Source organism: Pongo abelii, chromosome 6 (genome assembly GCF_028885655.2).
Source record: "Pongo abelii isolate AG06213 chromosome 6, NHGRI_mPonAbe1-v2.0_pri, whole genome shotgun sequence".
NCBI classification, from domain to species: domain Eukaryota; kingdom Metazoa; phylum Chordata; class Mammalia; order Primates; family Hominidae; genus Pongo; species Pongo abelii.
Window position 1 is genome coordinate 7,035,647 of NC_071991.2, and position 68,640 is coordinate 7,104,286.

The following is a 68,640-nucleotide window of genomic DNA, read 5'->3' on the forward strand; positions in this document are numbered from 1 at the left end:
TTTGCCACATTGGCCAGGCTGGTCTCAAACTCCTGACCTCAGGTGATCCACCCGCTTCGGCCTCCCAAAGTGCTGGGATTCCAGGCATGAGCCACTGTGCCCAGCCAATGTAACAGTATTTTGAAGGCAGGCTTGATGGTTAGCACTGAGCTATGCCATGGCTTTCACAACAACCAGCATAGTGTATTAGCACCGTTAATACCAGCTACTGTAACAACCTCCAATCTCAGTGGCTTTACATAATGAAGTTTCATCAATGACTACATCAAAGTCCAGTGTGCTGGTCTGTGAGCCCTGGTGTCTGTGGGAGCCTCTCTGAGCCCCGTCACTTCCACTTCAAAGTAAGAACAGCCCATGGATATGCCTGGCTTCACCTTTTCTTATGTTTACATCCTTTTCTTCTCGTTTCCCCTTCTAATCTCTTTTTTTTTCAGAGTCTCGCTCTGTCGCCCAGGCTGGAGTACCGTGGTGCGATCCCGGGTCACGGCAACCTCCGCCTCGCAGGTTCAAGCAATTCTCCTGCCTCAGCCTCCCAAGTAGCTGAGATTATAGGCATTTGCCACCATGCCCAGCTAATTTTTGTATTTTTAGTAGAGATGGGGTTTCACCATGTTGGTCAGGCTGGTCTCAAACTCCCGACTTCAAGTGATCCACCCAGCTCAGCCTCCGAAAGTACTGGGATTACAGGCGTGAGCCACTGTGCCTGGCACCCCTTCTAATCTCTTTAAAGTTATGTATGTATGTATTTATTTGAGGCAGGGTCTCTCTCTGTCACCCAGGCTGCAGTGCAATGGTGCAATCTCAGCTACTGCAGCCTCTGCCTCCTGGGTTCAAGTGATTCTCCTGCCTCAGCCTCCCAAGTAGCTGAGACAACAGGCATGTGCCACCACGCCCAGCTCATTTTTGTATTTTTAGTAGAGATGGGGTTTCACCATGTTGGTCAGGCTGATCTCGAACTCCCGACCTCAAGTGATCCACCCACCTAGGCCTCCCAAAGTACTGGGATTACAGGCGTGAGCCACTGTGCCTGGCCACCATTCTAATCTCTTTAAAGTTACGTATATATGTATTTATTTTAGGCAGGCTCTCGCTCTGTTGCCCAGGCTGGAGTGAAGTGACATGATCATGGTTCACTGCAGCTTCAAATTCCTGGGCTCAAGCGATCCTCCCACATTGGCCTCCTGAGTGGCTGGGACTCAGGAGTGCACCATCAGGACTGGCTAGTTTTCATATTTTCTTGTTACCCAGGCTGGACTCAAACTTCTGGCCTCGAGTGATCCTCACACCTTAACCTCCCAAAGTGCTGGGATTATAGGCATGAGCCACTGTGCTCAGCCTCTTTCAAGTTACTTTACCTTGTTTTTGTGAGCCTATGTAAGCCATCTCCAGTCCTGCCTAGAGTAAGTCAGGCTGATAGAAATCAATGTAGTGGGCCAGGCACAGTGGTGCCTGTAATCCCAGCATTTTGGGATGCTGAGGCGGGAGGATCACTTGAGGCCATAAGTTGGAGACCCGTCTGGGCAACAGAGCAAGATCCTGTCTCTAAAATTTAAAATTAAAATTAAAATTAAAATTTAAAATTTAAATTTAAATTAAAATTTAAAATTTAAATTTAAATGGATAAATTGGTCAGGCATGGCCAGGCATGGTGGCTCACGCTTGTAATCCCAGCACTTTGGGAAGCTGAGGTGGGCGGATCACTTGAGGTCAGGAGTTTGAGACCAGCCTGGCCAACATGGTGAAACCCTGTCTCCACTAAAAATACAAAAATGAGTCAGGCGTGGTTGCATGTGCCTGTAGTCCCAGCTACTCCAGAGGCTGAGGCAGGAGAATTGATTGAACCCAGGAGACAGAAGTTGCAGTGAGCCAAGATCATGCCACTGCACTCCAGCCTGGGCGACAGAGCAAGACTGTTTCAAAAATAAATAAATAAATAAATAAAAATAAAGTAAAATAAATATAAACAAAAATAAATAGTGAGCGTGGTGGCTCATGTCTGTAATCCCAGCACTTTGGGAGGCCGAGGCGGGCGGATCACCTGAGGTCAGGAGTTCAAGGCCAGCCTGGCCAACATGGTGAAACCCCGTCTCTACTAAAAATACAAAAATTAGCCGGGCGTGGTGGCATGTGCCTGTAATCCCAGCTACTGGGGAGGCTGAGGCAGGAGAATTGCTTGAACTTAGGAGGCAGAGGTTACAGTGAACTGAAATCGCTCCATTGCACTCCAGCCTGGGCAAAGAAGCAAGACTCCATCTCAAAAAAATAAATTATACAAATAAATAAATAAATGTAAATAAATGTAGTGGACCACGCTTTGAAGTTGCCCTTCCTGTTCCTTCTACCTGCTGCTCTTCCCCTCAACAGTCATGCTAGCATTAGCTGGGTATGTGAGTGTGTGGGGGTAGGGTGGTGGGACATTTAGCTTAAAAAGAGCTACCTTTTTGTCCTTATACCTCCTACACAAACTTAACAAAAATATTTTTGGTGTCAAAGTTGGGGATTTTGGAAGGGAAGAAAAATATTGCAAAAGCTTCTGTTTTACACCATAAAGCATAGAGTGGGACTGCTTGCATAAGAACTAATTTTTTCATACCCAAGAGCAGTAAAAGTCTGAACCACGGGCAAAGAGGGGACACTCAAGAAGGCGAGCAGCCCAGGCAGTGGCTCCCGCTTGTAATCCCAGCACTTTGGGAGGCCAAGGCAGGTGGATCACTTGAGGTCAGGAGTTTGAGACCAGCCTGGCCAACGTGGTGAGACCCTGTCTCTAGTAAAAACAAAAAAATTAGCTAGGCATGGTGGTGTGTGCCTGTAATCTCAGCTACTTGGGAGGCTGAGGCATGAGAATTGCTTGAACCCAGGAAGCAGAGATTGCGCCATTGCACTCCAGTCTGAGCGACAGAGCGAGACTCTGTCTCAAAAAAAAAAAAAAGAGGGTAGGAGAGACAGGTTTGCTGTCCCATTGGAACGTGGGTCACGGCAGCCACACTAAGTCCAGTTACGGAGATGTAACCACCCAAGGGGTCACCTTGCCTGCTGCCTAGACAGAGCCGACTTATCAAGACAGGGGAATTGCAATGGAGAAAGAGTAATTTATGCAGAGCCAGCTGTGCGGGAGACCAGAGTTTTATTATTACTCAAATCAGTCTCCCCGAGCATTCGGGGATCAGAGTTGGTTTTTTCTTTTTTTTTTGAGATGGAATCTTGCTCTGTTGCTCAGGCTGAGTGCAATGGCACGATCTCGGCTACTGCAACCTCCGCCTCCTGGGTTCAAGCGATTCTCCTGCCTCAGCCTCCCGAGTAGTTGGGATTACAGGCACGCGCCACTATGCCCAGCTAATTTTTGTATTTTTAGTAGAGACGGGGCTTCACCATGTTGGTCAGGCTGGTCTCGAATCCCTGACCCCATGATCCGCCTGCCTCGGCCTCCCAAAGTGCTGGGATTACAGAGTTTTATTTTATTTATTTATTTATTTATTTATTCATTTATTTATTTAATTTTTGTCTGTGACAGAGTCTCACTCTGTCGCCCAGGCTGGAGAGCAATGGTGCGATCTCAGCTCACTGCAAGCTCCGCCTCCCGGGTTCATGCCATTCTCCCGCCTCAGCCTTCTGAGTAGCTGAGACTACAGGCGCCCGCCACCGCGCCCGGCTAATTTTTTGTATTTTTAGTAGAGACGGGGTTTCACCGTGTTAGCCAGGATGGTCTCCATCTCCTGACCTTGTGATCCGCCCGCCTCGGCCTCCCAAAGTGCTGGGATTACAGGCGTGAGCCACAGAGTTTTTACAGATAATTTGGCGGGTAGGGGCTTGTGGGCAGTGCTGATTGGTCAGGTTGGAGATGGAATCATAGGAGGTCGAAGTGAGGTTTTCTTGCTGTCTTCTGTTCCCGGGTGGGATGGCAGAACTCGTCTGGATGGTTCCAGCTGATCCAGCCAGTGCAGGGCCTGCAAAATATCTCAAGCACTGATCTTAGGTTTTATAAAAGTGATGTTACCCCCAGGAGCAATCTGGGGAGGTTCAGACTCTTGGAGCCAGAGGCTGCACAGCCCCTAAACTGTCATTTCTAATCTTGTAGCTAATCTGTTAGTCCTGCAAAGTCAGACTGGTCCCCAGGAAAGAAGGGGGTCTTTTCGGGAAAGGGCTGTTATCAGTTTTGTTTCAGAGTCAAACCATGAACTGAATTCCTTCCCAAAGTTAGTTCAGCCTATGCCCAGGATGAACAAGGACAGCATAAAATTGGTTAGGTCTGATTTCTTTCACTGTCATAATTTTCTCAGTTATAATTTTGCAGCGATGGTTTCAGAGACACAAAGGAGGATGCATTTGACAACATGACTTTGGGGTCAGCTGTATATGCTCCCCTTTGATGGTATAATCGCCTGACTGGCTCGTCTTTCAGCGGCACAGATAGAGTCAATTTACTGAGACAACGGTATTGCAGTAAAGAAAGCTTAATTAATGCAAGGCTAGCCATGTGGAAGGACTGGAGTTTATCACTCAAATCAGTCTCCTGGAAAATTCAGAGGCTAGGGTTTTGTAAGAATAATTTGGTGAGCAGGGGGCTAGGGAATGGGGAATCCTCATTGTTTGCACTGGGGATGAAATCCTAGGGGGCTGGAGCTATCTTTTTTTTTTTTTTTTCTTTTTGAGATGGAGTCTCACTCTGTCGCCCAGGCTGGAGTGCAGTGGCGGGATCTCAGCTCACTGCAAGTTCCACCTCCCGGGTTCATGCCATTCTGCTGCCTCAGCCTCCTGAGTAGCTTGGACTACAGGTGCCCACCACTATGCCCGGCTAATTTTTTGTATTTTTAGTAGAGACGTGTTAGCCAGGATGGTCTCGATCTCCTGACCTCATGATCCGCCCACCTCGGCCTCCCAAAGTGTTGCGATTACAGGCGTGAGCCACCGTGCCCGGCCCGGAGCTATCTTCTTGCGCTGGGTCTGTCCTTGGGTGGGATCATGTGACCAGCTGTGGCACCAGCTGGTCCATTACAATACAGGATCTGAAAGATACCTTGAACACCAATCTTAGGTTTTCCAGTAGTGATGTTATCTATAGGAGCAACTGGGGAGGTTATGAATCTTGTGACCTCTGGAACAATGGCTGGTTATCATTGAAGTTGGCCTCCATTTTAGCAGAGTTCATATTCCTCACATAAGCCTAATCTTTGGTTATTAGTTTTACAAAGGTGGTTTAGTCCATGAACAAGGAGGGGCTAATTGTTGGGAAGGGGCTTTTATCATTTTTTTAAAGTTAAATTTAGAGCTGGGTGAGGTGGCTCACACCTGTAATCCCAGCACTTTGGGAGGTCAGGGCAGGCAGATCATGAGGTCAGGAGTTCAAGACCAGCCTGACCAATATGGTGAAACCCCATCTTTACTAAAAATACGAAAAAGAATTAGCCGGGTGTGGTGGCGCACACCTGTAGTCCCAGCTACTTGGGAGGCTGAGGCAGGAGAATCGCTTGAACCCGGTAGGCAGAGGTTGCAGTGAGCCGAGATCACGCCACTGACTCCAGCCTGGGCAACAGAGTGAGACTCCGTCTCAAAAAAAAAAAAAATTTAAACTAACACTGGGTGCAGTGGCTCACACCTATAATCCCAGCACTTTGAGAGGCTGAGGCAGGAGGATCGCTAGAGCCCAGGAGTTCGAGACCAGCCTGAGCAACATAGAGGTACCCCATCTCTACAAAAATTAAAAAATATCCATGCATGGTGGCACTTCCCTGTAGTCCCAGCTACTCAGGAGGCTGAGGCTGGAGGATTGCTTGAAGCCAAGAGTTGGAGGCTGCAGTAAGCCGTGATCTGGCCACTGCAATGCAACTTGGGTAACAAAGTGAGACCCAGTCTCAAAAAATAAAAATAAAAATAAGTCAAACGAAATTCCTCCCATAGTTAACGTGGCCAATATCCAGGAATGAACAAGGGCTGCTTGGAGGTTAGAAGTAGGATGGAGTCAGGTCAGATTTCACTCACTGTCATATTTGCAAAGGCAGTTTCAGTCTCCACGCACTCTTGGGAGTATCATGAGAGAGTGACAGTCAGGGTGAGGCATGCCAGCTACTGCAATGAGCAAGCTCACTGTGTCTGTGTGTGCAACAACCACCCAACACTATGTATTCCAGATGCCTCTCCCTGTGGTCCTCTTGCTTCCAGCTTGTGTTCAGAAACCCTTCTGACACTGCAGTCTCAGAGGGATCCCCCTCCTCCAGGCAGCACGGCTTCCAAGGCCTCATTCTGGAGGCCTCCTTCCAATGACATAGCATCTCTAGCCAGTTCTGCAGAGGAGCTGCCCTGGTGGCTTGCTGGGCCAGAGGAGTTATCAGAACCCGGGGGGCTACAGTGATCACTAGAGCCATTTCCTGGGGACATTTCACAGTCTGCCAGAGGCTCGTTCCAGGCTCCTTCCATTGGCCTCACCCTTAGAGCCTCCCTGGGGGATTGCAGTGCACGTCCTCTTTGGCTTCCATGATAGCCCCCTTCCCTGGCTGTCCTCCCACTTCTTTTGCTTTGTTTTGTTTATTTAAAAACATTTCTTTTGGCCAGGCACAGTGGCTTACGCCTGTAATCCCAGCACTTTGGGAGGCCGAGGCGAGCAGATCACAAGGTCAGGAGATCGAGACCATCCTGGCTAACATGGTGAAACCCCATCTCTACTAAAAATACAAAAAATTAGCTGGGCGTAGTGATAGGCGCCTGTAGTCCCAGCTACTAGGGAGGCTGAGGCAGGAGAATGGCATGAACCCGGGAGGCGGAGGTTGCAGTGAGCCGAGATGGTGCCACTGCACTCCAGCCTGGGCGACAGAGCGAGACTCCGTGTCAAAAAACAAAAACAAAAACAAAAACATTTTTTTTAAAGATGCGAAGTCTTGTCCTATTGCCCAGGCTACAGTGCAGTGGTGCAATAATAGCTCACCGCAGGCTTGACCTCCTGGGCTCAAGCGATCCTCCCACCTCAGTCTCCTGAGTAGCTGAGACTACAGCTGTGCACCACCATGCCTGGCTAATTTTTAAATTTTTTGTAGAGATGGGGTCTCACTATGTTGTTCAGGCTGGTCTCAAACTTCTGGCCCCAAGCGATCCTCCAGCCTCAGCCTCCTAAAGTGCTGGGATTACAGGCGTGACCCAAAGTGCCCAGCCTCCTCCTACTCCTGTGGACATCCTCCCTTGGCTTTCTTTGCCAGCTCCTCTTCCTCTGCTGGTCCCAGGAAGTTGGAAAGCCTCAGCCTCTTCTCTCCTTATACACTCTTGCTCTTCCTAAGGAATTGCATCCATTCTGAGTGACCTTGCACAACTGTAACTGCAGCTTTGTGGCTACAATTTCCTTCTCCTTCCTTTGCGTACACGTTGCCTTGAATCTGCACCTGGAGATGGCTGCCAGGAAGGAATTGTATTAATAGATTTGCCTTTGAGTCTGGGAAATGAAGGACACGCATCAAAAGTTCCTACCATGCCCCAAGCATCTTATGTTCTCACTCTTGCACCTTCATTCATCCTGGGTTGAATTTTTTTTTTTTTTTCTAAGATGGAGTCTCACTCTGTCACCCAGGCTGGAGTGCAGTGGTGTGATCTCTGCTCACTGCAACCTCCACCTCCCAGGTTCAAGCGGTGCTCCTGCCTCAGCCTCCCGAGTAGCTGGGATTACAAGCACCCACCACCACACCCGGCTAATGTTTTGTGTTTTTAGTAGAGATGGGGTTTCTCCATGTTGGCCAGGGTGGTCTCGAACTCTGGACCTCAGGTGATCTACCCGCCTAGGTCTCCAAAAGTGCTGGGATTAGAGGCGTGAGCCACTGCACTTGGCCCTGGGTTGAATTTTTTTTTTTTTTTTTTTTTTTTTTTTTTTTTTTTGAGACAGAGTCTCACTCTGTCACCCAGGCTGGAGTGCAGTGGTGCGATCTTGGCTCACTGCAAGCTCCGCCTCCCAGGTTCACGCCATTTTCCCGCCTCAGCCTCCCAAGTAGCTGGGACTACAGGTGCCCGCCACCTCGCCTGTTAATTTTTTTTACGTTTTTAGTAGAGACGGGGTTTCACCGTGTTAACCAGAATGGTCTCGATCTCCTGACCTCATGATCCGCCCTCCTTGGCCTCCCAAAGTGCTGGGATTACAGGCGTGCACCACCACGCCCGGCCCTGGGTAGAATCTTAATTTGAAGAGGCATTTTTGACACATTCCTTGCATCATTCCAGATATCACTTATTAGATGTCCACTGATTGATTGCCTACCTGGCCAGCATCCATGTACCTTCCCAGTAGTGCCCACACATCCTTCCAGAATCCAGCCCCTCCCCTGAGCAACTCATGTGCTTTGGGGGAAACTGATCCTCTGCAGCTTCAGCAGGAGGCCTTGTTTTACCCAAGGCAAAGGCCACATTCCATTTTCCTGGTGGCATCATGGTTCAGGGGTGAGTCTATGACCCAAGCCAGCTTAATCACACTGAATGTCAGTACTCCTACTTGGACCTGGAGGGAGACCTCCCCACTCTCCCTTCATTGGATGTGGGTGTGGACGCATGAAGCCCCAGCTATGGCTGGTGGCCATCCCATCATCAGGAGGAAAGCTGATCTTCAGATGAAGCTGATCTTCCAGTCAGAGTGAGGGATAAAAAGAACATTGGTTCTCGATCATGCCATTGGGCTGCGGGTTCAAGTCATTCCTGAAGCCAGCATCATTTCTGGACATTCCAATGGCAGGGACCAAGATATCTCTTTTATTGTTTAATCTAGTTTGAGGGCTGGGCGTGGTGGCTCACACCTGTAATCCCAGCAGTTTGGGAGGCTGAGGCAGGTGGATCACCTGAGGTCAGGGGTTCAAGGCTAGCCTGGCCAACACGCCGAAACCTGTCTTTATTAAAAATACAAAAATTAGCTGAGTGTGGTGGTGCACGCCTGCAGTCTCAGATACTCAGGAGGCTGAGGCTGGAGAATCACTTGAACCCAGAAGGCAGAGGCTGCAGTGAGCCGAGATCCCGCCACTGCACTCCAGCCTGGGCAACAGAGCGAGACTGTCTCAAAAAAAGAAAAAAAAAAAAAAAGGTGCGGGCCAGCAATTACAGTAGCAAAGGCAAAGTGGAAATTTGGGTGTAAACTGGGCACCCATACATTATGCTCCAAGCCAGCTAATAGTGAGAACTGTGGCCCCACCTACTGGCCACAGGAATTTTTTTTGGGTGATATCAAGGATGTAGATTTCCTTCTGAAATAAGTTATCATTTTCTTTCATTCATTCAGTTGATACATTTTTATTGGGCATCTACTATGAGCTAGGTGCTAAAATAGTTGCTACTGATATAACAGTAAGCCAACACAGATCCAGTCCTTTTTTTTTCTTTTTCTTTTTTCTTTTTTTGAGACAGGGTCTTGCTCTATTGCCCAGGCTGAAATACAGTGGCACAATCATGGTGCACTGCAGTCTCAAATTCCTGGGCTCAAGCAATCCTCGTGCCTCAGCCTCCCCAAGTAGCTGAGACTACAGGTGTACACCACCACACCTAACTAATTTAAAACTTTTCTGTAGCGGTGAGGTCTCACTAGGTTGCTCAGCCTTGTCTTAAACTCCTGGCCTCAAGGGATCTGCCCTCCTCAGCCTCCCAAAGTGTTGGGATTACCGGTATAAGCCACCATGCACGGTTCAAAAATACTTTTATGTTCCTTTCCTTCTTCTTAATTTCTCCATGGCAAAATTCCTCATGGCCAATAAATCACTAATTGTAAACAAGCATCATGTGTGATGTGCCTTTTGCAAGCATAGCTACGAAGTCCTGTATCCCATTTCCAAAGTATAGCATCCATCATTCCCTTGGGGACAAGAGATCATGTGTGATGTGCCTTTTGCAAGCGTAGCTACGAAGTCCTGTATCCCATTTCCAAAGTATAGCATCCATCATTCCCTTGGGGACAAGAGATCGTGGTGTAAAGCTGGTTGATCCTGTCAACTGATCTCACAGCAGGTAAAAAACTGATACTGCAGGTCCAGTTTCAGGAGCTGACAGGAGCGTTTAGCAACACTCCAAAGAGGAATTCTTTGCTCCATGCATCACAAGCAATGCAATCCTTTTGATCACACTTGAATTAAATTTTTGGTTTTAAGCTTAAATAGTCTGTTTTCTCCTATGCTATTTATAAAATGCATGTGTCAAGGTTTGCGCTTGGACATTTTAAAGAAGAGGCAAAAAATCAAACACGCCTAGGTTTCAGGAACTGACCAAGTGCTGAGAGATTAATCTTTTTTTTTTTTTTTCTGAAACAGGGTCTTGTTTTGTGGTCCAGGCTGAAGTGCCAGTGGTGTGATCCTAACTCACTGCAGCCTTGACCTCCTGGGCTCAAACAATCCTCCCACCTCAGCCTCCCAAGTAGCTGGGACCACATGTGCATGCCAGCACACCGGGCTAATTTTTAAATTTTTTGTAGAGACAAGGTCTCCATATGTTGCCCAGACTGTTCCCAAACTCCTGGGCTCAAGCGATCCTCCCACCTCGGCCTCCTAAAGTGCTGGGATTATAGGTATGAGCCTTGGTTTTTCAATTCCGGGTCCACAAATTTATGAAGACCTTGGATACAATATACACAGGAGAAGGCATCCTATTGGTAAGGAGTTTCATAAAAAGTAAAAGAAAAAGCATCAAGAAGCTGACATAGGTAGCAAAGGGACAGGAAAAGAGAAGAGCTTTAAGGCCAGTGTTTGGAGATCAGACATTTCCCCTCAAAGGAGGACAGGCCTGGCTCAGGTCTTCAGAGGCATCAGGAATAGACCCTGGCCTCAGCTGATTCAGAGACGGTCAGAGCAAAGGACACCCCACAGGGCCTTCTCAGGGCTATGTTTGGAAGCAGCTCTTGTTACCCCAAGCCTGCCTAGCATCAAACAACTTTCCCTTTTATCCTCAAGGTTTGTGGTCAAGTATTTGTCACTGCCCCAGGGGGAGGATATTTAGGGCTGTACAGAGCAAGATGTCGTTGTCATCAGGAGCAAGGACACACATGGAGCGGAATCTGACTGATGGGTACACATTGTGCTTTCTGTCCACTTCTGCAAAGGAAGATGCTGGAACTGTTCAGCTAGATCCCAACAGTGTGGGTGGCTGAAAGCAAACTCTGTCCACCACGCAGACATAGTCTGAGAGCCCCCTAAGTGTGACTGCCCTGGGCCACCCGGATCCCCCTGCTAGGCTCTGAGCAGGGACATGACTGGGCTCTGTGCAGGCGGCAGGGCAGCTTAGTCCCTGTCACAGCCCCAGCATTATCACCCCCACCAGGCCTAGGTCGGTCCTCCTGTAAGTCTCCTGGCAATACTGCTCTAAAATCCCACTTCCAGCCCAGTGCAGGGACTCACGCCTGTAATCTCAACACTTTGGGAGGCCGAGGTGGGAGGATCATTTGAGCCCAGGAGTTCGAGATCAGCTTGGGCAACATAGTGAGACACCCGTCTCTACAAAAAAAAAAAAAAAAAAATTAGGTGGGTGTGGTGGCATGCACCTGTGGTCCCAGCTACTTGGGAGGCTGAGGCAGGAGGCATTGCTTGAGCCCAGGAGTTGGAGGTTGTAGTGAGCTATGATAGCGCCATTGCACTCCAGCTTGGGCGACAGAGCCAGGCTGTTTCTCAATGAATGAACGAATACATAAGTAAATAAGAAAATAGGTAATACATAAAATAAGATAAGATAAAATAAAATAAAATAAAATAAAATAAGATAAAATAAAATCGCACTTCCCAGCGGTTACACCCGGCCACGGAGGTCCCCAGGCTGGCTGCGAGGGCGCCGGAGAGGTCACTGTTACTCCAGCCCCGCAACCCGCGGCGGCCCTCGCACACTTCCGCCGGAAGTCAGCCCCTTAGGGGAGCCGCGCTGATGTCACGAGCCCGCAGGAAGTCTCGTATCGTGCCCGGGAGGCGCCGGAGCCCAGCGGCTGGCGGTAAGGCCGCCTCCGCGGGGCTGTGGGAAGCTTGGGCTGTCCCAGGACCGTCAGTCTCCTCCTCTGACCCTCCCTTTCCCCTTGTGTGTGGGGCCGCCGTCCCACCCCCACCTCGCCCGAGTCCGGGGCGGCCCCGGTGTCCCCTCCAAGCCTGCTGCACTCCACGTCCCCCTATCAGGGCTCCAGTCCCCAGGGAAATCTTCGGCCAGGCCCGCCCAGGAGGTGCCTTGGATGGGGGTGGCTTCGGGAGGCCCTAATGGGGAGTGGCGGGGAGACCCAAGGCTACCAACTTGGCTTATTTCTTCCCAACTAGCTGTTTCTCACAAAGTCTTTATTATTGTTGTATTTTGAAACGGGGTTTCGCTCTTGTTTCTCAGGCTGGAGTGCAGTGGCGCGATCTCGGCTTACTGCAACCTCCGCCTCCCGGATTCAAGCAATTCTGCCTCAGCCTCCCGAGTAGCTGGGATTACAGGCATGTGCCATCACGCCCAGCTATTTTTTTTTTATATTTAGTAGAGACGGATTTCACCATGTTAGTCAGGCTGGTCTCGAACTCCTGACCTCAGATGTTCCACCCGCCTCGGCCTCCCAAAGTGCTGGGATTATAGGCGTGAGCCACCGCGCCTGACCTATTTTATTATTTTTAGAGATGGGGTCCAGCTCTGTGGCCCAGGCTGGAGGGCAGTGGCATGATCACAGCTCACTGCAGCCTTGACCTCCTGGGCTCAAGCCATCCTCCCACCTCAGCCTCCCAAGTAGCTGGGACCACAGGCGTGGGCCACCACGCCCCACTGATTTTTAAATTTTTATGTAGAGACGGTGATCTCGCTATGTTGCCCAGGCCAGTCTCGAACTCTTAGCCTCAAGCTATCCTCCTGCCTGGGCCTCCCAAAGATTTGGGAGCAGGCCTGAGCAACTTAGTCTGGGCCATTTCTCCCAAAGTCTTACCCATTCATGCTGGGGGTGCTGAAAATCCCCTACTTCCAAATCCTTTTCCACAGGTATTCTGCCTTTGACTGCAACTCTTGTCTTATGTGAGTGTTGAATTGATCTGTCTCTGCAGCCAGATCCAGGCTCCTGGAAGAACCATGTCCGGCAGCTACTGGTCGTGCCAGGCACACACTGCTGCCCAAGAGGAGCTGCTGTTTGAATTATCTGTGAATGTTGGAAAGAGGAATGCCGGAGCTGCCGGCTAAAAATTACCCAACCAAGAGAAATGTAGGCTGGGCAGCCTGAATCACCCCGTGAGAATTGCTGCTGTTTGTTTACTCTCACCTATCATGTCATGAATAGTTTCTTGTTTGGTTATGTCACTTGGAATTCCGGCCCAGAATCTTATCTGCTAAGGTCAAAAGTAACCAGTTCTGGTATCTTTTTTTGTTTGTTTTTGAGACAGGGTCTCATGCTGTCACCCAGGCTTGAACTCCTGTGCTCAAGCAATCCTCCCGCCTCAGCCTCCACAGGCATGCGCAACCACACCTGGCTAATTTTTGTATTTTTTGTAGAGATGGGGGTCTCGCTTTGTTGCCCAGGCTGGTCTTGAACTCCTGGGTTTAAGTGATCCTCCCACCTCAGCCTTCCAAAGTGCTGGGATTACAGGCACAAGCCACTATGGCCGGCCAATTCCAGTACCTTTTTTTTCTTCTCTCTCTCTCTCTTTTTTTTTTTTTTTTTAACCACTACACTATGGAAAAGAATTCCAGTATCCAGTGTCTTTCTTTTTTTTTTTTCGAAACGGAGTCTTGCTCTGTTGCCCAGGCTGGAGTGCAGTGGCGCGATCTCGGCTCACTGCAACCTCCGCTTCCTGGGTTCAAGAGATTCTCCTGCCTCAGCCCCCTGAGTAGCTGGGATTACAGGCATGCGCCACCATGCCTGGTTAATTTTTGTGTTTTTAATATAGATGGGGATTACACCATGTTGGCCAGGCTGGTTTTGAACTCCTGACCTTGTGATCTGCCTACCTCGATGTCCCAAAGTGTTGGGATTACAGGCGTGAGCCACCACGCTTAGCCCCAGTATCCAGTATTTTAACGCAGGCCTGTGTGTTGACTCTGATTCCAGAGGGTGATTCCTGATGGTTGTGGCCAGTGTCCTGGAGGGATGCTTCTTAGGACAGGATGCCTGATTCTGGGTGTAGGGCTCCTGACTGCCTCTAGGAGATGCTTGTTCTCAAGGCATTGTCAGCAGATTCTTTGGGGACACATCTTGTATCTTTGTGAATATTTAAGGAAGTAAAAGAATGATTCATGCCTGGGGGCAAGTAAGGAGGATGCATTTTCTTTCTTGGTTTATTTTGGATTTGCAGGTTGGAGATGCTTCAAAGGCAGGCCACAGTGTTAGAGTGTTAGATTCAAAGTTTTTATCTTGGGCCAGCGCAGTGGCTCAGGCCTGTAATCCCAGCACTTTGGGAGGCCGAGGCAGGTGGATCACCTGAGTTCAAGAGTTCGAGACCAGCCTGGCCAGCATGGTGAAACCTCATCTCTACTAAAAATACAAAAATTAGCCAGGCATGGGGTGCGTGCCTGTAATCCCAGCTACTCGGGAGGCTGAGGCAGGAGAATTGCTTGAACCCGGGAGGCAGAGGTTGCAGTGAGCCAAGATCGCGCCACCGCACTGCAACCTGGGCAACAAGAGCGAAACTCTGTCTCAAAAAAAAAAAAAAATTATCTTTCTTTTTTTGTTTTTGGTTTGTTTTTATTTGTTTTTGTTTTTTTATTAAATTGAGACAGGGTCTCACTGTGTTGCCCAGGCTGGTCTCGAACTCCTGAGCTCAAGCGATCCACCCACCTCTGCTTCCCAGAGTGCTGGGATTACAGGCATGAGCCACTGCAGCTGGCCCAGAATTTTTATCCTGATGGAGGGAGCTCAGGACCATTTTGGAGGCCCCACTGAGAGCCAGCAGGCCTCTGTTATGTGTGCCTAAGAATTGGTGAATTCTGTTCTGTTTGTTTTTCTGCTTTTTGCTTTGAGATGTCATTAAAGTCTAGATGAATTCTGTTTTGGTAGCCATTTGGGAGTTGATGTCTGTGAATGTGTGCCATGGAAGAAACCTTTCAGTAGCAGACAGTCACACTCTTTCTGTTCCTTTGTAGCTGCAGGATGGACTTTCTGGTCCTCTTCTTGTTCTACCTGGCTTCGGTGCTGATGGGTCTTGTTCTTATCTGCGTCTGCTTGAAAACCCATAGCTTGAAAGGCCTGGCCAGGGGAGGAGCACAGGTAAGAATGATTCTTGGATGGCACTGGAATTTGAATACTGTGCTAGTCTAAGAGACTCACTGGTTTTGCTACAGGAGAAAAAAGAGATGCCAGGCTGGGTGCAGTGGCTCACACCTGTAATCCAGCTACTCAGGAGGCTGAGGCAGGAGGATCCCTTGAGCCAGGAGTTTGAAGTTGCCGTGAGCCGTGATCACGCCACTGCACTCCAGCCTGGACTACAGAGTGAGACCCTGTCTCAACAACAACAAAAAAGATGCCACTTAACGTCATTGATGGATTTATTTCGTTGATAGCAGTTGTGGGATATTTCAGAGCCTCTGTCTGTGTGTGTTTTGTGTTCCTGCTGAAAGTCCTCTTGCGGTGGTGCTTTGAGAGAAGAGGTTGCTGTTTTCCTCTAGATTAGATGCCTGTGATTGGGCATGGATGTGAGCAGGGTCCGCCTGGGGGGCTTAATGGGTGACTCTGGGGGATGTATGAGCAGAAAGCTCAGCATCGGCTGGCCCCCCTCCTTCAGGGATCAAAGTGAGCAAAATGGGGCAAGCAGCCTATGGGAAGGCATTGACTTGGGAGGGACCTGGGCCAATGCCCAGTGATCTGGGTGTGGATGCTGGAAGCCGGGATTGAACCCAAGCTGGGGAAGGAGCGGCCTTCACATTGACGTTCCCCGACCCATCCCCTTTGCTCACCTCTCTTTCCCTGAAGACACTGACAGGTGCCTTCGTCAGAATCAGACTAGAAATGGAGTTGGCATGAAAGGAAGACTAGTAGAAAGGAAGACTAGTAGAAAGAATTCCCCTCTTTATTCTCCGCTAAATCACTTCTTTACCCATATAGGGAAACAAAACTTGCTATTACCCAGATTGCCAGCTGTATGTGGAGTGTCTGATTTGTTTGGGAGTGGAGGAAGTGAAAAATGAAATTGAGTCTTTCTCTTTCCTTTTGTTTCAGATATTTTCCTGTATAATTCCAGAACGTCTTCAGAGAGCTGTGCATGGATTGCTTCATTACCTTTTCCATACGAGGTATTTCTATTTCAGAGTTTAAATATTCTCCTCTTTTCTGCTTTGATTATTAATTGTTGAGATCCTCTAGCTTCAGGAAGCTCCTTGTGGTTTCCAGCATGGTGAGGGAAAGAAGGCCGGAAAGAATCACGAGTCCTGAGTTGGGAGCCTCTACTCATAGTTAATCTACCTTTTGAGATGGAGGTTTTAACTTGTCTACTTTTAAAAAGCGATATTTAGAGATTGGGAAAATACCATATTTCTGTTAAATACATGCAGAATGTTTCACATAGTTTTCTATGTAATTCTTACTATTATCTCAAGCCCAAAGGAAGTGGTTGGCTGTTGGTTACTTTCTTTAGTATCATGCAATTTCTTCAAGAAAAAACCCCCATGAACAAGCCATGTGCCTGTTTTCTTTCAGAAACCACACCTTCATTGTCCTGCACCTGGTCTTGCAAGGGATGGTTTATACTGAGTACACCTGGGAAGTATTTGGCTACTGTCAGGAGCTGGACTTCTCCTTGTATTACCTTCTTCTGCCCTATCTGCTGCTAGTTGTAAACCTGTTTTCTTTCACCCTGACTTGTGTAACCAATCCTGGTAAGTTGAGGCTCTTAGCATACAGCATAGTGACAGCTCCACTGTCTTACTAATAGTGCTGCAAACAAGGAGAGGCCCCTCCTGAGGACTTTGTAAAAGATTTGATGTGTAGCATTTTCATTATCTTTCAGTTTTGAGTGTTTTCTAATTTTTTTTCTTCTTCAACCCATGGGTTATTTAAAACCACTTAAAATTTTTAGTTTATCTTTTTAATACTTTCACTTCATTTTGTCATATATAGAGCATGTGATCGGTATGGTACTGTTCCTTTTTTTGTTTTTTAAGACGGAGTCACGCTTTGTTGCCCAGGCTGGAGTGCAGTGACGCGATCTCGGCTCGCTGCAACCTCCGCCTCCCGGGTTCAAGTTCTCCTGCCTCAGACTCCCAAGTACCTAGGACTATAGGCGTGCGCCACCACACCCAGCCAATTTTTGTATTTTTAGTAGAGATGGGGTTTCACCATGTTGTCCAGGCTGGTCTCGAACTCCTGACCTTGTGATCCGCCCGCCTCAGCCTCCCAAAGTGCTGAGATTACAGGCGTGAGCCACTGCACTGGCAAAATTGTACACTTTAAATGGGTGAATTAGGTTTGTGTGTTATGTCTCAATAAAGCTGTTATTAAAAATGAATTGCATGGCTGGGCGCGGTGGCTCACACCTGTAATCCCAGCCTGTTTGGGAGGCCTAGGTGGGAGGATCACCTGAGGTCCGGAGTTCCAGACCAGCCTGGCCAAAATGGTGAAACCCCATCTGTATTAACAAAAAAGATACAAAAATTAGCCAGGCGTGCGTTAGCACGCCTGTAATACCAGCTACTACTCAGGAGGCTTACTTGGGAGAATCACCTGGACCCGAGAGGCAGAGGTTGCAGTGAGCCAAGATCATGCCACTGCATTCCAGCCTGGACGACAAAGTAAGACTCTGTCTCAAAAAAAAAAAAAGAATTACTTAAGATATTAAAGATAGAAGTTTCAGTTGTGTTTTATCAGGACAGGTTTTGTGACCATCCAGTCCACCATATTGCACGAAACTGAACATATGTCCTTACTTTTCCCAGGCGTTATAACAAAAGCAAATGAATTATTATTTCTTCATGTTTATGAATTTGATGAACTGATGTTTCCAAAGAACGTGAGGTGCTCTACTTGTGATTTAAGGAAACCAGCTCGATCCAAGCACTGCAGTGAGTGTGGCTCTCGTGACTCCAGCGGCACCCCCAACAGCACATGTGTGGGCTTTGTCTGTGAGGGAATGTTTCCTGAATCCAAAAGCAGAGCCAGTTCACCCCTAGACATGGTGTGGCTACTACTTGTAGAGTTGAGATAATGGTTTCTTTCAGATGAGTGAGGGTCAGGTCTTGTGTTCCTGTGTAGTAGACAGTCCTCATCTCTGGGCATAACAGCCCTTCCCTTGCCACGTGGCAGGACATGCTCCCCACAAGTTGTTTCTGCGGATGTTGTGTTTGCAGATTTCAGTCCCACAAAGCCTAGTCTTCTGGGGAGGGCCCAACATTCTAGACCAGTGCTGTCTAACAAAAATAGAATGTGGCTGGGTGCAGCGGCTCATGCCAGGAATTCCAGTACTTTGGCAGATCTCTTGAGCCTAGGAGTTCAAGACCAGCCTGGGCACCATGGGGAAACCCCACCTCTATGAAAAATACAAAAGTTGTAGTCCTGGCTACTCAGGAGGCTGAGGCGGGAGGATCACTTGAGCCCAGGAGATCGAGGCTGCAGTAAGCTATGATTAAACCACTGCACTCCAGCCTCAGCAACAGAGCAAGACCCTGTCTCAGAAAAAAAAAAAAACACCATGAATAGAAAGTTTTTAAAAATGTTTTTCAGAATGTGGCTGTGCTTGGAGACAGTTTTAATCAGGATGTTATTTAACCTAACATATGTAAAATATCACTTTAACATGTAATCAATGTAAAAAATTCTTCATGAGATAGTTTATATTCTCTTTTTCATACGAAGCCTTTGAAATCTGGTGTGTGTATTTTACATTTACAGCACATCTTGATTTGGACACTAAATTTTCATGTGGAAATACTTGTGTATTTAGATTTAATAAAATGTACAGTTGAAAAAGTAGGCTCACATGTGCAAGCTATATTCAGATATTCTTAAAAGTTTTCCAATATCTGAACTCGGTATCAAAAAAATAATTTTCCTTTACCATCCATGTCTACATTGACATAATGATTCATCTTAATCAGAAGAACTGACTTGACTTTAAAGCAGGAACACCAGTTTTAAAACTATGTCTATCCAAGTCAAGTAAATTAACTAACTCTTGTGTTGCCTCCATATTCACACTGAATTCAAAGGAGTATTGTAGTAAAAAAAAAAACTGTAAATTTGTTAATATTGACAAAATGTCCTTTCCGTTTTTTGGTTTGTTTTTTGAGATAGGGTCTCACTTCGTTACCCAGGCTGGAGTGCTGTGGTGTGATCATAGCTCACTGCAGCCTTGACCTCCTGTGCTCAAGTGATCCTCCCGCCTAGCCTCTGAGTAGCTGGGACCACGGGTGCATGCCGCCACCACCTCAGATTTGTCTTGTAGTCAGATTGCAAATGCTCAATACCCACATTTGGCTGGTGGCTCCTGTACTGGACACCACAGTACCAAAAGCTTAGTTTGGAACTAAGCAGCTGCCATTTTCCTCTGATGACACATCCAGTGGACAGATTGTGAAAATCTCAGCAGGTGTGCGGTGTCCTTGTCTCATCAAGCACCATCCCAGCACATGCCCCCTCGTTTCTGTGCAGGTGTGTGTAACTGGTGTGTGCACCGTTTCGACCATCACTGTGTTTGGGTGAACAACTGCATCGGGGCCTGGAACATCAGGTACTTCCTCATCTACCTCTTGACCTTGACGGCCTCGGCTGCCACCGTCGCCATTGTGAGCACCACTTTTCTGGTCCACTTGGTGGTGATGTCAGATCTATACCAGGAGACTTACACTGATGACCTTGGACACCTCCATGTTATGGACACAGTCTTTCTTATTCAGGTAATTATGCTGTAGGTTTCTGACTTCAAGTTTCAGAATTGCAAAAAGGACATTTATTTTTCCAGTAAAAGCATGAAGTTAGGTGGGGTGTGGTGGCTCATGCCTGTAATCCCAGCACTTTTGGAGGCCGAGGTGGGAGGATCGCATGAGGCTAGGAGTTCAGGACCAGCTTTGGCAACACCCAAATGTCCATCAACTGATGATTGAATAACTGGTCTCCTATAGAGACCTTGCCTCTACAAAAAATACAAAAATGAGCCGGAGCTGGGTGCAGTGGCTCATGCCTGTAATCCTAGCACTTTGAGAAGCCAAGACAAGCAGATTGCCTGAGCTCAGGAGTTTGAGACCAGCCTGGGCAACATGGTGAAACCCCATCTCTACTAAAATACAAAAAATTAGCTGGGTGTGGTGGCACGTGCCCATTGTTCCAGCTACTTGGGAGGCTGAGGCACAAGAATCGCTTGAACCCGGGAGGGAGAGGTTGCAGTGAGCTGAGATTGCACCACTGCACTCCAGCCCGGGTGACAGAGCAAGACCCTGTCTCAGAAACAAACAAACGTGAAGTTTTTCCTTTTTCTAAACTGATACAAAATTCACATATTGGGCCGGGCATGGTGGCTCACAGCTGTAATCCCAGCACTTTGGGAGGCCGAGCTGGGTGGATCACCTGAGGTCACTAGTTCAAGACCAGCCTGGCCAACGTGGTGAAACCTCGTCTCTACTAAAAATACAAAAAAGTTAGCCAGGCGTGGTGGCCAGCATCTGTAATCCCAGCTACTCGGGAGGCCGAGGCAGGAGAATCACTTGAACCTGGGAGGCGGAGGTTGCAGTGAGCTGAGGTTGCGCCGTTGCACTGCAGCCTGGGCAACAAGAGCGAAAGAGTGAAACTCCGTCTCAAAAAAAAAAAAAAAAAATTCACATATCATAAAATTCACCCTTTAAAGTATCCCACAGTGGTATGAGTATATTCACAGACTTGTTCAGCCCTCACTACTATCTAATTTCAGAACATTTCATCATCCCCAAAAGGAAACACTCCCCATTCCCTCCTCCCCCAGACCCAGCTAATCACTAATCTACTTTCTGTCTTTCGGGATAGGCCTTTTCTGGATACTTCATATAAATGGAATCATGCAATATATGGTCTTTTCCACTGGCTTCTTTCTTGTGGCACAAGGTTTTCAGGGTTAATTCATGTAGCACGAATCTACTTCATTCCTTTTGTTTATTTGGGATGGAGTCTCGCTCTTTTTGCCCAGGCTGGAGTGCAATGGTGTGATCTTGGCTCACTGCAACCTCTGCCTCGGGTTGAAGCAATTCTCCTGCCTCAGTCTCCCGTGTAGCTGGGATTACAGGCATGAGCCACCACACCTGGCTAATTTTTGTAATTTTAGCAGAGAAGGGGTTTTACCATGTTGGCCAGGCTTGTCTTGAGCTCCTGACCTCCAGTGATCCACCCACCTCGGCCTCCCAAAGTGCTGGGATTACAGGCGTGAGCCCCCGTGCCCGGCCTTACTTAATTCTTTTTTATGGCTGAATAGTATTCCATTATATGGATAGACTGAATTTTAATTATTTGTTCATCAGTTGATGGACATTTTGGTGTTTTCACTTTTTGGCTATTTTTGAATAATACTGCTGTGAACATTCATGTACAAGTTTTTTGTGTGGACATATGTTTTTATGTTTATAAAACATGTTGTATGTTTATGTTTTTATGTTTTATGTTTATATTTCTCTTGGGTAAATTCCACCTAGAAGTGGAACTGCTGGGTCATAAGGTAACTTTTTTTTTTTTTTTGAGACAGAGTCTCACTCTGTCACCTAGGCTGGAGTGCAGTGGTACCATCACAGCTCACTATGACCCGGAACTCCTGGGCTCAAATGCTCCCACCTCGGCCTCCCAAAGTGCTGGGATTACCGGTGTGAGCCACCATGACTGGCCCAGAATAACTTGATTTGAGGTCTTTATATAATAATGACAGTGAATCTTTTGTTATACTGGTTTTTTGTTTGTGGATCTTTTGGATCTTGGGAATGGGGTTTTGGGTTTTTTGGGGTTTTTTGGTATAGAAAAGTTCAGACATTCTTTCTCATCAAATCTCTTTTCTTTGTAACTTCAACAAGAAAGTCTCCTCCATCAGGAGTTTTGTTAAATGTTCTCTTTTCTTGTGACTTTCAAAAATATTAAACTTTCTAAATTCTTCATTTTGCTTATTACAAAAATAGCTTACAAAACTTTAAGCAGCGCAGTTCCTATGGTCATACACCATTTATGGAGTCAGTTTTGTTTTTACCCAAACAAGATGACAGTGTAATCCTTACATCTTGCATTTCTCATTAGGCAATATATTAAATCTTTTCACAATCAGTACATAGAAATTGACATCATTTTTAATGGCTCCTTGTTTTCCCATTGTGTGACCATCACAGAGTTTACCCTTCCTGATGGATGGACAGTTAACTTGTTTCTTGGCCGGGCGCAGTGGCTCATGCCTGTAATCCCAACAATTTGGGAGGCCAAGGCAGGAGGATCACTCAAGGCCAGGAGTTTGAAAGCAGCCTGGGCAACCCAGCAAGACCCTGTTTCTATTGACTTTTTTATTTATTTGTTTTTTTTTGAGATGGAGTCTCGCTCTGTTGCCTAGGCTGGAGTGCAGTCGCACAATCTCAGCTCATTGCAACTTTCACTGCCCGGGTTCAAGCAATTCTTCTGCCTTAGCCTCCTGAGTAGCTGGGATTACAGGCATGTGCCACCACGCCTGGCTAATTTTTGTATTTTTAGTAGAGACGGGGTTTCACCATGTTGGCCAGGCTGGTGTCAAACTCCTGACCTCAAGTGATCTGCCCGCCTCGGCCTCCCAAAATGCTGGGATTATAGGCGTGAGCCCTTGCACCCGGCCCCTGTTTCTATTTATTAAGAAAAGGAAAAAAACTTCAGAAGAGGAGCTGATAAAATCAATGATACAATGAATATCCGTGTACATCTATTTTTGGGGTTGTATTGTTTTAAGAAAGACATTGATCTCTTTTGTCCATCTGGATTTTACTTTGATGAATGGAGTTGGCATTTATTTTATAAACAGCTAACTGGAATAGCACATTTCCTAAGTAAACTTTCCCTTTTCCTTCAGTGGGAACACTTCATTCATCCCACAGGAAACTCTTGTATGTACTGGGATTATTCCTGGGCTGCTTCTCAGTGCTGTTTATGTTCAGTTTGTCACATTTGGACACAGGTAGGTGGGCTGAGGAAGCAGCGCTGGTGGCTGTGGCAGGCCCAGGGTTGGCTGGTGTTCACTCTCACGGATGTCACAGTCCAGCTACCTAAAGCACTGCCTTTTCTCTGCCCCTAGTACCTGTTCCTGACTTTTCCACGGATTGTCTTCATGCTGGGCTTTGTCATGGTCCTGAGCTTCCTCCTGGGTGGCTACCTGTGCTTTGCCCTGTATTTGGCGGCCACCAACCAGACTACTAATGAGTGGTACAGAGGTGACTGGGCCTGGTGCCAGCATTGTCCCCTTGTGGCCCGGCCTCCGTCAGCAGAGCCCCAAGTCCACCGGAACATTCACTCCCACGGGCTTCGGAGCAACCTTCAAGAGATCTTTCTACCTGCCTTTCCATGTCATGAGAGGAAGAAACAAGAATGACAAGTGTGTGACTGCCTTTGAACTGTAGTTCCCGTTTATTTACACATGTGGATCTTCGTTTTCCAAGCACGGCTTGTTTGTTTTGATTTCTGCTGTGCTTATAAATCACTTTCGGTGGGCAAGGGAGAGGGGAAAATGGGTGTTGACTGAGGAATCCCCCTTGCTTATCTTCTTTTGAAACCTGGCATCTCTGAAGTCCTGGTGTCAAGGGGATCAAGAGATGACTTCTTAGAGGTTCCAGGTGACGCTGAGACCTTGGTGTCTCTAAACTCTGGGCATGTGGACAGGAGGGGCTTGCGGCCGTGTCTCTGACCTGTCTGATGTGCAGGAGGGTCTCATTGACTCAGCGCCTGCGCGTTGTGCCTGGCTGTGCTCTTTTATGCCCCCTGTATTCTCTCTCCCCGAGGGGATTTTCATCTCAACAACAGAGTGTTGTCACCCAGGCCTGCCTTCTGGCCAGTATGGGCTTGTACACCAGCACATTCCTGCATGTGTGGCCTCCAGCCTGCCCTCCTCTGGCCACATTCAAGTCCTTTCTGATCAGTTTAAAATTTGTGAAAGTGAACTGCCACCTATTTCAGAGAGTTGACTGCCAGAAACGAGGTCTTGGTGCGGAAGGTCTTTGGAGTGGGAGGGCTCTCAGGTGCAGGTGGCAGGTGTTCTGCACCTTGCTAGGCCAAGGAGCCCTCAGTCAGAGAGGCCGGGAAGTGGGAGTCAGGGGCAGGGGGCCTTCCAGCCATCTTCCCCCGTAGCCCCCCAGCTGAGAACAGATGGAAACGTGAAGACGGGTAGCTGGGGCGGCCAGGGAACCCAAGTCCCTTGGCCGAAGCCAAAGCCCGGCACCACCCCCTATCCTTGCTGGTAGAAAGCACCGTGAAATCAACCAGCGGCAGCTCTGAACGCGACGCAGAGCCGGCGAGGGAGCCTGGGCAAGGACGGAGCGGGCCTGCACCGGCGGTTGGGCGGGCTCCGGGGGCGGGGTCCACCTGGGACCGCGGCGCGCCCCTCACCGCTCGCGCCGCCAGGGGGCGCCCTCCGGAGAGTGCGCCTAGGCCGTGGCCTGCGCTTGGCCCCTGCGGGCCGCCGTCTCCGTGCCCGGCATTCGGCCGCCGTTCTGCTGCGCTGCTGCGGCTCCCGGCGGCTCCTGGCGGCGCCGCAATCGGACCTTCGGGCGCCTACTGGCCGGCGGCAGCGGCGATGGCCTCCTGAGCAGGCAGGGAGCAGGCGGCGGCAGGCGGGCAAGCGGGCGGGTGCCGCAGCCCAGGTCCGGGTCGCGCCTCTTTGTTTCCACGGGTAGCGGCGCAGCCCCGGGCCCCGGGCGGAAGTGAGACGCGCTCGGCGCGGGGGCCGCGGCGGCCGCACCATGAGCGACATCCGCCACTCGCTGCTGCGCCGCGACGCGCTGAGCGCCGCCAAGGAGGTGTTGTACCACCTGGACATCTACTTCAGCAGCCAGCTGCAGAGCGCGCCGCTGCCCATCGTGGACAAGGGCCCCGTGGAGCTGCTGGAGGAGTTCGTGTTCCAGGTGCCCAAGGAGCGCAGCGCGCAGCCCAAGGTGCGGCCCGAGACGGTCGGGTGCCTGGGCCCCGCAGGCAGGCGGGCGGGCCTTTTCCCCAGCGATGCAGGGCTGTGTCAAGCCGCGGGCGCCCCATGTCCAGGAGCCCCGCGCTCGCGCTCGGCCTCGTTCCTGCAGCAGCCCCCAAACCCGTCTCCGGGTCCTGCAGTGTTGCTCAGCTGCCTGTCCAGTCTGCGGGGCGTGTGACAGCCGAGTCTTGTGTTAAAGGGACAAACTGGCGACTGCCCGCTCCCTAGAGGTCTGTTGGGCTGTTACCGAAAGGCTCATCCTGAGCCCTCCAGGAGGATGTATAATGATCTGTATGGCTTTCTTCTTACATCTTTTTCTTTCTTTTCTCTCTCTGCCTTTTTTTTTTTTTTTTTTTTTTTTGAGACAAGGTTTCACTATGTTGCCCAGGCTGGAGTGCAGTGGTGCAATCACAGCTCACTACAACCTTGAACTCCTGGGCTCAAGTAATCCTCCCGCCTCATCCTTCTGAGTAGCTGGAACTCCAGGCATGCACCACCATGCCCAGCTAATTTTTGAATGTTTTGTAGAGATGGGGCCTCCCTGTGTTTACCCAGGCTGGTCTCAAACTCCTGGGCTCAAGATTCTCTCTCCTTGGCCTCCAAAGTGTTGGAATTACAGGCGTGAGCCACAACCCCTGGCCTATATGACTTTTTTCTAAGATTAACAGCAAAGATCTCCCTGAGACCTGAGCTTTACGAAGGGCGAAAAGTTCTAAGGGAGCTTTACGAAGGGCGAAAAGTGAGTTCTACGGGAAAATACTGTTATTTCCTGTTTTCCTTTTTTTTTTTTGAGACAGAGTCTCACTCTGTCACCAGGCTGGAGTGCAGTGGTGCGATCTCGGCTCACTGCAACCTCCGCCTCCCGGGTTCAAGCGAGTTTCCTGCCTAAGCCTCCCGAATAGCTGGGATTACAGGTGCCTGCTACCATGCCCGGCCAATCTTTGTATTTTTAGTAGAGATGGGGTGTCACCATGTTGGCCAGGCTGGTCTCGAACTCTTGACCTCGTGACTCGCCCGCCTCGGCCTCCCAAAGTGCTGGGATTACAGGCAGGAGCCACCGCGCCCAGTCTATTTCCTGTTTTCTTAATGTATGAGTTAATAAGTACGTTACAGCCACATTTCTTAACGCTTTTCCTGGATTTCTTTTGCAGAGACTGAATTCACTTCAGGAGCTTCAACTTCTTGAAATCATGTGCAATTATTTCCAGGAGCAAACCAAGGACTCTGTTCGGCAGATTATTTTTTCATCCCTTTTCAGCCCTCAAGGGAACAAAGCCGATGACAGCCGGATGAGCTTGTTGGGAAAACTGGTCTCCATGGCGGTGGCTGTGTGTCGAATCCCGGTGTTGGAGTGTGCCGCCTCCTGGCTTCAGGTACTGCTCAAGAGAGACCCTCGGCCAGGTGCGGTGGCTCATGCCTGTAATCCCAGCACTTTGGGAAGCTGAGGTGGGCAGATCACTTGAGGTCAGGGGTTCAAGACCAGCCTGACCAACGTGGCAAAATCATGTCTCTACTAAAAATACAAAATTAGCCGGGCATGGTGTTGCATACCTGTAACCCCAACTACTCAGGAGGCTGAGGCAGGAGAATCGCATGAACCCAGGAGGCAGAGGTTGCAGTGAGCTGAGATGGTGCCATTGCACTCCAGCCTGGGTGACAGAGCAAGACTCCATCTCAAAAAAAAAAAAGAGAGAGTTTCTCCTGAGAGTCTCTGAAGAGGAGTTTGCTGTTCGGAATTCTCATTTAATTAGATTTCTGAAGTGTTTTTTGTTTGTTTGTTTGTTTGTTTAAATAATTTTTTTAGGCCATGCTTAGTGGTTCACTCCTGTAATCCCAGCACTTTGGGAGGCCGAAGAGGGGCAGATCACTTGAGGTCAGGAGTTTGAGACAAGCCAGGCCAACATGGTGAAACCCTGTCTCTACTAAAAATACAGAAATTAGCCAGGCATGGTAGCACGCGCCTGTGGTCCCAGCTATTTGGGAGGCTGAGGCAGGAGAATCATGTGAACATGGGAGGTGGAGGTTGCCGTGAGTCGAGATTGTGTCACTGCACTCCAGCCTGGGTGACAGAGTGAGACTCAGTCTCAAAAAAAAAAAAAATTTTTTTTTTTAATTAGGGTGTGTGTTTTTTCTTTTCCTTTTTTTTTTTTTTTTCTGACAGGGTTTCAGTCTGTCACCCAGGGTGGAGTGCAGTGGCGCAATCTTAGCTCACTACAACCTTTGCCTCCTGGGCTCAAGTGATCCTCCTACCTCAGCCCCCCAAGTAGCTGGGACCACAGGCACACACCACCATGCCTGGTTAATTTTTGTATTTTTTGTAGAGACAGGGTTTCACCATGTTGCCCAGACTGGTCACGAACTCCTGAGGTCAAGCGATCCTCCTGCCTCAGCCTCCCAAAGTGCCGGGATTATAGGCATGAGCCACTGCGCCCGGCCTAAGAATAGGATTTTAAGAGAAATTTAGCAAGTACTGCTTTAAACAAACGTTTTCATCATGTAGCAGTTCACAGACTCTCCTGAATCTCTTCAATGTGATAGCAGCTGTTAATTTTTACCTGTGGCATCTCACCTGGGATCCTGTAGGGTATAGAAGTTGTCATTTCCTTACCTGAAAGCAGAAATGGTGTTTCCTAAGTAAACTGTAAAGCAAGAGCTGGCAGATGTTTTATGTAGAGGGCAAGATAGTGAACTATCTTAGGCTTTCTGGGTCTTGTAGTCTCTTTCACAGCTGCTCACCTCTGCCCTTCTAGTGCAAGAACAGCTTTAGGCAGTAGGCAAATGAATAAGCGCGATCATGTCTCAGGGAAATTTTACTAACAAAAACGGGTGGTGGGACAAATTTGGTCTGTGGGGTGGGTTTTTTTTTTTTTTTTTTTTTTTTGGGACAGAGTCTTGCTCTGCCGCCCAAGCTGGAGTGCAGTGGTGTGATCTCGGCTCACTGCAAGCTCCGCCTCCCAGGTTCACGCTATTCTCCTGCCTCAGCCTCTCGAGTAGCTGGGACTACAGGCACCTGCCATCAGTGGTGCTGGCCAATTTTTTTGTATTTTTAGTAGAGATGGGGTTTCATCGTGTTAGCCAGGATGGTCTTGATCTCCTGACCTCGTGATCCGCCTGCCTCGGCCTCCCAAAATGCTGGGATTACAGGCGTGAGCCACCGCACCCAGTCAGGTGGTTTTTTTTGTTTTTTTTTTTTTTTTTGGTGACGGTCTTGCTCTGTTGCTCATGCCGGAGTGCAGTGGTGTGACCATGGGGCTCACTGCAGACTCAGCCTTCCCAGGCTCAAGCCATCCTCCCACCTCGGCCTCCTGAGTAGTTGGGACTACAGGTGTCTGCCACCATATCTGGCTAATTTTTTTCTATTTTTTAGAGAGATGGGTTCTTGCTGTGTTGCCCAGGCTCATCTGGAACTCCTGGGCTCAAGTGATCCTCCCTCCTCGGCCTCCCAAAGTGTTGGGATGACAGGCATGAGCCACCGTGCCCAGCCTGGTCAGTGGGCTTTAGATTGCCCATCCCTGCTTCAGTGTAAGCCTTTAACATTTTTTTTTTTTTTTTTTGAGATGAAGTTTTGCTTTTGTTGCCCAGGCTGGAGTGCAGTGGTGTGATCTTGGCATACTGCAATCTCTGCTTTTCAGGTGTAAGCGATTCTCCTGCCTCAGCCTTCCAAGTAGCTGGGATTACAGGCATGCCCCACCATTCCCAGTTAATTTTGTATTTTTAGTAGAGATGGGTTTCACCATGCTGGCCAGGCTGGTCTCGAACTCCTGACCTCAGGTGATCACCTGCCTCGGCCTCTCAAAGTGTTGGGATTACAGATGTGAGCCACCCCACTCGGCCCTGTTAACATCTTTTGTTTGTCTTGGAAGTGGTTCTGCCAGTTCTGGTGGTGGTCACTGTGTGTGCATAGTTGCTGGTCTACTCACTCACAACATCTGTAGTTACGTGGACTGTGTGGTTTCTTTCCAGCGGACGCCCGTGGTTTACTGTGTGAGGTTAGCCAAGGCCCTTGTGGATGACTACTGCTGTTTGGTGCCGGGATCCATTCAGACGCTGAAGCAGATATTCAGTGCCAGCCCAAGATTCTGCTGCCAGTTCATCACCTCCGTTACCGCGCTCTATGACCTGTCGTCAGGTAAACTTTAAACAGGTTATTTCTATGAAAGAAGCTTCAGTCAATGGCTAGTTTTATTTTCCACTGAATACCCAGGTGAAGTGTCCAGTGAATGCTTTAGCTGTTTTGTCTCTGAAATGTATATTTTAATTTTTATTATTTTTTGAGATGGAGTCTGTTGCCCAGGCTGGAGTGCAGTGGTGTGATCTCAGCTCACTGTAACCTCCCCCTCCCGGGTTCAAGCAGTTCTCCTCCCTCAGCTTCCCGAGTAGCTAGGACTATAGCAGGCATGCACCGCTACTCCCGGCTAATTTTTTTGTGCGTTTTTAGTAGAGATGGGGTTTTACTGTGTTGGCCAGGCCGATCTCAAACCCCTGATCTCAAGTGATCCACCCGCCTCGGCCTCCCAAACTGCTGGGATTATAGGCGTGCGCTACTGTGCCCAGCTGAGTTTTTATTTTTTATTTTTTGAGACAGGGTTTCACTCTGTCACCCTGTCTGGAGTGCAGAGGCGTGATCCCTGCTCACTGCAGTCTCTGCCCCCAAGGCTCAAGTGTTTCTCCTGTCTCAGCCTCTCAAGTAGTTGGGACTACAGGTGCATGCCACCACGCCTGGCTAATTTTTGTATTTTTTGTAGAGACGGGGTTTCGCCATGTTGTCCAGGTTGGTCTTGAACCCTGAGCTCAAGCAATTCTCCCTCAGCCTGCTGAGTAGTCAGGACCACAGGTTTGCAACGCCATGCCTGGCTAATTTTTTATATTTTTTGTAGAGATGGAGTTTCACCGTGTTGCCCAGGGTGGTTTTGAACTCCTGGACTCAAGCAATCCTCCCACCTCGGCCTCCTAAAGTGTCGGCATTACAGGTGTGAGCCATTGCACCCAGCCTGAAATGTGTGTGTTTAATTTAGGCTAAAAGCTAAAGGTATGGGCCACCTGGACGTGTGCAGTTTGCTAAGAGGGAACTATTCTTAGTGATACCCATTTGCCTGAGGTGCAATGGTCCAAGTGGCAGGCAGCCCAGAAAGCAAGGTCTGGTGTCTGTGAGATGTGACCCACTCCCTGGACATATGACTTGATTTTTTATCATTCCCATGCTTTCTTTAATTTTTTTTACTTTTTTGGATATAGAATCTTGCTCTGTTGCACAGGCTGCTGGAATATGGTGGTGCAGTCGTAGGTCACTGTAGCCTCAAAACTCCTAGGCTCAAGTGATCCTCCCACCACAGCGTTCCAGGTCGCTGGGACTGTAGGCACACACTACCAGGCCTGGCTGACAAAACCTGCTTTTCTGCTGCTGTTTCCGATTCCTCCTCCTCTGCCCTTGGCTGTTGCTGCTCACAGGGCTGACGGATAGTCTCTTTCTCTTCGTGGTCTCATAGCCAAACCAGCACTTTGAAAGCCTTCAACAGCATCTGTCATTTTTATTCAGTCCAGTATCGGTCTCCCACCAGCCTCCTGACTATTTTTGAGCCCTCTTTTTTTTTTTTCTTTTTTTGAGACAGTCTCCCTCTGTCGCCCGGGCTAGAGTGCAGTGGCATGATCTCGGCTCACTGCAACCTCCGCCACCTGGGTTTAAACGATTCTCCTGCCTCAGCCTCCTGAGTAGCTGGGACTACAGGCATGCACCACCACGCGTGGCTAACTTTTGTATTTTTAGTAGGGATGGGGTTTCACCATATTGGCCAGGCTGGTCTCGAACTCCTGACCTCCCGATCCACCCATCTCGGCCTCCCAAAGTGCTGGGATTACAGGCGTGAGCCACCGCGCCCAGCCGAGCCTTCTTTTATCTGTCACCCCCTTTTTTTTTTTTTTTTTTTTTTTGAGACGGAATCTCACTCTGTTGTCCAGGCTGGAGTGCAGTGGCATGATCTTGGCTCACCACAACCTCTGCCTTCTGGGTTTAAGAGATTCTCTTTCCTCAGCCTCCCGAGTAGCTGGGATTATAGGTGTGTGCCACCACACCTGGCTACTTTTTGTATTTTTAGTAGAGGTGGGGTTTCACCATGTTGGCCAGGTTGGTCTTAAACTCTTGACCTCAGATGATCCAGCCGGCTCGGTCTCCCAAAGTGCTGAGATTACAGGTGTGAGCCACTGTGCCCGGCCACCTTTTCTCTTGTTGTTAGGTTTTGTAGCTCTCTTGAGAAAGTTTGTGTGGAAATATTGTGAACGTGCAAGCACATGCCATATTTGTACGCTAATTTCTTTTTTTCTTGTTGTTTGTTTTTGTTTTTTGAGACGGAGTCTTGCTCTGTCGCCCAGGCTAGAGTGCAGTGGCACGATCTCGATTCACTGCAAGCTCCGCCTCCCAGGTTCAAGCGATTCTCCTGCCTCAGCCTCCCGAGTAGCTGGGACTACAGGCGCCCGCCACCACACCTGGCTGATTTTTTGTGTTTTTAGTAGAGACGGGGTTTCACCGTGTTAGCCAGGATGGTCTCGATCTCCTGACCTCATGATCCGCCCGCCTCGGCCTCCCAAAAGTTCTGGGATTACAGGCGTGAGCCACTATGCCAGCCGCATATGCTAATTTCATACTCTCCTTTTCCTAGCAGTTTCCCCGTGGAATGGGAGGCAGGTGTTGGGGAGCAGGGCCATGCTGCTGCAGTGGGATTTCCCCTCTCCCTCCTCCAAAGGCTTCCTAAGAGCTGTTAACAGCTGGGAGCAGTATTCAGGTCTTTCATCTTCCAATAGGAAAGATTTCACTGAACCCAGCTATGGTATCATAGTTGCCTTTTTGGCTTTTTTTTTTTTTTTTTTTGAGATGGAGTCTCCTCTGTCACCTAGGCTGGAGTGCAGTGGTGTGATCTCGGTTCATTGCAACCTCCACTTCCCAGGTTTAAGCGAGTCTCCTGCCTCAGCCTCCTGAGTAGCTGGGGCTGTAGGCATGCGCCACCACGCCGGGCTAATTTTTGTATTTTTCGTGGAGTCAGGGTTTCACCCTGTTGGCCAGGCTGATCTCAAACTCCTGACTTTAAGTGATCTCCCTGCCTCAGCCTCCCAAAGTGCTGAGATTACAGGCATGAGCAACCGCACCTGACCTACCTTTTAAGTCATTGGTTATTCCAGACCAACGAGTACAGAAACTGGCCTTACCATGGGGAATGGATGAGTTAGCATATGGAACAGGAAATAATATTCAGGGAATGCCACTGACACAGCAGAGCAGATCTGAAACACAGTGTTTTTCTCTTAAGCCAGTATGTCCATTGAGATGTTGGTGATTTCTCAAGTCACTGCCACACAGCAGTGGCCCTGGAAGTCACCATCCGAATGGTGATTGAAACCGCTTTTGGGCACTTCTGGTAACAGGAGAGCATTCTTGGGGAGTCTGTGTCTTCAAAGCACAAAAAGGAAGATACCCACATAATGATATCCCCCCTTTCCTGGATGGCGCTGAGAACGCGGGACTCTAGAGATCCTAACTGGGATCCTAGAGACTGAGGACTCACGAAGTGCACACACCAACGTGTATGATGAGGGCACACCTGCACAAGTGTGCACACACACACATTTTCTACAGGCTGGTAGAGATGTGTCAGCTCAGATCTGAGGGGGCAGGGATACACTGGAGAGGTGGGTATGACCTGGCGTTGCCCAGACAGAAATATCTCTGTGAAATCAAGAGGCTGCACACATGGCCAGGCGGGGTGGCTCACACCTGTAATGCCGGCACTTTGGGAGGCCGAGGTGGGCGGATCACCTGCAGTCAGGAGTTCGAGACCAGCCTGGCCAACATGGCAAAACCCCGTCTCTACTACAAATACAAAAATTAACCAGTGTGGTGGCAGGCGCCTGTAGTCCCAGCTACTCGGGATGCTGAGGCAGGAGAATCGCTTGAACCCGAGGCAGAGTTTGCAGTGAGCCGAGATCACGCCACTGCGCTCCAGCCTGGACAAACAGCAAGACTCCGTCTCAAAAAAAAAAAAGGCACACAGGACAGCAGCTGCTCCCCGCTGTAGCCATCGTCTCACCACAGTAGGTGGGCAGGGCGGTTCATACTCCAACAGTTGGCAGGAATCATCTCAGATGGTGGGCACAGCCCCAGAGAGGGGGCTGAGGACCCACTCCTGTGCACACAGCCAGCCTAAGGGTATTGCACACCAAGCCCCACATGCGCAGTATAGCCTCCTGATTAAAAGCCAGGCTGCTGAGGTCACATCTGGGCCGTACGCTTTTTGTGTGTGTGTATGTGTGTGTGTGTGTTTTTTTTTTTTTTTTTTTTTTTTCTGAGACAGGATCTCACTCTGTCGCTCAGGCTGTTGTACAGTGGGACAATCACAGCTGACTGCAACCATGACCTCCCAGTATCAAGTGATCCTCCCATCTCAGCCTCCTGAATAGCTGGGAATATAGATGTGCACCATCACTCCCGGCTAATTTTTAAGAATTTTTGTAGAGACTGGGTCTCACTATGTTTCCAGGGCTGGTTTCGAACTCCTGAACTCAAGTGATCCTCCTGCTTTGGCTTCCCAAAGTGCTGGGATTGCAGGTGTGAGTCTGGGCCACATACTTATGACGAGTCCTGGGGAAATCACTTGACATGACTGTGCCTCAGTTTCCTTGTCCTTTGTATGAGACTAATCACTGGGGTGGAGGGAGGTTAAACGAGTTCGTCTGTGTAAAGGATGGAGACCTGTGCTGGGCTCATAGGAAGCCCAGACTAAGTGTCTGGGCCACAGAGCCTGCCAGGTCTCAGGGATCACATCTCTGAGGGTTGCTTAGATGAGGGTTCCAGGTTTGGGGTTGGGATGGCCCTTGGCAGCAGCCAGATGACTGACAGGACTCTGAGCTGCTCCCTGAAGGCCACCATTGCTGTCACTGCCCCATACAGGAGACACTGAGCACCGGGAGGACACGTACTCAGGAGGGAAGGGGTGACGTGTGGCAGTGTGGGATAGAAAAAGTGTGGAATTTTATCTAAATTAACATGCAGGAGGAAATTTCTCCAAAGCATGATGGAGTTCCAGGGAATTGTAGACTAAAGTATTTCTGCAGCCTCTCCCTTGCTCCAGGGTCCTGGGCACTGGGATGTGAAAGTGACTGAGATGAGAGTCCCAGTCCCCCTGGAGTGGATGTTCTAGGAAAGGGGACAGAAAATAGCTAAGCCAGGAGGCGTGATCTGGATCATCAGGTGGGCAGTGCCATGGGCCCTGGGGTCAGGCTTCCCTCTCTCCACTCCTGCCCCTGTCCTCGAGGCCAAGAGCGCTCCTGACCTAATGGTCTTTGTTTGCAGATGACCTCATCCCACCTATGGACTTGCTTGAAATGATTGTCACCTGGATTTTTGAGGACCCAAGGTTGATTCTTATCACTTTTTTAAATACTCCGATTGCGGCCAATCTGCCAATAGGATTCTTAGAGCTCACCCCGCTTGTTGGATTGATCCGCTGGTGTGTGAAGGCCCCCCTGGCTTATAAAAGGAAAAAGAAGCCTCCCTTATCCAATGGCCACGTCAGCAACAAGGTCACAAAGGACCCGGGCGTGGGGATGGACAGAGACTCCCACCTCTTGTACTCGAAACTCCACCTCAGCGTCCTGCAGGTCCTCATGACGCTGCAGCTGCACCTGACCGAGAAGAATCTGTATGGGCGCCTGGGGCTGATCCTCTTCGACCACATGGTCCCGCTGGTAGAGGAGATCAACAGGTTGGCGGATGAACTGAACCCCCTCAACGCCTCCCAGGAGATCGAGCTCTCGCTGGACCGGCTGGCGCAGGCTCTGCAGGTGGCCATGGCCTCAGGAGCTCTGCTGTGCACGAGAGGTGGGTGCCTCCCTGGCCCAGGTTTCCTAGTGCGGGGACACCACCGCCCTGCAGAGGGAAAGAGGGCTCCTGGACAGACACTGTTTTTGCTTCATTTAGGACTTCTTTTCCTCCTAGTGAACACGGGAGGAAGGTGTCCCAGCCCTGGCCCAGGTCTCCTAGTGCGGGGACACCACCGCCCTGCAGAGGGAAAGAGGGGCTCCTGGACAGACACTGTTTTTGCTTCATTTAGGACTTCTTTTCCTCCTAGTGAACATGGGAGGAAGGTGTCCCAGCCGTGCCCCACGCACTGCACCCTCCCTGCTCACCCCGTCAGGGTCCTAACATCCCACAGATGGGAGGTCTCAGTGTCGCCCAGGACTGGGGACTCCTCGAGAGCCTAGATAGCTTTCCTTCCGAGAAACCCTTTTTCTTTTTTATTTTATCTTATTTTTATTTATTTATTTATTGCAACAGAGTCTCACACTGTTGTCCAGGCTGGAGTGCAGTGGCTCGATCTCAGCTCAGTGCAACCTCCATCTCCTGGGTTTAAGCAATTATCCTGCCTCAGCCTCCTGAATAGCTGGGACTATGGGCATGCGCCACCATGCCTGGCTAATTTCTGTGTTTTTAGTGGAGACAGTTGTACTATGTTGGCCAGGATGGTCACCTGGTGGCCACCTCTGCCATCCAAAGTGCTGGGATTACAGGCATGAGCCACCGCGCCGTTTCTTTTTCTGTGTCCTTTTTGATTCTTATTTCTCTCTTTTTATGAGACAGGGTCTCTCACTCTTGTTGCCCAAGCTGGAGTGCAGTGGCACGATCGTAGCTCACCACAGTGTCCAACTCCTGAGCTCAAGCAATCCTCCTCCCTCAGCCACACAGAGTAGCTGGGACTACAAGCGTGTACCACCACACCCAGCTAATTTTTTAAAAAGATTTTTGTAGAGTCAGGGTCTCACCGTCTTGTCCAGGCTAGTTTCAAACTCTTGGGTTCAAGTGATCTTCCCGCCTCAGCCTCCCAAAAGTGCTAGGATTACCACTGTGCCTGTCCTTGTCCTTTTTTATTGAGGCATAATTTTTTTTTTTTTTTCCGAGATGGAGTCTCGCTCTGTCACCCAGGCTGGAGTGCAGTGGCGTGATCTCAGCTCACTGCAAGCCCTGCCTCCCGAGTTCACGCCATTCTCCTGCCTCAGCCTCCCAAGCAGCTGGGACTACAGGCGCCCACCACCAAGCCCAGCTAATTTTTTGTATTTTTAGTAGAGATGGGGTTTCACCGTGTTAGCCAGGATGATCTTGATCTCCTGACCTTGTGATCCGCCCGGCTCAGCCTCCCAAAGTGCTGGGATTACAGGCGTGAGCCACTGCGCCCAGCCCATACTTGGCTAATTTTTAAATTTTTTGTAAAAATGAAGTCTCTCTATGTTGCTCAGGCTGGTCTCAAACTCCTGGGCTCAAGCGATCCTCCCGCCTTGGCCTCCCAAAGTGCTGGCATTACAGGCAGGAGCCACTGTGCCAGCCTCATGGCCTGTTTTGAGGTTCCTTCATTCTGCTGCATTTCAGTGCTTGGACTCTTCCTGGAGAATGATATGGTGCTAATGACACGCTTGGGTTTGCTTTTTAACAACTGACTCACTCAAAAGGTTGCCTGTGGTGCCAGGGGATGGCCATGGGTTTCCCATCTTACTGCTGCTCTCAGATTGCCTTGGGTGCCTGATTGCCCAGGGAGAGCCCGGCCTATGGGCTTTCTCCAGCCATCTGACAAATTGCCAGCAGGGCCGCCTCCTTTCCTAAGTGCCATCTTTTGTTTGCAGACGGGTTTTTTAAAGCAAAAATTGAAGACAAAGAGAACTCAGATTCTTTTTTTTTTTTTTTTCTGAGATGGGGTCTCACTCTGTCGCCCAGGCTAGAGTGTGGTGCCGCAATCTTGGCTCACTGCAACCTCCCGCTCCTGGGTTCCAGCAGTTCTCCTGCCTCAGCCTCCCAGGTTGCTGGGATTACAGGCATGTGCCACCACGCCCGGCTAATTTTGTATTTTTAGTAGAGATGGGGTTTCTCCATGTTGGTCAGGCTGGTCTCGAACTCCCAACCTCAGGTGATCTGCACGTCTCGGCTTCCTAAAGTGCTGGGATTACAGGCGTGAGCCACTGCAACCGGCCAGGGGACGGGTTTTTTAAAGCAAAAATTGAAGACAAGGAGAACTCAGATTCTTCTTCTTTTTTTTTGAGACGGGATCTCTCTCACTCTGTCGCCCAGTCTGGAGTGCAGTGGCGTGATCTCGGCTTACTGCAACCTCATCTCCCAGGTTCAAGCAATTCTCCTGCCTCAGCCTCCTGAGTAGCTGGGATTACAGGTGCCCACCACAACTCCTGGCTAATTTTTGTGTTTTTAGTAGAGATGGGGTTTCACCATGTTGGTCAGGCCGGTCTCAAACTCCTGACCTCGGGTGATCCACCCGCCTCAGCCTCCCAAAGTGCTGGGAATACAGGCATGAGCCACCGCGCCCGGCTAGAACTCAGTTTCTAAATGACGCTAGGGAAATGTAGTATGAGGCACTCTTGCTGTCTTGCTAGCATCCTTGCAAAGAACATCAGTGTGTATTTCACCGTGTTATCTCCAGTATGTTCGTTAATCTTATATCTCCTTAATTGCAGATGACCTGAGAACCTTGTGCTCCAGGCTGCCCCATAATAAGTAAGTATCCTCAGGACTCCTAGCTGGGACAGCTTGCTGGAGCAGGGTGGAGGGAGGCAAGACAGGGCGAACCCCTTTGTCCTGGGTTCTTTGGGGAGAGCCCGGTAAGGACATGATGATAAGTGGAGCATCAGATAACGCACATGAACAGAACTCAAGTAGAAAGTAAACCTGAAAACGGTCATCTTGCTGGGAGTCCGTGAAAGAGGCCAGTCCCTGTATCACGAAAAGCTCCCTAGTGAAGGTGCACCTGTTGAGTTGTGGGTGTGGCGCAGGGGGCCCTCTGTTGGTGGCACTGTGAACTGCACAGCCCTTTGGGAAGTCTCACAGAGCCACAGCCCTAGAGCACTGTACGTTTGTTAGGCTAGCTGCCAGCGCTTGGCCATCAGGCGGCACGGACCTGGGTTCTGGGCGCGGCCCTGTCTGGGATTGGCTGTGACACTTGGGAAGTCTCTTGACCTGTCTCTGTGCCTCAGCTTACCACCTTGTAAAATGGGGATGATACTGTTCCCTGACTTACAGGGTGGTAGTGAGGATGAGACCCAGTGGTATTTGTGAATTTCTCATCCTACTCCTTGCCGCGTGGAGACCTCCACAAACGCAGTCATCAGGTGAAAAGTGGGAACTGTGATCAGATTCTGGAGAGAATCCGGGCCTTGCCACTTCCAAAAGTCCGTATGTCCTTGGGCAGCTTCCCTGCCTTCTGCCTGAAGTCCTTGTGTAAAATCAAGAAAACCACGGGACCTGCCTCATGTCCCTCTTGCCTACCCCAGCTTCTCACTGTAAGGTTTTTGTGGGATTAAATGAATAAAAACAGGCCAGGGCTGGGGCACGGTGGCTCACGCCTGTAATCCCAGCACTTTGGGAAGCTGAGGCAGGTGGATCACCTGAGGTCAGGAGTTCGAGACCAGCCTGGTCAACATGGTGAAACCCTGTCTCTACTTAAAATACAAAAATTAGCCGAGTGTGGTGGTGCGCACCTGTAATCTGGCTACTCGGGAGGCTGAGGCAGGAGAATCGCTTGAACCCGGAAGGTGGAGGTTGCAGTGAGCTAAGAGCGTGGCACTGCATTCCAGCTTGGGCAACAGAGTGAAACTCTGTCAAAAAAAATAATAATAATAAAAAGGCCAGATGTGGTGACTCATACCTGTAATCCCAGCACTTTGAGAGAATGAGGCAGGTGGATCACTTGTGGTCAGGAGTTTGAGACCAGCCTGGCCAACATGGTGAAACCCCATCTCTACTAAAAATACAAAATTAGCCAGGCGTGGTGGCATGCACCTGTAATCACAGCTACTTGGGAGGCTGAGGCTGGAGAACCACTTGAACCTAGGAGGTGGAGGTTGCAGTGAGCTGAGGTCGTGCCACTGCACTCCATCCTGGGTGACAGAGCCAGACTCTGTCTCACAAAAACAAAAAGGCTGGGCATGGTGGCTCACAACTGTAATCCCAGCACTTTGGGAGGCCAAGGTGGGCAGATCACCTGAGGTCAGGGGTTTGAGTCCAGCTTGGCCAACATGGTGAAACCCCATCTCTACTAAAAATACAAAAGTTAGCCAGGCATGGTGGCAGGTGCCTGTAATCCCAGCTACTTGGGAGGCTGAGGCAGGACAATTGCTTGAACCCAGGAAGCAGAGGTTGCAGTGAGCCAAGACCGCACCATTGCATTCCAGCCTGGGCAATAAGAGCAAAACTCCGTTTAAAAAAAAAAAAAATTGGCCAAATATGGTGGCATCATGCATCTGTAATCCCAGCTATTCGGGCGGCTGAGACAAGGATTGTTTGAGCCCAGGAGTTTGAGGCTGCACTGAGTTGTGATCGCGACTGTACTACCTGGGCAACAGAGCAAGACCCTGTCTCTTAAAAAAAAAAGAAAAAAGTGAAAACACAGAATGCATTTAAACTAGTACTTGGCCTGTAGTGAATATCTAATAAGTGTCAGCTACTTTTTTTCTTTTTGAGATAGTCTTGCTTTGTTGCAGAGGCTGGAGTGCAGTGGCACGATCTTGGCTCACTGCGAGCCTCTGCGTCCTGGGCTCAAGCCATCCTCCCACCTCAGCCTCCCAAGTAGCTGGGACTACAGGTGTGCACCACCACAGCAGGCTGATTTTTGTATGCACAAAAATGTTTCATACCGATGCAGTTACTAACTAGCAAAGAACTGGAAACAACTTGTCCTACAGCTTGGTGATACTTAGTAAATGAGTTGTGATACATCAGGAGAATGGAACATTATGCATCTGCTAAAAATAGTAACTGACTGCTGGGGAGGAAATGTTGGTAGTGGAAAGCAGAACTCCTGTGCACATGGACAGGGTTTATAGAAATGATAAAGTGAGCTTGCTGGGGTTAGTAATGTTCTTCCTTCGGAGCCCTCACACTGGTCTTTAGCAAGGAGAAGCAGGCTTCCAGGGCAGGTGTTGGCAAGCAGTATGGACAGAGGGGCAGTGAGTGGCTTGGCAGCCCTGGGGGTGCACACAGCCTCAGCCTGGCCCACTGGCTCTGTCAGGTCCAGTGGCATAGCGCTGGGCAGTGCTTGCAGCCTGAGACAGAAACATGCATAACTCAAGTCCAGGGTTCAGCCGGATGCTGGTCCACAGCCTGCAGAGGAACTGCATCCTTGTGTGGGGGTTGGGGACTCCCATGCGTGCCACACTCACTCTGCCAGGTTCTGCAAGGGAGGAGCCAGGGCAGGTGTCTGGATGGGTACAAAGCCTGAGAGGGCGGAAGGGAACAGTCTCTGGGATGAGACTGTCCTGCCTGAGGTGTCATAACAGCATCACAGACAGATCAGAGGGCCACCTCTCCCAGGGGCCCACACTCTTCCTCTCCTCTTTTTCCTTTTCTCTTTGTTTTTTTTGTTTTGTTCTGTTCTGTTTTGTTTTTTTGAGACAGAGTCTCATTGTGTCACCCAGGCTAGAGTGCAGTGGTCTGATATCAGCTCACTGCAACCTCCGCGTCCTGGAGTCAAGCGATTCTCCTGCCTCAACCTCCTGAGTAGCTGGGACTACAGGTGCCCGCCACCACGCCGCCTTTTTGTATTTTTAGTAGAGACAGGGTTTCGCCATGTTGGCCAGGCTGGTCTTGAACTCCTGACCTCAAGTGATCTGCCTGTCTCGGCCTCCCAAAGTGTTGGGATTACGGGCGTGAGCCACTGTGCCTGGCCTCTTTTTCCTTTTTCTGGTCTGGGTTCTGGAAGTTTCCACAGCATCGAAGGACATTGTTGGTATCAGCTGGCACCTTTCCCCTCCTGCAGGAATCCCTTTGTGATAGTTCCCTTCTTTGTCCACCGCTTTTATTTAACATTTTAGTGTTTTCTTCAGGGAATTAAAAAGACAGCAGGATACAAATCCTGTGTATCATCCGAGTCTTATAACTAGGGGTCCATGTTAGAGCCCCCCGGAACTTCTCAGCAGTCCCCTGCTGGTCCTGCTCCGGAGCCTCTGACTCCATCCCTTCCAAGTAGCTAGTGGCCGCCTCTCCTGATGCAGATTTGGGGAGCCCTAACCTCCCAGTGCAGGCCTGGCACTGCTGTTGGGGAAGGACAGGGGGTCGCCTGGAATACCTCTTAAATTTCTTTTTTTTTTTTTTGAGACAGAGTCTCGCTCTGTCACCCAGGCTGGAGTGCAGTGGTGTGATCTTGGCTCACTGCAACCTTTGCCTCCCGGGTTCAAGCGATACTCCTGCCTCAGCCTCCCGGATAGCTGGAATTACAGACACCTGCCACCACGCCCAGTTAATTTTTGTATTTTTAGTAGAGACGGGTTTTCGCCATGTTGGCCAGGCTGGTGTCGAACTCCTGACCTTAGGTGATCTGCCTGCCTCGGCATCCAAAAGTGCTGGGATTACAGGTGTGAGCCACCACGCCTGGCCTACCTCTTAGATTTCTGACAGTCTCTGTGTTCATCGTGTTTCCAAATAGACTGGAAACTTCTTGAAGTGCTTTCTATCTCTGGCAGGGTGTGTACAGGTTCAAATCATCACATGACCGAAATTTGGCCTCTGCAATACTCTGCAGTACCTCCTCCTTGGGTTCGTTAATCTCTCGCTAAATTACTTACCCAGGGTTGTTTAATAGTAGTAACAGAAAGAAAAGGGGCTCAGAAGAGCTTTGGGTACCAAATGCACCAGCCCTCCACATACCGTCTGTTTACTGCCTGAGCCCCTCCTGGGGGCCCTGGGCCCAAGCCTTTGTACTGGGGAGCTTGGGGGTTCAGTCTGTGACAGACCAGCCCCTTGATGGAGCATGGGGGAGTAGACAGAGAGCAGGCAGGGCCGTGGCTGGGAAAACGGGCTGTTGTGGGACCCAGTTAGGACAATATGCAGGGACAGAGCCTTGGCCGAGTGACAGGGTGTGAGTAGAGCCCGGCAGGCTGGCCTTGGTGTTAGGAGAGACCAGTGCAGGGGCTGCAGACACAGGACCCATCCGGAGCAAGATCCTGGGGCAGGTCAGGAGAGGGGCGGGCAGAGCCTGTCTGTCTGCAGCAGAAGCTTCCGATGGGGGACGCAAGGGGAAGGCAGGGTAGGGAGGAGGCCTGGGACCTGAAGCTGAGAAGGGCCCCAGAGGGCCTTTTTTTTTTTTTTCTTTGAGACAGGGACTCACAGTGTCTCCCAGGCTGGAGTGCAGTGGCACAATCATGGCTCATGGCTCACTGCAGCCTTAAACTCCCGAACTCAAGCAATCCTCCTGCCTCAGCCTCCTGAGTAGCTGGGACTAAAGGTGTGCACCACCACACCCAGCTAATTTTTAGTTTGTTTTCTGTAGAGATAGTGTCTCACTGTATTGTTCTGTCTGGTCTTGAACTCCTGGCCTCAAGCAGTCGGCCTCCAAAAGTGCTGGCATTACAGGCGTGAGCCACCAGACCCGGCCAAGAGAGGTTCTGACTGGGGAGAACCCATGAGGAGTTGGTCGTTTCCGGCTGACACAGAGCGGGGCAGGCCTCGCCTCGGCTGGGGGAGCTGGGGGTGATGAGCCAAGCCAGGGAGTTCTGGGGTGTTGGGGGATCATCCTGGGGAGGGCGTGGTTAGAAGGCAAGGGGCATGAGAAACTCTTTCAGGAGTCTGGGAAGGGACCCGGTGTTGGAAAGCCACGTTGAATTTGCTGGGAGGAGGATTCCAGGAAGTGCGGCCGTGGTGTGCTGTACCACCAGGTCGGGAGGTCCAGGCCTCTGGGGCCCGGAGGCCTTGGTGGGAGCGCGGTGGCGGATGGGGAGACCGTGCGTGCAGCTGTTCTCGGAGCCCCGGTGCTGGGTGCTGGGCGGGGTGAGTGCCCAAGAGCGGGGGCGTCTGAAGCTGAGGCTGCGCGGGGCGGGGTGGGAGGTGGGTGGGTCCCGGAGGTCTGTAAGGGCTGGGTCCAGGCCTGGGCCGTCCCCGAGGGGGCCGCACCGGACTCATTCTGAATTTCAGGACTCTGAATTTCGGGGTCGTTTGCAAGGCCAGCTTCCTGGGGCTTCTGCTTGGAATTCAGGTAGGGCGCGGTCATTCTCGGCTCTGAGGAGACTGGCCAGCTGTTCTGTGTGTCCCAGCGCAGCAGAGAGCCTCAGAGGCTGATGTGGAGGCCACCTGTGTGGGCTGCGCGCCCGGGAGTGCTGCGGAGCTCCGTGGGCCACAGGCCCCGTGGAGAGCCCGCTCCCACGCATCCTCGCCTGTGGGGTCCTGGCTCTGCCACTGCTTCTCCGCGTCCACTGCCTGGACCCCCGGGTAGTCCGTGCCTGTGTCGGTGCCTCTCCCGGGCGGGATGCGGGGGGACGGGGTCAGCCTACCGTGCGCACCTGCGGAGTCCCCGGAGCCCGCCCGCGCTGACGCTTCTCCTTGTGTTCGCAGCCTCCTCCAGCTGGTGATCTCGGGTCCCGTGCAGCAGTCGCCTCACGCCGCGCTCCCCCCGGGGTTCTACCCCCACATCCATACGCCCCCGCTGGGCTACGGGGCCGTCCCGGCCCACCCCGCCGCCCACCCCGCCCTGCCCACGCACCCCGGGCACACCTTCATCTCGGGCGTGACGTTTCCCTTCAGGCCCATCCGCTAGGCTGGCCCGCGTGTGCCTTCTGCGCCCTCGCTGGACGAAGCCTTCCGAGAAGGAAGGGGTGGCCGGACCCCTAGAAGAGAACCTCGCGGAAGGGGCCGGGCAGCCCCTCCCCGCCGGCAGAACCGTCTCGGTGTCATGGAGTCCAGGTGCTTCCCACCCGGTCGCATTCTTTGACATGCAGATTGGATGGTGATGGGAAGAGTCCAGCCTCTGCCGAGAGCCTGCTGCGTGCGTTTTTAAAACATGCCGATCCTGGGAGCCTGTGTTCTCTACGCATTTCAGACACAGAGACTGTGTGGCGAGGAGTGTGACAGGAGGAGCCACAGGTGCAAGCCCTTGTGTCTGGCCTCCTTCCTCGTGAAGACGATGTGTCCCCGCCAGAAAAAGTGGGCTCCTTCTGCAGCCCCGTGAGCTGAGCCCAGGCTGCACAGTGACCACAAGCTTATGTGCAGCACTGCTCAGGGAAGCTGTCAGGAATTCCCCTCACCTCGGAAAGGAACTTCTCAGTTTTATTGGGGGTGTCTAAATTTTCCTTTCATATGTTCAAATAAATTTTTCTAAACAGTCATGTAGACTTTATGGAATGTATTTTTAACAGCTTCATAAATGTTGCTTCCAACTGCAGGTATTTTCTTCATCCCAATCTCTTCCTTTTTCTTTTTTTTTTTTTTTAGACAGAGTCTCACTGTATCGCCCAGGCTGGAGTGCAGTGATCTCAACTCACTGCGACCTTCACCTCCCGGGTTCAATCGATTGTGGCAACTACAGGTGCACGCCACAACGCCCGGCTAATGTTCTGTATTTTTTTAGAGATGGGGTCTTGCTAGGTTGCTCAGGCTGGTTTTGCACACTTGAGCTCAAGCGATCCGCCCACCTTGGCCTCTCAAAGTGCTGGGATTACAGGCGTAAGCCACCGCACCTGGCCTCCTTCCCAATCTCTTATGATCATCGTAGTTTTTAGTCATTTCTTTTGACGGAAACAGCTTGAACACCCATGTCCCCAGCCGAGCCAGGCAGCTGAGGTCAGCGGGCATAGAGTGCTCCAGGTCTTTTTTTTTTTTTTTTTTTTTTTTAAAGACAGGGTTTTACTCTGTCAGCCAGGCTGGAGCGCAGTGATGTGATCCCAGCTCATTGCAACCTCCGCCTCCCAGGTACAAGCGATTCTCCTGCCTCAGCCTCCCAAGTAGCTGGGATTACAGGCGCCCACCACCCACCATGCCTGGCTAATTTTTGTATTTTTAGTAGAGACAGGATTTCACCATGTTGGCCAGGCTGGTCTGGAACTCCTGACCTCAGGTGATCCGCCAGCCTCGACTTCCCAAAGTGTTGGGATTACAGGCGTGAGCCACTGCACCCAGCCTGCTTCAGGTCTATTTGCTTTGGGTCACATTTCTTCCCTCAGGTACAAAACACAGCTGTCAGGGGATCTTTTTCCTACTGAAAAGGGAAGGTGTCTGCTTGGAGTCCTCCCTTAACTGACTTCAGGAGGAAGGAAAGATCAGGAACCATGTCACTGGCTCTCCTAGCCTGAAGTGAGAGATGGAAACAGCAAACATGGAGCATTAAAAGATGGAGCTTACCTTGCAGGGATGAAATATAACCTCCTGGGGCCAGGCGCAGTGGCTCACACTTGTAATCCCAGCACTTTGGGAGGCCAAAGTGGGTGGATCACTTGTGGCCAGGAGTTCGAGACCAGCCTTAGCAACATGCTGAAATTCCATCTCTACTAAAAATACAAAAATTAGCTGGACGTGGTGGTGTGCGCCTGTAAAATCCCAGCTACTTGGGAGGCTGGGGCAGGAGAATCGCTTGAACCCAGGAGGCGGAGGCTGCAGTGAGCCAAGGTTGTGCCACTGCATGCCAGCCTGGGTGACAGTGAAATTCTGTTTCAAAAAAGAGAAAATTGGCTGGGCGCGGTGGCTCATGCCTGTAATCCCAGCACTGTGGAAGGCTGAGGTGGGCAGATCACCTGAGGTCAGGAGTTCAAGACCAGCCTGGCCAATATGGTGAAACCCTGTCTCTACTGAAAATACAAAAATTAGCCAGGTGTGATGGTGTGCATCTGTAATCCCAGCTACTCAGGAGGCTGAGGCAGGAGAATCACTTGAGCCCCAATTGCTTGTTTTGACACAGAGTCTCACTCTGTCACCAGGCGGGTGTGCAGTAGTGTCATCTTGGCTCACTGCAACCTCCACCTCCTGGGTTCAAGTGATTCTCCTGCCTCAGCCTACCAAGTAGCTGGGACTATAGGCACCTGCCACCACGTCCAACTAATTTTTGTATTTTTAGTAGAGACAGGGTTTCACTATGTTGGCCAGGATGGTCTCGATCTCTTGACCTTGTGATCCACCCGCCTCGGCCTCCCAAAGTGCTGGGATTACAGGCGTGAGCCACCGTGCCCGGCTGATTATTTTCATGCAACACACTTCCCTGTCCTGGAACGGTTGATGGCATTTATTGGGTGTTTGATCTGAAGAGTGACAACCGACATTTGCACACTAGGCCACTGCCAATGCATGCTTTCCATTTTTAAAAATTGTATTATTTTTATTTTCCTTTTTGTTCTATTCAGAGAATGCAAGCATTTCTAGGGAAGGACTCATGAGAACGTGCTCCATTAAAATGAAGGGCAGTGTCATCGATGCTCACTGCAGCATTAATGTCGGTGTTTCTCCCTGGTCTGCTGCTCCTCCCCAGAACAGAATCCAAACCTTTTCCATCATTTCCAGGAGGAGACAAACTTCCTGCAGCCCCACAGCTACCGTCCGGGAGCAGCTCTAAGTCTGTCTTATTCCACTCCCTTTCAAGGCACCTGCTCCTGGCCCACCAGCTTTTCTTCTTAGGCGCAAAGGATCAAGAATCAAAATGGCACTGGACTTCTCTACTAGCAACTCTGGAAGCTAGAAGACAATGAAACTGTTAATTGCACTACGGCACTCCAGCCTAGGAGACAGAGTGAGACTCTTGTCTCGGAAAAAAAAAAAAAAAAGTGTCTTTAACATTCTGAGGGGAAACAATTGCCAATCTATAATCTATAGCTGAGACAGGGCTGGGCGCAGTGGCTCACACCTGTAATCCCAGCACTTTGGGAGGCCGAGGCAGGTGGATCACGGGGTCAGGAGTTCAAGACCAGCCTGGTCAACATGGCAAAATCCCATCTCTACTAAAAATACAAAAATTAGCTGGGTGTGGTGGCAGGCACCTGTAATCCCAGCTATTCGGGAGAGTGAGGCAGGAGAATCACTTGAACCTGGGAGGTGGAGGTTGCAGTGAGCTGAGATTGCACCACTGCATTCCAGCCTGGGCCACAGAGCAAGACTCTGTCTCAAAAAAAGAAAAAAGAAAAGCTGAGACAGGAAAATCACTTGAACCCAGGAGTTCAAGGCTGCAGTGAGCCATGATGGCACGACTGCACTCCAGCCTGGGTAACAGAGCAAGACCCTGACTCAAAAAATAAAATAAGAAAGAGACAGACATGGTGTGAGAGAACAGGGATTAGTATGAGGATAACAAAGGCAAATCCCGGAAGGATGGCGGTGGAGGAGGGGGTCCCAGGTTGACAGTGGGCAGCAGCTCTGACAGCAGCCTGCCCAGTGTGGGTCCGCAGGGAGGAAGCCCCTGAAGAAACAACCCCAGGAAACAGTGAAGCAAATACCTTCCTGACCAGATTGACTAGGTGGAAAGTTGAGCTGGGAGGTATTTATAGCTCCAAACGAGGATGTGGGAAGGCTTACTAAAAGATTCTAGCTGGGGCCAGGCATGCTGGCTTATGCCTGTAATCCCTGCACTTTGGGAGGCCAAGGCAGGTGGATCACTTGAGGTCAGGAGTTTGAGACCAGCCTGGCCAACATGGTGATACCCTGTCTCTACTAAAAATACAAAAATTAGCCATGTGTGGTGGCTTGCGCCTGTAATCCCAGCTACTCAGGGGGCTGAGACAGGAGAATCGCTTGAACCCGGGAGGTGGAGGTTGTGGTGAGCTGAGATCAAGCCATTGCACTCCCGCCTGGGAAACAAGAGTGAAACTCCATCTAAAAAAAAAAAAAAGATTCTAGCCCGGGCTGGGCATGCTGGCTCACGCCTGTAATCCAAGCACTTTGGGAGGCCGAGGCAGGTGGATGACTTGAGGTCAGGTGTTCGTAACCAGCCTGGCCAACATGGTGAAACCCCGTCTCTACTAAAAATACAAAAATTAGCCAGGCGTGGTGGCGCACGCCTGTAGTTCCCAGCTACTCGGGAGGCTAGGGGAGGAGAGTCACGAGCCTGGGAGGCAGAGGTTGCAGTGAGCTGAGATGCTGCCACTGCACTCCAGCCTGGGTGACAAAGCAAGACTCCATCTCTAAATAAATAAATAAATAAATAAAATAGCTGGGTGCAGTGGCTCATGCCTGTTAATCCTAGCACTTTGGGAGGCTGAGGTGGGAGGATTGCTTGAGGCCAGGAGTTCAAGACAAGGCTGGGCAACATAGGGAGACCTCGTCTCAACAAAAAAATAAATTAGCCAGGTGTGGTGGTGCATCCCTGTAGTCCTAGCTACTTGGGAGGCTGAGGTGGGAGGATCACCTGAGCCTGGGAAGTTGAGGCTGCAGTGAGCTGTGATTGTGCCACTGCACTCTAGCCTGGGCAATGGGAGTGAGACCCTGTCTCAAAAACAACAAAAAGCTCAGTGGGAGGAACTGTGTGTGGACTGGGTGGGACCCCTCTCTGGTGGCACAAGTGAGTAACGAGCCTGGGGGAGGGGAGCAGAGCCTGCAAGGTGTCAGAGAAGGGGCCAAGAGGAAGGTGAACCAAGGTGTTTCTCCCTGGACGGCATGGCAGAAGTGTCCAATGCTGCCCAGAGGCCAAACATGATGAGGGTTTAGTGACATGGACGTTGCCGGTGACGTCACGGGGAGTTGTCTGGCTGCGGTGAGGCCACGTCAGAGAGGAGAAGGAGGGATGGCAGATGGGGATATGGCAAAGGAAGGCTGGCTGTCAAGGGCAGGAGAGAGAAGTGGGTAGCTCTTTTATATTTTACAGACAGAGTCTTTTTTTTTTTGAGACGGAGTCTCACACTGTCGCCAGGCTGGAGTGTAGTGGCGTGATCTTGGCTCACTGCAACTTCTGCCTCCTGGGTTCAAGTGATTTTCCTGCCTCAGCCTCCCGAGTAGCTGGGACTACAGGCATGCGCCACCATGCCCAACCATATACATATATATATATATATATATATATTTTTTTTTTTTGTATTTTTATTAGAGACAGGGTTTCACCATGTTGGCCAGGATGGTCTCTATCTCTTGACCTCATGATCCACTCACCTTAGCCTCCCAAAATGCTAGGATTACAGGCGTGAGCCACCGCGCCCAGCCAGCAGACAGTCTTGCTCTGTCGCCAAGGCTGGAGTGTAGTGGCATGATCATGCCTCACTGCAGCCTCCAAAGCCAGGGCTCACATGATTCTCCTGCCTTGGCCTCCCAAAGTGCGGGGATTACAAGCATCAGCCACTGTGCCTGGCCGGGGTAGCATGTTTTTAAGATGGGAGAGCCCCGAGGATGTGTAAATCCTGTCAGAAAGAAGCCAGCGGAGGGAGAGGATAAAGACCTGAGGAGGGAGGGGCTCCTCAGGGCATGAGGTCTTGCAGGAGGCTAGAAGAGGCAGGTGCACACCTGCTCTGATCTTAAACTCCTGCCCATATCCTCCTCACCCTATCTGCTTGTCCTTATCCTGCCTAGCAGGCTGCCATCTCCACTTTGCAGATGCCAGGCAGTCATTTGCCTGCAGTTACCTGGCTGCAAAAGGTCCCATGACCCTAGATGACTCTGTCTCCAAAGCCAGGTTCTTGCTGCACTTTTTCTAGCCTGGGGCAGAAGCCACCAGAGTGCAGGCTTTTCAGGCAAGGGCCAGAGAGGAAGCCTCAAACTCCAGTGCCTGTGGGGGCCAGAGAGATTCCAAAAACAGGACAAGGTGGCCACCTGTGCCACAGCAGTGTGAGCCCAGGGACAGGAGGAAGGGAGGGGGCTGTGCACCCTGAGGGCTCTTGTCCCCTGCCAGGGGGGCATTCCTGCTACACCCCAGGAGCACCTCCCAGATTCAAGCGATTCTCCTGCCTCAGCCTCCAGAGTAGCTGGGGTTACAGGCATGTGCCACCATGCCCAGCCAATTTTGTATCTTTAGTAGAGATGGAGTTTCTCCATGTTGGCCAGGCTGGTCTCCAACTCCCGATCTCAGGTGATCCGCCCACCTCGGCCTCCCAAAGTGCTGGGATTACAGGCGTGAGCGACCGCGCCCAGCATGTTTGCTTGTTTTTAGATGAAGACAGGGTCTCACTCTATCACCCAGGCTGGGGTGCAGTGGCGCGATCATAGTTCACTGCAGCCTCGACCTCCCGGGCTCAAGTGGTCCACCCACCTTGGCCTCCAAAGTAGTTGGGATTACAGGCTACTTTTTAGTAGCCCAGCTAATTTTTTAAAAACCTCTTTTGTAGAGATGGGGTCTTGCTATGTTGACTAGGCTGGTCTGAAACTACCAGCCTCAAGTGATCCTCCCGAAGTGCTGGGTTTACAGGCGTGAAGTACCAAGCCCTGCCCCCAAATCTTTGGTTTTTTCTAAAGAATTTGAGCATCCCAATTTGAATCTGAATTCTCCAGTTTAGAGAGGTTTGTGCACCGAGAACAGGAAAGTTAGGTGGTGGAACATTAAGACGGGGTCAGGGAAGGCCTCCCTTGGAGAAGACCTCTGACCCAGGCAGGAATCCACTTGCCAAGTAGGGAAAGAGGAGAGGAGAGGGTGAGGGAGGTGGGAGGCTTGACCATCAGCCTTGTGGTCAGCGAAAGGCCGCAGGGGCGCTGGGAGGGAGGATTCCAGCTCTGCCAGTTCTCCACGGTGGCCTCATTTGATCTATGCGGGTCACAGCCCCTGATCAGGGGAGGGAGGCAGACACTCCCTACTGGCCTGCCCTCCCCAGCCCAGGGGTCCAGGAGGAGGGCTCCACGGTGCGGACCCGGGTGGCCTCTCCAGGGCCTGCTCGGGCCGGGCCCGGATGGCGCCTACTCCCTCTCCGAGTGCCATCGAATTGAGTGCTAATTAGCCACAATTCGCACCCCGGCAGGGGCGCCCCGAGGCCACGCCTGCCCTCTAGGGGGTGGCAGGGATCGGCTGGGTACCCCCTACCCAGACACCCAGGCAGTGACAGTCGCCAACCCGTGGCGCGAGGACACGCGCAGCAGGGATGCTGCGCAGCGCGCGCTGCGCTCGGCACCGGCCAGCCCGGGACGCCCCAGGGGCCGCCGCATCGTGTCCCCCGGGCCGGGTGAGTGGCCGGGCCGGGAAGGGTTAAGCCCACCGAGCTGCGGCTGCCTAGAGCGGCGGCGGCGGCAGCGGCGGCGGCGGGGGCCGGGGCGCGGGGGCGCGGCGGGCGGGCAGGGGCGGGGGACAGGATGCGGATGCCGGGGGGACTTCCTGTGCCGGCCCCCGCGCCCCCGCCCCCGGCCCGGCCAGCGGCCCGCACGGACGCACTCCCGGGCGGGCGGGCGAGCCCAGGGGGACCCGGCCCTGCCGCGGCGCCCGCCCCGCCCCCGCCCCGGCCCCCGCGCGGCCCGGCCCAGGCCGCCCGCAGGCTCCGGGCACCTGTAGCCCCCGAGGACCCGCGTCGCCTGGCCGCCGCCGACCCCAGGCTGGGCCATCCCGTGGTGCCGACCCCGGGTGCCGGCCTGGATCCCGCTGCCCGCGATGGTCCCGGGGGGCCGGCCCTGAGCCCCGCGCGGGATTCGGGGCGCTGCCTCCCGCCCCGGCCCCCGCCGGAGAGTCTCCACCAACTTCTGCTCGGCCGCTCCTCTCGGCCCCTTCCCTTGGCCCAGGGCGACCTCGGCAGCCCAGACGGCGTGGACCCTCCGGAGTGCCCAGAAAGCCCCCGGGGTGGCCCTGCGCCTCCCGGCTCTTTCTGGATGGAGGCGCCTCCGGAAGGAGCCGGCTGCACGCCGTGGCCTTCACCTCGCAGCCTCTGCTGACCACACCTCCCTAGTGCAGAGGCTGTCCCGGGAGCAGGAAATGCTCCACCAGGTGAGGCCCAGGGGGTCGTTGGCGCTGGGCATCCGGGGACGCGTCCCTTGAGAGAGTTTGGACTGGATGGCGCGAGTCGGCCTGTTTAGGGGAGAGGGGCCAGCTTTGCACGGGCCCTGCACGGGCCAGGGTGGACTCTCAGGAGCGCCTGGGCACAGGGCCAGGCCGTGGGTGACAGTGCTCCGGACACCTGCCTTGCCCGGGAGCTGGGGTGGCAGGTGACACACGTGGCCTGCTGGTGGCCTTCTCAGAGCAGGCCAGCAAGGCAGTAGAATGGAAGGGTGCCAGGCGCAGTGGCTCACTCCTATAATCCCAGCACTTTAGGAGGCCGAGGCAGGAGGATCGCCTGAGGTCAGGAGTTCGAGACCATCCTTGGGCAACATCGTCTACAATATTAAAAAACATAAAAATTAGCTGGGGGTGGTGGCACGCACCTGTAGCCCCAGCTACTCGGGAGGCGGAGGGAGGAGAATCGCTTGAACCGGGGAGACAGAGGTTGCAGGGAGTCCAGATCGCACCACTGCACTCCAGCCTGGGCGACAGAGTGAGAATCCGTATGAAGAAAAAAAAAGTATTTAAAAAAAAAAGAATTGAAGGAGGCAGGGAGGATGTTGAAGGACAGTCTCTCTTTGGCCCCAGAGCTCCCCGCCCTGAATGTCCCTTTGATGACTCTAGCTTTCCTCCCTTGTGAAGGGCTGATACCCACAGTTGTGTCTCAGTGGGGCTACCCCACTCTCCATACCCCTGTGAAAAGTCAGGAGAGGCAGCCCTGCCTCTGTGCAGGTAATGGCCTCTGGTGCTGTCTGCCACCTCCCCAGCCCTGAGCCTCCAGGCCGCCGGCACTCCTCGTTCCCCACTGCGGCCTGGACAGTCCTGTAGTTGCAGCAGGTGTGGAGCTGACCGCTCTGGGTGGCCCGAGGCAGAGGTGGAGGGCCTTTGGGGGCCTGTGGCACCTGGCGGGGGTCAAAGCACTCCAGCCTGTCTAAACCGCGTCCTCCCTTTCAGCACAGCCGACTCCCGGGAATCGGGGTCTGACCGCCAGGATGGAAGTGGGACCAGCCACCGAGACCTTCGTGCTGGAACTTCGATGTCTTGAGGATGGGGGCCCAGGGCCTGACACCCTCTCAGGTGAGAGCCTCGGGGGATCCCTTGACAGAGCCCCATGCCTGCCTGCTGTGGCAGAAAGAGGCTCAAGGGTGGCGGGCAGCCCGCACAGACTCACACCAGCCAACCTCAGCTGCATTGAGTAACACCAGCAGCTCTGCCTTGAGATTTTCCAAGGTGGCTGTGTCAGGCAGGCTGAGGCCAGGCTGGTGAGGGGCTCTCCGCTCGCCACATGGGTGCTGACTGGACTTAAACTCACACGTGCTGCTGGCTGGAACTCATTGCTGTGTTTCCTGGCAGCCAGAGGGCCTCCACCATCCTCCCACCTCCCCCAGCTCCTGAGTCAATTTCCACTCCATTTCCCGGATGGGATTCAGGTACTGATAGGCTCTGTTCCTCTGCCGCTCCTGCCCCAGATGTTGGCTCTGCGTCCTCTTCTCCCCTGTAGCCTTGTAACCTTTTCCACTTTACCTTGACCTCTGCTTGCATCTGTTTCTCTCTACCCGATGCCCAGGGGCAGATGTGGTACTGCAGAACCTTCCAAGACCTCTTCCTCTGGGACCCACTCTGGGCAAACCTTCTCTGGTGACCACACTCATGAGAGCCAGTTTCCATTCTGTGCTTTAAGGGTGCTCAGTGAGGGCCTGGGGCAGGGCGGGACAGAGCTTGAAAAGGACGAAGGGAATTAGAGGGGTGGATGGGGATGTGTGGAGTCAAGAAGGACCCTTCTGACCGGGCACGGTGGCTCATTCCTGTAATCCCAGCACTTTGGGATGCCAAGGCGGGCAGATCACTTGAGGCCAGGAGTTTGAGACCAGCCTGGCCAACATGGTGAAACACCGTCTCTACTACAAATACAAAAATTAGCTGGGTGTGATGGGCGCCTGTAATCTCAGCTACTCGGGAGGCTGAGGCAGAAGAATCACTTGAACCCAGGAGGCAGAGGTTGCAGTGAGCCAGGATCATGCCACTGCACTCCAGCCTTGGTGACAGAGTGAGAGTCCGTCTCAGAAAAAAGAAGAAGAAAAGAAGACCCTTCTGACTTGTAAATTTAGCTGACAAAACTTTGGGAAGGTATACACGTCAGATAACACTGAACTAGATGTTCACCAGAATGCCTTTGTTAAAAATACTGAGGTCAGGCACAATGGCTCACACCTGTAATCCCAGCACTTTGGGAGACCGAGGCAGGTGGATCACTTGAGCTCAGGAGTTCGAGACCAGCCTGTGAAACATGGCAAAAACCCCATCTCTACAAAAAGTTTAAAAAATTAGCTAGGCGTGGTAGTGTGTACCTGTAGTCCCAGCCACTTGGGAGGCTGAGATGGGAGGATCGCTTGAGCTTGAGAGGTTGAGGCTACAGTGAGCTGAGATTGCGCCACTACACTCCAGCCTGGGTGACAAGAGTGAGATCCTGTCTAAAACAAACAAACAAAAACTGAAGTTGCTGCCCCAGGGAGTCAGCGTGGCCTGTGGTCAAGACTGCCAGAAAAGAGGAGACTCACACAGAGGCACGATCTGTCTCATTCCTCCCAGAAGGGGTGGGAGAAAGGAGTGTCCATGAGACATTGGACTTGCTGGGGGAACAGTTTTCACCCTGTCTTCTCCTACCATGTGCTTTCCCCCAGCCGATGTAAGTGTCTGTGAAAAGCACACTTACGGATCTATTAGCCTAACCAAAGGTTATTAGGAATATTTTACTAGAGGAAATTATATGCATACAGATCTCCCTTGGTGGATTTTTTTTTTTTTTTTTTTTTTTTGAGACAGAGTCTCGCTCTGTTGCCTAGGCTGGATTGCGGTGGCTCAATCTTGACTCACTGCAACCTCCACCTCCTGGGTTCAAGGAGTTCTCCTGATGCAGCCTCCCAAGTAGCTGGGACTATAGGTGCATGCCACCATGCCTGGCTAATTTTTGTATTTTTAGTAGAGACAGGGTTTCACCATGTCCCTTGGTTTTTGTTTTGTTTTTTTGTTTTGTTGTGTTTTGTTTTTTGATAAGGAGTCTTGCTCTGTCGCTGGGCTGGAGTGCACTGGCGTGATCTCAGCTCGCTGCAACCTCTGCCTTTCAGGTTCAAGTGATTCCCCAGCCTCAGCCTCCCAAGTAGCTGGGACTACAGGTGCACGCCACCACGCCCGGCTAATTTTTTGTATTTTAGTAGAGATGGGGTTTCGTCATGTTGGCCAGGATGGTCTCGATCTCCTGACCTCGTGATCCATCCTCCTCGGCCTCTCAAAGTGCTGGGATTATAGGCATGAGCCACCGCGCCCGGCCATCCCTTGGTTTTATTAAATCAATATATTCCTGGAAAAGTGGCCAGAAAGCAAACTTTTATAAATCAAAGCATTGTCTTGCATTACAAAATGGAAAACATATGATATTATAGGGAGAAGAGATGTTGAAATCAGATTTGGGAACGGAGAAAGCCTCCTCAAGTCACATGTAGAAAGAAGGATTGGGATTTTCCAATAGCAAATAGTAATACTCAAAACGAGAATCTCATGGTGTACACGGTGCGGAAAGAGAAGCATAGTAACAGAGTAGTGCTGTTTTTGCAGGGCCTCCCAGGTTTATGCCTCCTAAAGTGTTGGGATTACAGGCATGAGCCACCACGCCCAGCCGAGTTAGTCCTTTGTATTCCTGAATGACGATCTCAAACAGTCCCAGTCTCCTTGGTATTTTTTTGTTACTTTGCAAACCAATCCTAACCTTCAGAGAGAGGGAATTTTCAAGCACCTGCCAGGTTCCAGGTACTATGCCAGGGCTCTCCTTGTTGTACTGTTTAAGCAGATGGTGTGGGTATCACTGAGCTATTTTATAGACAGGACTGTGAGCCTGCAGGAGGCTGTACACCTGCCGACTGGTAGAGTTAGGTTCTGAACTGAGAACTTCCCGCCTGAAACCTAGTGGTCTCTCTGACACTTTGGTGATTTTGGGAAACTACTTGTGGTAACACCTCCAGGCAGCTTTATATAAATTCTTTATTATTTACAGAGAAGGAGAATTTCATTTATTTAAGGTGTGGCTGTAACTGAGGTCGGAGTTCAGCATGGGGTTGATGGCTTGGCCATTGGGAGAGCCATTTCAGTGGTTTCTACTGGAGGGTGATTAAGCACAAGAGATTTCTCAGGATGGTCAGGGAGCCTCCAGCACCCTTGCTAGTGCCAGTGCCAAGATCAGAGTGGGGCCCATGTAAAGGGAAGCTCCAAGGAGGGATCAGGGAGCTGGGGTCCAGAGGGAGGTCGCCAGCAGTCCCTTGGACACCTACCTTCCTTCCTTCCCTTCCTTCCCTTCTCCCTTCCTTCTCTCTCTCTCTGTCTCTGTCTCTCTCTCTCTCTTTTGAGATGGACTCTCCCTCTGTCGCCCAGGCTGGAGCACAGTGGTATGATCTCGGCTCACTGCATCCTCCACCTCCTGAGTTCAAGTGATTCTCCTGCCTCAGCCTCCTGAGTAGCTTGGACTACAGGCATCCGGCACCACACCCAGCTAATTTTTTGTATTTTTAGTAGAGACGGGCTTTCGCCATGTTGCCCAGGCTGGTTTCGAACTCTTGAGCTCAGGCAATCCGCCCACCTCGGCCTCTCAAAGTGCTGGGATTACAGGCGTGAGCCACCGTGCCTGGCCACCTGGGCACATTTCCAAGCCACCCCCGGCCCCTGCAGCATTTCAGTTTCTGCTGGGCTGCTATTGTTACTTGATCCAGCACTTTCGGGCTCCTGCGAAGAGCGTGTTAGTGTATCTTTGAGGGCAGGGTAAGGGGCAGGTCCTGGGGTTTGGACCAGAGAGCTTCCTGTAGATCTTTCTCTCTTGGCTTCCTGCCATTTCTTCCACAGGTGGCAGCGGTGGGAGCGAGAGTCAGGAGGAGGAAGAGCCCCAGGAGGGGAGCAGCAGTCCACAGCGGCCAGCAGTCTCGGCCCCAGTGGGTGCCAGTGAAATCGCTGAGGAAACCCGGCCGGGACAACGGGAGTTGCAACTGCAGCAGTTAGAACAGCAGCCTGAGCTGCAGCAACAGCCGCAGCATGAGCAGCTGCAACAGCCGCAGCCACACCTAGAACTGCAACAGCAGCCGCAGCAAGATGGGCAACAACAGCTGTCTCAACTACAACAGGAAAAACACCAATCCATGCACCATCAGGAACTGAAACCAGAACTGCAGCTAATGCACCAGCAGCAACAGTTACAGCCACACCAAGTGCAAGAGCAACAGCTGTTGCAGCAGCAGCAGGAGCAGTTACAGCCACAGCAGGAGCAGTTACAGCCGCAGCAAGCACAAGAGCAACAGGTGTTGCAGCAGCAGGAACAGCTACAGCAGCAAGTGCAAGAGGAACAGCTGTTACAGCAACAGCAGGAACAGTTACAACAGCAGCAGCTGCTACAACAGCAGGAACAATTACAGCAGCAACAGTTTCAACAGCAGCAGGAACAGTTACAGCAGCAGCAGCTACTGTTGCTACAGCAGCAGGAACAGTTACAGCAGCAACTGTTGCAGCAGCAGCAGGCACAGTTACAACAGCAGCTGCTGGAACAGCAGCAGGCACAGTTACAGCAGCAGCTACTGCTGCAGCAGCAGGAACAGTTACAGCAGCAGCAGCAACAGCAGCTGTTGCAACAGCAGCAGAAACAATTGCAACAGCAACAACTGCAGCCTCCTCCCCTGGAGCCTGAGGAGGAGGAAGAGGTGGAGCTGGAGCTCATGCCGGTGGACCTGGGGTCAGAGCAGGAGCTGGAGCAGCAGCGGCAGGAGTTGGAGCGGCAGCAGGAGCTGGAACGGCAGCAGGAACAGCGGCAGCTGCAGCTCAAACTGCAGGAGGAGCTGCAGCAGCTGGAGCAACAGCTGGAGCAGCAGCAGCAGCAGCTGGAGCAGCAGGAGGTGCAGCTGGAGCTGACCCCGGTGGAGCTAGGCGCCCAGCAGCAGGAGGTGCAGCTGGAGCTGACCCCGGTGCAGCCGGAGCTGCAGCTGGAACTGGTGCCAGCCGCAGGGGGCGGCGGAGCGGCGGTCCCGGGGGCTCCAGCCGCGGTCGTGGTGGCTCCCCCGGGCTACGTGGTGGTGCAGGAGCTCATGGTGCTGCCCGCCGTGGCAGCGCCGGCCGTGGTGGCCATCCCGGGCCCGGCAGGCAGCGCGGCGTTGACCCCTGCACGGCAGCGGCGGCGACGGCGCGCTCGGGACCGGCCGACCATCTGCGGGGAGTGCGGCAAGGGCTTCAGCCGCAGCACGGACCTGGTGCGCCACCAGGCCACGCACACGGGTGAGCGGCCACACCGCTGCGGCGAGTGCGGCAAGGGCTTCTCGCAGCACTCGAATCTGGTGACGCACCAACGCATCCACACGGGCGAGAAACCCTACGCCTGCTCCTACTGCGCCAAGCGCTTCAGCGAGAGCTCGGCGCTCGTGCAGCACCAGCGCACGCACACCGGGGAGCGACCCTACGCCTGCGGGGACTGTGGCAAGCGCTTTAGCGTTTCCTCCAACCTGCTGCGCCACCGGCGCACGCACTCGGGCGAGAGGCCCTACGTGTGCGAGGACTGCGGCGAGCGCTTCCGACACAAGGTACAGATCCGCCGCCACGAGCGCCAGCTGCATGGCGCGGGCCGCTCCAGGGGCCTCGGCCTGCTGCGCGCCTCGCGGCCCGCGGCCCTCGGTGGCCCAGCCCGCACGGAGCAGGCCGCTACGGCCACTGCGCCCGCAGACAAGGCGCTGTGAGGGCCGTGATCCGGGCTGCCTGGCCGGGAGGTGGGGGGGATCCCCCACCCGCCTCCACCTGAAAAGCTCCTTGACCCGGGTTCATGGGCGCTGGAGGCATCCTGGAATATCCCTGGAGTAAAAGGCTTCCACCATCATCATCATCATCTCCCAGATTCCCTGAGAAAATACCAGGTTCACAGATTCACCGCCAGAAAAAACCATCCGCCAAAAGAGAAGTGGACTGGGGCTGAAACAGCACAGGGGACACGTTTGTCTGCCCTTTGAGGGGTCTGCCAAAAATTTTCCCTCCGGGAAAACTGGACTTACTACGAACGAGGAAAAACTCCCAGTGGCGAGACGATTAATGACATTGGCCGAGGACTGGACACCCACCAGGGAATCAAAGACGTGGTGAGACACACATGGAAAAGCTTCGATCCTGGTGAAAATGATCGCAAGGAGAAATTCGGGGAGGAAGCAAACTTGTTTGCACTATGTAGAAACTGACCAAGGCATCGAATAGTCCTCAGAGGCATTTGCCTTGAAAATACTTTCCAAGATGAAAATTCATCAGGGTGGGTATAATTCTGATGAAAACGCCTGTGTTCATCAACACAGGGTCAGAGCGCTCACGGGGTCAATGTGCAAATCCAAGCCAGCAAGTCCTGCTCCGGGTGGAAGGCAAAACCTTCCCTCCAGGGAACCAGGGGCTCCGGCGGGCGTCGGAGGCAGGTTCTTGGCCTCTGCTGCCATGTCCCCGAGTCCCCCCAGCCCGCATTAATGTCCTCTGGAATAAGAGCCTGTGGCTGAAGCAGAGGGCCTTCTGGGAGAGCTCTCCAAGGTCTGGAAGGAGGGTGCCCCAGAAGGAGCTCCGGGGTAGCCCCACTGTGGCCCCCCTGAAATCCACCAGCTTCATGCTTCTCAGATGCTACCCAGGGGCTGGCACGGGGAGACCAGGGCAGATTTCTCCTGCACCAGGCTATGGAGGTTTGGAGGGCTGCCTGAGCAGACCCTGTGCCATGGCTGGGGCTGGGGAAAGAATATCTGAGACAAGGTTTGGGAGCAATGCTCTTTACCACGTTTACCAAATCGTCTGGGGCAGGGGCTGTGAGCCGCAGCAGTTGCTGGTGCCTTGTGGGAAGGTGGGGTAGGGAGGAGGCTGCCCGCCACCTCTGCCCCCAGTCACTTCCTGCTTGACCTGACTCTTCACATGTGGCTGCTTAATTCCTGCCTCTCTCCCCCCAGCTGCTTCTCCTTTACTAACACACCTGCTACATTTTACACATGTGTTGGTAAGTGAGAAACAGAAACGAAAAATAAATTAAAATGCAGAAATACAATGTCCTTGTCTTGGTGTTTTCACCTCTGGATTTTGTGTCTTCGTAGGGCTTCCTTTCTTTTTTTTTTCCTTCCCTTCCCTTCCTTTCCCCTGTCCCCCTTTTCCCCTTTCTGTCCTCTTTCCCCTTCCCTTCCTTTCCTTTCTTCTTTCTCTTTCTTTTCTTTCTTTTTGTTTTAATGTTGCCTGGGCTGGTCTTAAACTCCCAGGCTCAAGCAATCCTTCCACCTCAGCCTCCCAAACTGCAGGGAGTACAGATGTGAGCCACTGTGCCTGGCCAAAGATTCATTCCTTTCTTTCTTTCTTTTTTTGAGAGAGGCTCTTGCTCAGGCTAGAGTGCAGTGGTTTGATCACTGCAGCCTCAAACTCCTGGGCTCAAGCAATTCTCCTACCTCAGCCTCCTGAGTAGCTGGGACTACAGGTGCATGCCACAATGTCTGGCTAATTTTTTTTTTTTTTTTTTTTTGAGATGGAGTCTCACACTGTTGCCCAGGCTGGAGTGCAGTAGCACGATCTCTGCTCACTGCAACCTCCGCCTCCCGAGTTCAAGCGATTCTCCTGCCTTAGCCTGCTGAGTAGCTGAGATTACAGGCACCCGCCACCACGTCCGGCTGATTTCTTGTATTTTTAGTAGAGATGGGGTTTCACCATGTTGGCCAGGCTCGTCTTGAACCCCTGACCTCATGATCCGCCCGCCTCGGCCTCCCGAAGTCCTGGGATTACAGGTGTGAGCCCCTGCACCTGGCCATGTCTGGCTAAGTTTTAATTTTGTTTTTAGAGAGGGGGTCTCACTGTGTCGCCCAGGCTGTTGGGGTTCATTTCAAGGAAAATGTTCCTGGTTGCTCTTGAGCAAGGAGCCTACTGTTCAGGCCCATTACCCAATCCTCCTCACCCCAGACCAGCCTTCCAGCCTGAGGCCCTTGGCTGGGTAATGGACTTACTCAGTGAGGACCTCATGGGAGGGTCAGGGACCAGAGGGTGGATGCTTGAGAAGGCCAGCTTTGGGACCTAGTAAGGACAACCTTTGTATCAATTCAGCCCAACTTGGTAGTGGCTCACACCTGTAATCCCAGCACTTTGGGAGTCTGAGGTGGGGGGATCACTAGAGGTCAGGAATTTGAGACCAGCCTGGGCAACGTAACAAGACCCCATCTCTACTAAAAATAATACCACTGCACTCCAGTCTGGGAAACAGCGAGACCCTTTCCCCCTCCACCCCCCAAAAATTCAGGCCAGCTGCAGCCTGGAGTGATGGTGCTGATCTCGCCCTGCTGCACAGCCACTTGGAGGAGCATCCTGAGGCCTGGAGTCTCCTCCCAGCCCTGAGAGTCTTCATTCATTCATTCATTCATTCAGAGACACTAGTCTCTCTGTGTTGACCAGGCTGGAGTGCAGTGGCACGATCTCGGCTCACTGCAACCTCCGCCTCCTGGGTTCAGGTGATTCTCGTGCCTCAGCCTCCCGAGTAGCTGGGATTACAGGCATGCACCACCATGCCCGGCTAATTTTTGTATTATTTTTAGTAGAGACAGGGCTTTTGCCATGTTGACCAGGCTGGTGTCGAACTCCTGACCTCAAGTAATCCGTCCACCTCAGCCTCCCAAAGTGCTGGGATTACAGGCGTAAGCCACCGCCCCCAGCCTTGCTAGATGGAGCCCGTTGATGCACCTGTACGGAGAGCTGGATGCACCTGAGAATTACCTTCCCCAGGATGGCCCTGGACCCATTAAGACAGGCACGAGAGGAGAGTGCAGCCTGAGCTCTCCTGTTTTTGTTCAGGGCAGCTCCAAGGTGTGACTCACGCTTGAGTTTGCCTGTGGGATCCAATCAAAGCATCTCTTGCATATATATATGTACACACACACACACACACACACACACACACACACACACACACACACACACACACACACACACACACACACACACACACACACACACACACACACACACACACACACACACACACACACACACACACACACACACACACACACGGTCTTGCTCTGTTGCCCAGGCTAGAGTACAATGGCATGATCACAGCTCACTGCAGCCTCGATCTCCTGGGCTCTAGCAATCCTCCTGCCTCAGCCTCCTGAGTAGCTGGGACTACAGGTGTGCCACTACACCTGGCAATTTTTTTTTTTTTTTTTTTTTTTTTTGAGATGGAGTCTCGCTCTGTCACCCAGGCTGGAGTGCAGTGGCGCAATCTCGGCTCACTGAAACCTCTGCCTCCAAGGTTTGTGATTCTTCTGCCTCAGCCTCCTGAGTAGCTGAGATTACAGGCAGGCGCCACTGCGCCCAGCTAATTTTTGTATTTTTAGTAGAGATGGGGTTTCACCATGTTGCTCAGGCTGGCCTTGAACTCCTGACCTCAGGTGGTCCACCTGCCTTGGCCTCCCAAAGTGCTGGGGTTACAGGCGTGAGCCACCATGCCCAGCCACACCTGGCTAATTTTTAAATTATATTGTAGACATGGGGGGGTCTCACTATGTTGCCTAGGTTGATCTTGAACTCCTGGAATCAAGCAGTCCTCCTGCCTTAGCCTCCCAAAGCACTGGGATTAGAGGCGTGAACCACCATGCCTGGCCTCACAGGATTTTGCTGGGGGCTGCATCTCTGCTTGGGTTCCTCTCCTTCCTGACCCGCTTCTCTTACTCCAGCACCCTCTGGGAGCACGGCCTTAAAGCATCACTCACTCAGAAATTGGTGTGTTGAGGTCTGCTGCCCAGCAGCCTGCCCTGAGACCCATGCTGTAGTTCTGGCAAGTGGAGTCTGGGCTGGGGCCACTCCCCCATCAGGTGGCCATAGGGACCTGTTTGTGGCGGGTGAGTGCTGGTTACCTTTGGCTGCCTTTTTTTTTTTTTTTTCCGAGACAGGGTCTCACTCTGTTGCCCAGGTTGGAGTGCAGGTACAATCATAGCTCACTGCAGCCTCCAACTCCTGAGCTCGAGGGATCCTCCCATCTCAGCCTCCCGAGCAGCTCAGACTACAGTCACACACCACCATGCCTGGCTTATTTTTATTGTTTTTTGTAGAGACGGGGTCTCGTCATGTTGTCCAGGCTGATCTCGAACTCCTGGGCTGAAGCAATTCTCTCACCTCAGCCTCCCAAAGTGCTGGGATTACAGGTGCTGGGATTACACAGACCAGGAACCGCCCCTGGGCTGATGACCCTTTTTGACATGGTAGGTGGGGTTCGAGATACAATAAGTTCTGCCAATCGCCTGTCTCCCCACGGGGCACCTGGTGGGCTGGAAACACGAGGAACATCAGACAAAGGAACCCAATCCCACTTCATCAAAAACTCAAAATAGGCCGGGTGCAGTGGCTCATGCCTGTAATCCCAACACTTTGGGAGGGTGAGGTGGGAGGATCACTTGAGGTCAGGAGTTCGAGACCAGCCTGGCCAACATGGCAAAATCCCATCTCTACTAAAAATACAAAAATTAGCTGGGTGTGGTGGTGGGCACCTGTAATCCCAGCTACTCGGGAGGCTGAGGCAGGAGAATCGCTTGAACCTGGGAGGCAGAGGTTGCAGTGAGCTGAGATCGCACTCCAGCCGGGATGACAGAGCAAGACTCCATCTCAAAAACAAACAGACAATAGGGAAAAGAGACCTTAGTATAGAACTGGGTTCAATTCTGGCCGGGCGCGGTGGCTCACGCCTGTAATCCCAGCACTTTGTGAGGCCGAGGCAGGCAGATAACGAGGTCAGGAGATCGAGACCATCCTGGCCAACATGGTGAAACTCCATCTCTACTAAAATACAAAAATAATTAGCCAGGCGTGGTGGTGCGTGCGTGTAGTCCCAGCTGCTTGGGAGGCTGAGGCAGGGGAATTGCTTGAACCCCAGAGGCGGAGGTTGTAGTGAGCCGAGATCGCGCCACTGCACTCCTGCCTGGCGACAGAGCAAGACTCCATCTCAAAACAAACAAACAAATGAAACAAAACCCTGAAAACAGAGGATGCCCCCCACACCTCCCCCATGAAGGGCTCCTGGCCTTCTGCCAACAGGAGGCAGCCTAGGGAAAGAGGGAGGACAAGCAAGCCTATGTCAGCGGCTGGTCCACCTGCCACCCTGCTGCTTATGTGAGCAGGAGGAAAGAGGAGAGGTGATTGGCAGCCTGCCCCAGGGACATGGCCTGCCTGGGCCTGTGCACCCTGAGACAGCAGGAAACAGCAAGAACAAGAAAAACAGATACCCACATGGATGTTGTGGGCAGCTTTCCCTCCCTGGAGGGCACTGGAGGTGGCTAACAGAGGCAGGCAGGAGCACCAGAAAGGCAGCCCCTCACTTTAGCCTCAGCTTGAGCTCCTGCACCGTGCTTCTGGCTATCATGGCAGCCAGGGCCTTCAGCTCATGGCATCAGGCCTGGAGTAGGGCAAGGCCCCCCAACAAGTCCCAACCATGAGGTGTAGCCTGAGAGTCACAGACCAGGAATCAAGGGATGCCAGGCCTGCATGGGGACAGGTGGTATTTCAGCCCAGCCTGAAAAGTAGCCAGAGAGTGGGGGGATGCAGTGGTGGTAGGGGACATCTGTCTTGAGCAAGAGCCTGAGGTGGGAGCTGGGGGCAAATCCAGGGGCCTGAGTGGTCCTGTGGCTGGAACTTCTTGCCCCTGTGGGGGGTTCATGGTGGCTATGAAAGGCGTCAGGTGGTGCGGAAGGTTATGACTTGCCAAGGTGGATGGGGGTGTGGCATGTGGTCCCGAGGGACAGCAGGAAGCCATCCAAAGGCTGTTTAAGGGAACCAGGTGAGAGATGACAAGACTTCAAGGTGACAGAGTTAAGCTCTGGTAATGGGAATTTTTTCTTTCTTTTTTTTTTTTTTTTTGAGACAGGGTCTTACTCTGTCGCCCAGGCTGGAATGCAATGGTGCAATCATAGCTTACTGCAACTTTGAGCTTGGTCTCAAGCTCAAGTGATCTTCCTGTCTCTGCCTCTTGAGTAGCTGGGACTACAGGTGTGCACCACCATGCCCAGCTAATTTATTTTTATTTTTAAATTTATGTTATTTATTTGTTTTTTTTTTTTTGAGACACAGTTTTGCTCTTGTTGCCCAGGCTGGAGTGCAATGGCGCGATCTCAGCTCACCACAACCTCCGCCTCCCGGGTTCAAGCGACTGTCCTGCCTCAGTCTCCCGAGTAGCTGGGATTAAAGGCGCCTGCCACCACACCTGGCTCATTTTGCATTTTTAGTAGAGACGGGGTTTCTCCATGTTGGTCAGGCTGGTCTTAAACTCCCGACCTCAGGTGATCCGCCCGCCTCAGCCTCCCAAAGTACTGGGATTACAGGCGTGAGCCACTGAGCCCGACCTCTAATTTTTTTTTTTTTTTTTTTGAGACGGAGTCTCACTCTGTCGCCCAGGCCGGAGTGCAGTGGCGCGATCTCGGTTCACTGCAAGCTCCACCTCCCGGGTTCACGCCATTCTCCTGCCTCAGCCTCCCAAGTAGCTGGGACTACAGGCGCCCGCCACCACGCCCAGCTAATTTTTTGTATTTTTAGTAGAGATGGGGTTTCACCGTGTTAGCCAGGATGGTCTCGATCTCCTGACCTCGTGATCTACCCGCCTCGGCCTCCCAAAGTGCTGGGATTACAGGCGTGAGCCACTGCGCCTGGCCCCGACCTCTAATTTTTCAATTTTTTGTAGAGGCGAGGTCTTGCTATGTTGCCCAGGCTGGTCTCAAACTCCTGGGCTCAATCAATCCTCTCGCCTCAGCCCCCCACAAACTGCTGGGATTACAGGCATGAGGCACTGCCCAGTAATTCCCAGTGAATGGGAATGATTTTTCAGCAGAAAACTGATCCCTTTGGGAAAGTTAACGTGGGGAGAATGTGGCCTGGTTCTGTGGTCCTTGACACCACCGTGAAAGACCAGGTCACCCTCCTCCCATTGCCCTTCCAGAAGAAGCTTGTCCTCCCTGCCCCAGCTCTGAGTCCACCACAGTCTCCCACTCAGGCAGCTGCAAGGCATGCTTGGAGTGAGTAGCCACTGGGGCTGGGGGCTGTCGGGGGCAGAAAGGAGGAGCAGATTCCTCCCTCCTAGCACCCACAAAAGTGTGTCCACCAGACAGGGCTAGATCAAGTCCAGGTCCCCGCAATGGAATGGGAAGGAGCAGGCAGTGGTAGGGTCCCAACTGCCAATGAGGAGGCATATGCAGGGCTGGAAACACAGTCTTTCTATTTCCTTAACCGGACTTCAGCCTCCCCGGAGCCTCTTTTCCACTCAGCCTTGACCGTTGAGTATCTGTGCCCGTCTCTGCATTGCCCAGCTGTAGCAAAAATCCTGTCAAGTCAGTTTAGCCAGAATCTCCACCCTTGGTATCTGATCAAATCCCTCCTCTCCCACCACCTGCCAGGTGCCGTCTGATCGCTCTTGCCTGCCTTCAGCCAGGATCCTGGGAGTCAGTTCAACCAGAACCCCCCACTCCTTCGTATTTTTCCACCCTTCCACCCACCCACTCCACTCCAACCTGCTCCTAGGCTGGAAGTCTCCACTTGTCCCTGCTGTATTCAGAATTGAGCCCGGTTCTATACTGAGGTCTCTTTTCCCTATTGCAATAGTTCCTGAATAAAATCTGTTTTTTACCGTTTTAACTATTGTCCAGCTTTGTTTTCTTTTTCTTTTTTTTTTTTTTGAGACAGGGTCTCACTCTGTCGCTCAGGCTAGAGTGCAGTGGCACCATCATAGCTCACTGCAGCCTCAGCCTCCCGGGCTCAAGTGATCTTCCTGCCTCAGCCTCTCGAGTAGCTGGGACTACAGGCTCGCACCACCACACCTGGCTAATTTTTTCTACTTTTTGTAGAGACAAGGTCTCACTATATTGCTCAGGCTGTTCTTGAACTCCTGGGCTCAAGTGATCTTCCCACCTTGGCTTCCCAAAGTGCTGGGATGACAAGAGTGATATGGTTTGGATCTGTGTCCCCACCCAAATCTCATGTTCAATTGTTATTTATTTATTTATTTTTGGAGATTGAGTCTCCCTCTGTCACCCAGGCTGGAATGCAATGGTGCGATCTCAGCTCACTGCAACCTCCACCTCCTGGGTTCAAGAGGTTCTCCTGCCTCAGCCTCCTGAGTAGCTGGGATTATAGGCACTCGCCACCACTCCTAGCTAATTTTTGTATTTTTAGTAGAGATGGGGTTTCACCAGGTTGGCCAGGCTGCACTCAAACTCCTGACCTCAGGTGATCCACCCACTTTGGCCTCCCAAAGTGCTGGGATTACAGGCCTGAGCCACCGTGCCCGGCCTCTCAAGTTCAACTGTAATCCCCAGTGTTAGAGGTGGGGCCTGGTGGGAGATGACTGGATCATGGGGGCAATTTCTCATGGTTTGACACCATTCCCCTTGGAGCTGTCACCACGAGAGTGAGTTCTTGTGAGATCTAGTTGTTTACAAGTGTGTGGCACCCCTCCCTTCTCTCTCATCCCTCCTGCTGCCACCATTTGAAGTGCTGGCTCCCCCTTCACCTTTTGCCATGATTATACGTTTCCTGAGGCCTCCCCAGCCATGCTTCCTGTGTAGGCTGCAGAGACATGAGCCAGTGAAACTTCTTTTCTTAAATTACCTTTTCTCTGGCAGTTCTTTATAGCAATAGGAGAACTGACTAACACAAAACATGATCCACCGCTCCCAGCCTCACCTATGGTTTTAATAGCAGCACTACTGCCTTCAGCCCACTCCAGGCACATAGAGGCTCAGTGGGGGCATCCATCAGCATCCTTCTGTGCCAGGCTCCCTGCCAGCCCCTGGTATGAGAGCTCAGGAGGAGCCCAGGAGGGCTTGCTGTAGGAAGAGACAGCTGAGGAAGTCCCGAGAGCTGAGTGAAGGGGAGCTCTGCCCAGTCAATGTTCAGTCCTTGCAGGTGGGTCTGTGCAGATACGGGGCAGGCCCAAAGCCCACGTACTTGAACGGAGATGCTCTCAGCGTCACAGAATTCCAAATGTCCCAGATGCCTGGTAACCTTTCACATACCTTGTGTCCCTGCCAGTGAGACACACGAAGGCTGAAGCACAGAACAAGCTTCACGCCAATCACGGGGTGGGCTGGCACCCTCCTCACTGCTAGCATCCACCGTGGAGGACGGGCAGGAGCCAGGCAGACGACACCCCAGGAACTATTTCATGAGTATGCTTAGATATTTCCCCAGCCCCAACCCCACCAACTGCTCATAGATAGATGACTGACATGGAATTGTACTAGTGCAAAAAGAGTATGATTTACTTTTTTTTTTTATTTTGAGACGGAGTCTCGCTCTGTCGCCCATACTGGAGTGCAGGGGCGCGATCTCGGCTCACTGCAACCTCCGCCTCCTGGGTTCAAGTGATTCTCCCGCCTCAGCCTCCTGAGTAGCTGGGATTACAGGCACCCACTACCACGCTCGGCTAAATTTTTGTATTTTTTTTAGTAGAGACAGGGTTTCACCATGTTGGTCAGGCTGGTCTTCAACTCCTGACCTCAGGTGATCCACCGGCCTTGGCCTCCCCAAGTGCTGGGATTACAGGTGTGAGCCACTGCGCCCTGCATTATTTAATTTTTGAGATGGAGTCTCACTCTGTCACTCAGGCTGGAGTGTAATGACACCATCTCGGCTCACTGCAACCTCTGCCTCCCGGGTTCAAGTGATTCTCCTGCCTCAGCCTCCCGAGTAGCTGGGATTACAGGTGTGTGCCACCACACCTGGCTAATTTTATATATTTAGTAGAGACGGGGTTTCTCCATGTTGGTCAGGCTGGTCTTGAAATCCCGACCTCAGGTGATCTGCCCACCTTGGCCTCCCCAAGTGCTGGGATTACAGGTGTGAGCCACTGCGCCTGGCCCTTAATTTTTGTATTTTTAGTAGCGACAGGGTTTCACCATGTTAGCTAGGCTGGACTTGAACTCCTGACCTTAGGTGATCCACCTACCTTGGCCTCCCAAAGTGCTGGGATT

General features: G+C 51.8%; 3 protein-coding genes across 14 annotated transcripts; all 3 read left to right on the top strand.

Moving 5' to 3' along the window:
- The first annotated feature begins 11,804 nt into the window (after positions 1-11,804).
- On the top strand, positions 11,805-23,459 carry ZDHHC4 (zinc finger DHHC-type palmitoyltransferase 4). 9 transcript variants are annotated; one of them, XM_002817690.6, is made up of 8 exons: positions 11,805-11,911; positions 12,975-13,129; positions 15,004-15,127; positions 16,076-16,149; positions 16,553-16,731; positions 17,788-17,913; positions 19,499-19,743; positions 23,100-23,459. In XM_002817690.6, exons 3-8 carry the CDS (start codon positions 15,011-15,013, stop codon positions 23,391-23,393), a joined length of 1,035 nt encoding a protein of 344 aa, XP_002817736.2. In that variant the 5' UTR covers positions 11,805-11,911; positions 12,975-13,129; positions 15,004-15,010; the 3' UTR covers positions 23,394-23,459. The 9 variants fall into 9 exon arrangements, with proteins under 9 accessions (XP_002817736.2, XP_009240811.2, XP_009240810.2 ...); XM_009242535.4 differs by having other exon boundaries at positions 11,818-11,911; positions 12,975-13,155; XM_024250034.2 differs by having other exon boundaries at positions 11,828-11,911; positions 12,913-13,155.
- Positions 23,460-24,448: 989 nt separating this feature from the next.
- On the top strand, positions 24,449-44,108 carry INTS15 (integrator complex subunit 15). 3 transcript variants are annotated; one of them, XM_024250029.3, is made up of 7 exons: positions 24,449-24,948; positions 26,129-26,350; positions 28,941-29,106; positions 34,315-34,842; positions 37,476-37,515; positions 42,922-42,982; positions 43,339-44,108. In XM_024250029.3, exons 1-7 carry the CDS (start codon positions 24,757-24,759, stop codon positions 43,612-43,614), a joined length of 1,485 nt encoding a protein of 494 aa, XP_024105797.1. In that variant the 5' UTR covers positions 24,449-24,756; the 3' UTR covers positions 43,615-44,108. The 3 variants fall into 3 exon arrangements, with proteins under 3 accessions (XP_024105797.1, XP_024105798.1, XP_024105799.1); XM_024250030.3 differs by lacking the exon at positions 42,922-42,982; XM_024250031.3 differs by lacking the exons at positions 42,922-42,982; positions 43,339-44,108 and adding an exon at positions 38,038-39,408 and having other exon boundaries at positions 24,473-24,948.
- A 6,893-nt stretch (positions 44,109-51,001) lies between these two features.
- Positions 51,002-59,972, top strand: ZNF853 (zinc finger protein 853). Of its 2 annotated transcripts, none has more exons than XM_024250024.3 (3): positions 51,002-51,580; positions 52,591-52,708; positions 56,519-59,972. In XM_024250024.3, exons 1-3 carry the CDS (start codon positions 51,569-51,571, stop codon positions 58,384-58,386), a joined length of 1,998 nt encoding a protein of 665 aa, XP_024105792.1. In that variant the 5' UTR covers positions 51,002-51,568; the 3' UTR covers positions 58,387-59,972. The 2 variants fall into 2 exon arrangements, with proteins under 2 accessions (XP_024105792.1, XP_024105793.1); XM_024250025.3 differs by having other exon boundaries at positions 51,208-51,580; positions 52,586-52,708; positions 56,519-59,971.
- Positions 59,973-68,640: the final 8,668 nt, after the last annotated feature.

Bases quoted from the DNA above. Each gene is read 5' to 3' on its own strand.
- ZDHHC4 (XM_002817690.6), top strand. From the start codon at position 15,011: ATGGACTTTCTGGTCCTCTTCTTGTTCTACCTGGCTTCGGTGCTGATG. The intron at 16,150-16,552 runs GTATTTCTATTT...GTTTTCTTTCAG, and splicing joins CATTACCTTTTCCATACGAG to AAACCACACCTTCATTGTCC. The intron at 19,744-23,099 runs GTAATTATGCTG...CTCTGCCCCTAG, and splicing joins ACACAGTCTTTCTTATTCAG to TACCTGTTCCTGACTTTTCC.
- INTS15 (XM_024250029.3), top strand. From the start codon at position 24,757: ATGAGCGACATCCGCCACTCGCTGCTGCGCCGCGACGCGCTGAGCGCC. The intron at 29,107-34,314 runs GTAAACTTTAAA...CTTTGTTTGCAG, and splicing joins GCTCTATGACCTGTCGTCAG to ATGACCTCATCCCACCTATG. The intron at 37,516-42,921 runs GTAAGTATCCTC...TCTGAATTTCAG, and splicing joins TCCAGGCTGCCCCATAATAA to GACTCTGAATTTCGGGGTCG.
- ZNF853 (XM_024250024.3), top strand. The intron at 52,709-56,518 runs GTGAGAGCCTCG...TTTCTTCCACAG, and splicing joins AGGGCCTGACACCCTCTCAG to GTGGCAGCGGTGGGAGCGAG.